This window comes from Miscanthus floridulus, chromosome 11, assembly GCF_019320115.1.
Source record: "Miscanthus floridulus cultivar M001 chromosome 11, ASM1932011v1, whole genome shotgun sequence".
NCBI classification, from domain to species: domain Eukaryota; kingdom Viridiplantae; phylum Streptophyta; class Magnoliopsida; order Poales; family Poaceae; genus Miscanthus; species Miscanthus floridulus.
This window is the reverse complement of record NC_089590.1, coordinates 87,928,967-88,000,818: the sequence shown is the minus strand read 5'-3', so window position 1 is coordinate 88,000,818 and position 71,852 is coordinate 87,928,967. Positions and strand designations below refer to the sequence as shown.

Below are 71,852 nucleotides of genomic sequence, written 5' to 3'. Positions count from 1 at the left end.
AGAAGAAGGCGTGCAAGAATCAAGCCCTCACGTCAATAAGATCATGGGATGATTCTTCAAGTGAAGAAGAACCCCATTACAAGAGGCGAGGCCGCAAGCACACATCATCAAGCTCTTCTCATGTGTGCCGTATGGCACGAGGTAATGAAAGATCTTCCTCTAGTGAGAGTGATAGTGATGATGATATGCCTTCTTATCATGAAATTGTGCAAGAAAATCTTAAATATGCTAAAGATATCACTAGTCAACAAAAAAAACTCAAAAGTTTAAAAGAAAAGCTAGATAGTTCACAAAAAGCATACAAAACCTTGCTTGAACAATATAAGAACTTTGCTAATCTCAATGTTGAACTATCTACTAAAATTGAGAAACTTGAGGCTAGTGAAACAACAAATGCATGCACAATAAATGATGAGCAACTTGTAAAAAATGAAAAATTAAAAGAAAAGTTAGCTAGCTCACAAGAAGCATACAATTGTTTGCTTGCTAAAATGGAAACCATGTGCAAACATTGTGATGAGCTAACTAATAAAGTTGCCAATCTTGAAGTCGTTAGCATAACCCCCACCAAGGCATCTAAAAAGAAAAGTTCTATCTTTAACATGTCTAAAAAGGATGCCTCTACTTCTTGTAATGATTTATGTTTAGACTCACCTTTGTGCAACCAAGTTTGTGTTGAGAAAGTTGTTGTAGATACATGCACACAAGAGGTTGCAAAGGAGAATGAGCAACTCAAGCAAGAAGTAGCTCGCCTCACCAAGGATTTGACTCAAGTCAAAGGCAAGGCGAGGCAAACCCAACTTCATCAAGATAACACCGTCAAGGGAGTGAAGAAGCTTGATGAAGGACAAACCATGGTTTGTTACGTGTGCCACAAGGAAGGTCACAAGTCCTATGAGTGCAAGATGAAGAATGGGGGAGGAGCAAAGAAGAAGGAGAAAAAGCAAACAAGCAAGCTCTCCAACACCTACACTAACAAGGTGGACAAGAAGGCCTCCACACCTTATCTCTTGAAGAAGAAGAAGAAAAATAACAAGGTGGTGGCCATCAAGGTGAACAAGCAAGCCAACAATGGGGCCAAACGCTTTTGGGTGCCAAAGGAAATCATTTCCAACATGAAGAGCACCAAGAAGGTTTGGATCCCGAAAGGGAAGTGAGAAGTCCGTCGGACTTCGGGGAATTTGGAGACTTGGCAAAGTATGGGTGCATTTCATGGGGTGCATCATGATGGACAAAATCATTGTTAAGTGGGTGAGTGAATACTATGGACCCAAATTCCCCTTCCCATGTTAGGTAACTAGATGTCATTACTTTCAATTTGTATTCATTTCAATTGGTATTGTTTTACAATTGATATTCTCTTAAAGCATCTAGTTATCTTTCATGCCTATGTGTTGCATTTACATGCTTAAATCTTTTGTCATGCATTCAATAGGCATATCATATGGTAGGTTTGCTTGGTTTCATTATCAACCTTTAGAGCAAACCTACATGGTTTAAAATTGTTTAGGAGCACGACACATAGCTTATTTTACAATTATTTATCTAATATGTGCCAAAGTCTAAATTATAGATAATCTCTCCCAAATATCATCTTTCAAGTGGTATTTTAATACTTAAATCAATATGCACAAATTTTACAAGTATTCAACACTTGTGTGCACAAATTTAGGGGGAGCTTAATCTAAAAGTCAGATGCTTTGAGACTAACACCTTTTCAAGCTTATCTTGTGTGTAGTAGTCTCATAGCAAGGAAAATGGAGTCCCCGGAGTTAAGCATCATTCTTCAATTGGTATCATCACGTTGATTTCATTTTGATATTTATTTGCTTTCTCCATGCATTATATAGATTAACCTCTCTTGTGCAATAAATTGCTAATTATGCATATGCTTTGCTTTTTATCATATGTATGCATAAATTTAGGGGGAGCTTAGTCCATATAATGTGATATTCAAGTTTTGTGACCTATTCCATGCTAATCAAATCTTTCTTTTGGTTCACAAAGTTTGACCCTCCCTTGTGTTACTTTATGTCCTCCTTTTCGGTGTTTGATTCCAAAGGGGAAGAGTTTAGAGAACCAAAAGCAAGCATTAATTTGTATACAAATAGTAATGGTCCGAGAAAAGGGAGGTTAGTGGATTATGGATTAGTCTAAGTAATGGGGAGATCTTATAGGAAACAAGACTTTAATCCATAATACCACATGGGGATATTTGCAAGGGCAAGATGGTCTTCATTTGGTATCTTAGTAGGATTCTCTAGCATCATATAACCTTGCCCTTTGCATTGCATCCTAGCAAGTAGGTAGTATTTAAATTTCAAAATTTCTATTATTTGCTTGCTTTGGTCGTGTTGTCATCAATCACCAAAAAGGGGGAGATTGTAAGGAAAATGGACCCTTGGCCCATTTACTTTGGATTTTGGTGTTTGATGACTAACACAACCAAATTGGACTAATAAATTTGCAAGTGTTTATTTTGTAGTTCAATAGGGTGCAAGACGTGACTTGGACGAATGCGACGTGGTGATCTGATGATCAACACCTTAAGAAAGACCTTAGAAGTACAAGAGAAGACCCAAGATATCAAGCAAAGTCCAAGCATGAAGATTGGAACCAAGCCGTACGCAAGATCACGAAGAAATGAGCTCGCAGAGGCGACCAGACGCTGGACCGGTGGCTCGGCAGACAACCGTCCGGACGCAGGAACGCAGCGTCCGATCGAGTACAGAAAGGTTCCAGAGCGGCATATCTACGACTGGACGCGTCCGGTGGCAGGCGACCGGACGCTGGCCAACGTCCGATCAGTGTTTTGCCGGCTTAACGGTCGGGATGACCGGACGCGTCCGGTCAGGACGATTCAGCGTCCGGTCAGTAGCAGAATTACGGGAGTTCGACCCCAACGGCTACTTTCTCAGTGGGGCTTATAAATACAACCCCCAACCGGCCTTTTGAGAGGTGTGGAGCTGAGGAAACATACCAAGGGTGTTGATACACCATTTTAGTGATCTCCACTTGCATAGTGCTTAGTGATTCATCAGGTGATTAGCGTAGGTGCTTTGCGAAGTGCTTAGGTTGATTAGACCACCGCTCATGCGCTTGCTCTAGGTTTAGGCCTAGTGTTTAGTGAGGTTTGCATACCTCTTACCACTCGGTGCTTGCGAGCACCATTGTTGTACATCGGAGGGGCTTGAAGTCTTGCGAGATCACACCAACCGCGTTTGTGGTGTGGCTGCCACCGTGTACCGGAGGGAACAAGGCCCGCGGCGTTTCGGCCGGAAGCTTGATAGTGAAGACGGCGGGGAGCATCCGGGAGAGGCTTGTCGGAAGGCACGTCGGAGACCCACTTGGGCGTGGGGAAGGCCCGAGGCTATCCACGGAGTTACCCGACCGGGAGCTTGGCCCTTGCGAGGGATTCCTTACGAGGGGCTCCAACGAGGACTAGGGGGAAGCTTGCGCGCTTCTCGATACCTCGGTAAAAATACCGGAGTCGTCGACGGGAGTTTGCATATCTGTACCTTGCTCTTTAGCTTCCGCATTTACATTGATTAGTTTACTACGTTTGCGGTAGAGATAGCAACACACTAGCAAAACCATAGTTGCACATCTAGATAGTTTATCTATTGCATAGGTTTTGCTAGGGTTAGAAAAAGAGGCCATAGTTTGGAAGTAGATTTTTTAAGTTGCCTGATTCACTCCCCCCCCCCCCCTCTTAGGCGTCACGGTCCCTTCAGAGGCAGCTGCGGCAGGTGGATGGAGGTGCCCCACCGTGATGGAGTCGGCCGCGGCAGGCGGACGAAAGAGCCACGGTGGGCAGAACGAGTCCACACGACGCGGTGGAGGCTGCAAATGCGACCGGGTGGGGGCAAGTGGTGTGGGCAGATGGAGACCTGTGGCGGTTAGGGCGCACGGTGTGGGCGGGACAGAGTGGTGCGGGCGGGAGTGAGCGGAGCATGTGGAGCGAGGCGTACGAACGGACGCCCGCTTCCCAGCGTTATCGAACCTAGAAACAGATGGGAATATTTTCACAGAAAACGGCCCCTTCCATTTGATGGGACTATACAAGAGAAAAATAGACACGGGAACTTCTCGAGCGGGTGGCCGAGGATGAGCCACTCGGTGATTAGGGTCACCAAAAAAATAAGTGGTAGGAATGTTGGCTTTTTAATATTGTTTTACATCAATCAAACTGTCTACAAGTTGGAGCAGAACTTACTACGTATTAGAATTGGACTTTGTATCATCACGTAAGTTGTTTTAACTGGTATGAACATGGATCAGGAGCTCCAATCACATACGAGATACGAAGGGTGTGACCCTATATATATTGGAATCAGACTCTATTCCATCGTCGAGACGTGATTTATTCCGACTCATATGAGTATACGCCTTAAGTCCAAGTCAAATAAATACAACGAACAAAAGAAATTATTTACTATCATGATAGTTATGGAGAGGTGGACGAAAAAAAGACTGAAATTTTGATTGTTTAATATTAAAAATATATAGATTATAATAGATATAGATGTATAGAGATGGGAATAGATTCTCCCTTTTCTTTCAGGTGTAGAGTCCGTACGTTTTTACAAGAACCTGGTGGGTTCTCTCTCTAAATTTTTTTGTGTAAATATTACGTAGTAGTAACACGTCCGGACTCTAACTCCTATTGCGGAACGACAGAGATAAATATGGACCAAGACTACATGCATACATGTACTAATAGATATATAGATAGATAGATATCACGCCACAACATTAGCGTTATTTTTTTAGTTTGATTTGATCGAGTGAGAAGCTCATCAGGCGCATAAATTGAGATTCAGATCCAATGAGCGGCGACGTGGTCTACCGCTACGACCTCGTGACGTTGAAGAGAGAAGGCGGCCGACACGAGCGTGACCATGACCAACGCGGCATCGTGGTGCGCATGCCAGGCAACAAGCGTGGCGTGCGCCGCGCCAACGGCACCGTGCTCTCTGCCGGCGGTGCCCTCCGCGTCGTCGATAGGAGCATCTTCCGCCCAGGCGACATCGTCGCGTGGGAGTCGGACGTCGGTGGTCAGATCGGGGTCATCACGGGAGTCTTCAGGGCGCTCGATCTGGTTCGCTTCGACGACGACGGACGACGGCAGCAGGGTGTTGTGTCGGGGTCGCGGCCAACTGAGGAGCTCCGCCGCGTCACGGGGCTCGTCTTGGGCGACTACGTTGTGTCTGGGCCATGGCTCGGCAGGGTCGCCGAGGTGTCCCTCCATGCGGACGTGGCGTTCGACGACGGTGCCCTTTGCACGCTCACCGGGGCAGAGAACAAACTGGTAGGAGCCCCAGCAAAGGAGGAGGACAATTACAAGTACGACCTGCGGAGCGGTCGGCAGTCGAACAGCGTCTTGTACCCTGGGCAGCGCGTCGTCGGCCAATCCCCATCAGTCTTCCGAGCGTCCCGATGGATTAAAGGCTACTGGAAGCCCAGTCACATCAGGGGCACTATCACCAGAGTAGGCGTCGCCGGCGTGCTCGTGCACTGGGTCGCCTCCATGCATCTGGGCACCAACAAGGCGCTTATCCAGGCGTCGGCACCGCCGGCATGGCAGCCGAACCCTGAGAAACTGGCACTCCTCCCTTATCCAGCGTCAGAAGCGGGTGTATGGTATGTAGGCGACCGCTGTTTCTTTCGCACCCCTCCTCCCGGCCATGGCCACCAGCATGCTGCTCATCCGACTGGCGGTGTCGTCGTTGATGACGAGTCGCCATCTGCTCGTCATGCCCTCCGTGGACGACTGACGAGAAACCAGCACGGGAATAAGCGACGACGACGACCGGACCTGCTGAGGAGAGAGTGGGAGCGGCCCATGTCTGTCGCCGGCACCCGCACGACGCTGGACGTGCTGTGGCAGGACGGCACGCGGCAGTGCGGCGTGCCATCGACTTCACTGGTCCTCTTCAATAAGGCGCGTAACGACTATGATTTCTTCCCTGGGCAGCACGTCATCCGCAAGCCCGCCGGTGAACAGACGCTGGCGGCGGCGGTGCACTCCGGTGTCGTCCGAAGCCTCAACTGCAGGGACAAGACTGTGTGTGTGTCATGGTTCCCGCCCGGTGGAGGGGCCGCCATCGTAGAGGAGGCTGGCGGCTGCGGCAAGACCGTCTTGAGCGCGTATGATGTGGCCCGTGACTCTGGTGCTAATTTCTTCTACGGAGATATTGTTGTTCGTCTGCGGCATCCAACAGAAATAACCGCCAGCGATGATCTTTCATGGGTTGGACATGTTGTTGATCTGTGTGATGATAGGCACATCCATGTCAAGTGGGGTGATGGCGATACGTCAAAGGTATTATTATTGCATCATATATATTATTGTTACTATAGCCAAAATACTAGTAATAATAAACATAAATATATAAGCATGCTTCATTTGCTGTCTATAAATCAATTGCTAGGGTTGACTTTCTCAAGTCAAGGTTTTCTATTTTTGACCCGATTTATAGAAAAGAACACAAATATTTATGAAACCAGATAAACATACTATGATAATATATTTTATAGTATATCTAACTAATTTAGTGTCACAAATCTTTGCACTCTTTTCTAAAAAAAATCAAGTTAAACTATAAATTGATTTATTCAGCTAAAGATATGAGAGATGTATACCTACCAATTAATTATATTTCAGGTTTTACCTCGCGAGATAGTTGTTGTCAAACCACAAAGGATCATTGAGATGCTACGGGAACTCGGCGATTGGTTGGATGACAGTGGAGACACGGACGGGCAGAAGGAACAAGAGGAGGGCACGTCAGCGGCGGCTCAAGAGCCCGCAACAGCAGCCATCACTAACAACAATGGTGCCGAAGGCGTCCAGGACTCCTCCGATGGCGAGAGTGACAATGAAGACAGCCCTTTAGTGACCACGAGGACGACAATGGACCGAGTTCACTCGGCCGCGCGGGCTCTGATCCGACTGGCTGGTGACGCCTTTGCCCTAGGAATGTGGAACCGCCGAAAGACTGTGGTGAAAGAGTCTGGAGGCCTAGAGCCGCCTGCTGCAGCCATGGAAGACGTTGTTGAAGCCGCCACGCTCATGTCAGGGGGCGATGCCTCTACCTCTACCTCTACCACCTGCGAAGTGAAAACAAGCCATGATTTTCTGCAGTTCAATGTCGTGCAGAGCCCACCGGATCACCATTTCATTGACAGCATGGAGCAGGTACTTGTTTTTTTTCTTTGTCTTTATTATATTTACATACTCAATTGACTTACAATGCATGTTTATATATGGAATTGCGTGCTTGAGGAAAATGCTTATCCATGTACGTTGGTTGATGGAACTAAAAAAAACTAGTAGATATGTAAAGGGATTAAAGTTTCTAAAGTAAACCTAACTTTGATTTGTCCACTACAAAAAAACAAGAGTATATTTTATTTGCTACAAATTAAATAAAACTCTTATGTATTATTGTTGTAAAAGTTTGCTTGGAGAGTTTAGCTATGGCCACGGCCAGGCAACCAACCATGCATTACATTCTCATGTCTGGTGTGCCAACTTATACTACTAGTAGTAACGAGTTGGTGCTTTAATAATTTGCAATTTGACTTGGATTGGCTACTGCAGGGCACTCCTGTCGGAAGGAAGTGGACAAAAAGAGTCCAAAAGGAATGGAAGATTTTGGACAATGACTTGCCTGGTAAGCGTACAATAGCATCTGCTATACCGGTCAGACCGGGATTAATGATCATGTCGATACGTATCAATCCAGCTCAACAAAGATTGAACTATGAATTAAAGTGCAGGCAAACAAACACTTATTATATATATAATAGTATATCGAAATGTATTTTAAATGCAACTAATTTGCACGTGCATGCAGACACCATCTACGTGCGTGCGTTCGAGGACCGGATGGACCTGCTCCGGGTGGTGATGGTGGGCGCCAACGGCACTCCGTACCATGACGGGCTATTCTTCTTCGACATACATCTACCACCATCTTACCCCACCCAGCCACCGCTGGTGAACTACCGCTCCTTCGGTCTCCGGGTGAACCCTAACCTCTACCCCTCCGGCACGGTGTGCCTGAGCCTGCTCAACACCTTTGGAGGCAAGGGAGTCGAGCTCTGGTCACCCGAGGCATCCAGCATCCTCCAGGTGGTCATCTCCATCCAGGGCCTTGTGCTCACTGCTCAGCCCTACTACAACGAGCCCGCATTTGGGGCTCATGCTGGCACAGCCAAGGGTCTACGCAACAATCTCCCGTATAGTGAGAACACCTACCTTCTAAACCTCCAGACGATGCTCCACCTCCTGCGCCGGCCGCCGGCGGGATTCGAGGAGTTTGTCAGAGATCACTTCCGCCGTCGTGGGCAACATGTGATCCGGACGTGCGAGGCATATCAGGATGGTTGCCTCGTCGGCACGCTCGATGAGGAGGGACATCCCACGAAGGACAGCAAGAGACGGCCATGCTCGGCCGGATTCAAGCTTGCACTACTCAATATCCTGCCAAGGCTAGTTGAGGCGTTGGCCAACATCGATGTCCATGGATGCAAGCCTTCCTGATATTATTGTATTATTTAAAACTATGGAACGTTGGCCAACATCGACGTCCAAGGCTGCAAGCCTTCCTAATATTGTATTAAAACTATGGAGAACTAGACGTAATCAGTGTAATAGCTAGTTCATATGGCCTATATATATGTCAATAAATAAAAGACATATATAGCCATTGTGCACAATTAAAGATGGCAACGGCAGTAAATACACGTGTACCCGTGGGCACCGAACCGTGGGCGTGGATACGAGCGCCAACTTATGCCCACGGGCACGGGCGCAGGTACAAATTGGTACCCATCGGGCAAATGAAGACGGATGAGAAAATAGCATATCCTCACCCACAAACTTGTAAAACCCGTACTAACATGTGGGACAATTGCAAAAAAAAAGGTATTCTAGAACCTAGGGTTTCATTCATCCCACACTCGGACGCCGCCATCCACACTACGCGCGGACGTGCCGCCCACTCGTGACTTCCCGATCCCGACTCGTGCAGCGCGCCTCCTCTCCGCTCCGGTCTCCGCTCACGCCGTCCTCCCCGCTCTAGTCGCCGTCCCCACCACCCAGGCCGTCATCTCCGCCGCGCAGGGCTGCCGCCGTCTTCACCGCGCAGGCCCCCCTTCAGCACAATCGAACAAGTTTTATAGTATAAGTAGTAACACTATCATAATTTTTTTCTTACGGTTTTTTTCTTCCAAAGATGTTTTGGATTTCTGTTATATAAATTAGTCCATCAATCTGTACTTTCGCATGAACTAGTAATTGTTTGATGCATGTGACTAATAGAATTCAATTGTTGCTACTAAAATATGGATCCCGATGTGGTCTACAACTTTGTAACTGATAATGTTTGAAATTGTTTGTATAGTCCAAAAAGTTTAAGTTGTAGAAGTTTAAAATTTTCAAACAGTAGTGCTCAATACAATATATAACTTTGTAGATAACAAGTTTTTACTTATAAGTTGTTTAGAGTCCCAAATATATGTTTTAACTAGCAAACGTGCTCGTGTGCGTTGCAACAGAATCCAATATATGCGATACATATAGGAATCGGACTCTGTATCATCATTAGATGTGAGTTGTCATAACTTATATAAGTGTGGATCATGAGTCCGGGTCGCATACGAGACACGGAGGACGTGACCTAATATGCATTGGAAATGGGCTCTATATCCGTCATCACTAGACGGAAGAAAAAACTGATGGGACAGAAGAAACACTTCACTATCCGGATAGCTAGGGGAATGTGGATAAAAAAAGAAGATAAAATTTTGGCTTTTTAAGGTTAGGTATATAGATACAGATTTCTTGGACTATAAAATTTAAATTTAGAATTTTTAAACGACCTTGAATATTCATATGGTTAGTACCAAAGTAATACCAGTCAACCTGATCTACAACTTTATATAGTTGATAAGTTTTTTATTTTATAAATTGTTTAGAGTCTTAATATTTTGATTTAAGTTCTCATACTTTGATATTTTGAAGTTTTCAAACAATCTTGAATGGAAACATATCCTATACCAAAACTATAGTGCTTGACGAGTTTTAAAATTTGTAGTTAATTTTTTTCGTTTGGGATCATTTAGTGGCGAAAATATTCATCAAGATTACAAAATGTTGATGAAAAAGAGTGTATGTATGAGCTAAAGTTAATGGGTTTGAATCCTAAAAGACAAATATAATTTACAGACGGGCCTTTGTAGATGGCCCGCCCAGTAACAACTAACAAAGATCATTTGACAAAGGCGGTTGGTCTGTCCACTTCTGTTAACAGAAAATAGTCGCCTTTGAAAATACTTCCTGCACTGGTGAAGACTGAAGCAAAGCGTTAGTTAAACCTCTATATTAGATGAAAATAGTTCATGTACTAGTGAAGACTGAAGCAAAATGTTGGTTAAACCTCCCGATATTAGAACAAATGAATCGGAGGACAAGACTGAATCAAAATGCAGGTATTTCCTTGCATCATCTATTTGGGCAAACGCACACGTATAAACCTATTAGAACCAAAACTTTTAAAGATATGAGAACACGAATGTTAGTTTATTTGTAGTAATACGAGATAGAGACTTAACCTTTATGAGGGGACTAACATTTTTTACTTTATATTCAGTACCACTTTCATATTTCTTTTTATATTGTCACTGTCGTAATCATTTTTCACGCAAGAAGCATTACATTTTTCTTGATTCAGTCCATTTTTGGCTCCTCAACTATTGTGTTGGTCTAATTTTAACCATCAACTACAAAACCGTCTAGTACTGGTACCCTAACTGTTAAAACCGTTCACTTTTAGCACCTGGCGCGGGGGCAAGTCTGTTTTGACCGACGTTGAGCGATTTTGACCACGCCACGTTGTTCGGCTTTTGATGGTGTATATGTGTGTGTGGGCCCAAAGAGATGGATGGATATGTGGCTGCCATGACATGCTGGTGGGAAACAAAATAAAATAACAGAGAGATGGGAGGCAGTGGCATGGTCGTCGTGCTCCCCAGGCTCGTCCGCCATGGACGACTACTGGAGCTTCGTCATCCGGCAATTCCGGCCACCATTCATGAATCCAAGAGCATGGGGAGGGAGAGGAGGATGAGGGGGTTCCTGTAGGCTAATCATCTCGGTTGCTGGCTGCTTGAGGGAGGAGATCGACGAGGGTAGTATGCCTGCTAAGCAGCAGAGAGAGCAAGCAGCATGGAGCTTGGGGTGGATGGGCGAGCTCTGGGTGATGGAGAGCACCACGGCGAGGCACCACAGCGGCTGGCGAGCTTGGCTGGGCCTCGGGCACTCAACGCCTCGACATGCATGGCTGCTGTAGAGCGCGTACATCGAAGGACGTCCGGCGAGCGTGGCACAGCTGACGCCGAAGTGGTGTGGCGTGCGATGGCAACGGTGGCTCCGAGCAGAGCAACGGTGGGGCTAGGCCGGCAGGCCCGCATGGCCATGGCTCGTCGGCAACCGGCCAGCTGTGCTGCTCGCGCCGCCGCCCTGCTCGTGCGTCACACGTGTCGTGCTGCTCGAGCGCCACCGCCCTGCTCGCGCACCGCTGCCGCAGCCTGCTCGTGCCGCCGCCCTGCTCGCGCACCGCCGTAGCCTGCTCGAGCATCGTCGCCCTGCTCGCGCGTCCCAATCGCGCACGCTCGCCGGCCATGGCGTGGCCGCCTGCTCGTCCAGTGGCCCCGCGCGTGAGCCCGACGGTGGCTTAGCTGGCCCGATGCGGCAGCCCCCGTGCAAGCTCACTCGGCGGCGGTGTGGCAGCCTGACGGTGGCGAACGAGTGCAAGGGGAGTAGCGGCCACAGTGGCGCAGCTGGTGGTGCTCGAGCTTGGCGGCGATGGCGCAGCCGCCTGCTCGTCCGGTGGCGGAGCAGCGCGCACGCGCGAGCCCGACCACGGCTCGACTAGAGCTGCGCCTCACTGTCTCGTCACCGTCAGAAGTTGTGCCTCACTGTCTCGAATGGAGCTGCGACTCACTACCTGTCCGAATGCTGCTCGAGCTGGAGTAAGGAGAGGGAGGGAATGAGTGGGTGACGCGCAGGCCCCACATGTCGTTGAGATGCAGGCCAGCATTCTACGTGACGGTCAACGCCAGCGTGGCATGATCAAAACCGCTCAACGTCGGTCAAAACAGCCTTGCCCCCGCCCAGGTGTTAAAAGTGAACGGTTTTGACAGTTGGGGTACCGGTAATAGACGGTTTTATAGTTGAGGGTTAAAATTAGACAACATAATAGTTGAGGAACCAAAAGTGGACTTAATCCCATTTTTCTTTTTCACGTTGTTGACAGCCAAAAGTTTTTGAAAGAGGTTGAATCCCGATTTTCCAGCAGAAACAAGCTTAGCTGCTTTCTCAAATCAGCTAAGGCGTTTTTGAAACTTTGTGAAAATGCATAATGAACTCTGTTATTGTGTTCCTCTCGTCGAGACCATCGAAAAGCATATATAGATCGGCTAATTTAGAGTTTCGGACCAAGAAATTATGGCCTCAGAAAGTTGTTTTTGCCCTAGACTGATAGAAACCGGTTAAGTCAGTTTTCCCAGTCCAAGCCTAATTTGAATCTAATTCGATGATAACTCACCCAATATTGTGGGAAAGATGTAGATTCCATTTGGTTATTACTAGGATAAAACCACATCACGGCTAATTGAGGGAACCCAACACACAAACGTAAAAAAAAAACGAACATATTACACCTTTTATGGCTGACGAGTTGCGCGCAGCCAAAGACGTTTTGAAAACCGCTTAGGAAGATAAATGGGACGATTTCAAGAGTTTTGAGAAATGCAAATATCAGATTTTCTATCTAGTAGGAGGAGGTACCGCGTGAGGTGTGAGGGAGGTCGTCAGGAGCACTTTTTCCTTTCCAACGCACGGTCCACGGTGCATGGGAGCTCTCTATTGGGCCGGGTAGAGGAAATCACGCTGGCTGCAATGGGCCAGATGGAGTTTGCCGGCAGATCGATAGGGAGTCGGTCGAATCGGATCGGCCATCGAGTCGGGACTCTCCTCAGGGCTCCCATCAAGTCGGGACTCCATGGTTTATTAGGTGCCGAGGTGCCCCTCTGTCCTCTGATAATTAATAAATAAACTCCCCTCAGGGCTCAGGCTCAGGCTCTGGACTACTCGGTTAATCTTGCCACCACCCTTTCCTCGGCATATATCGCAACCGCAGGCACGTCCTTCCTTCTGCACAGGTTCTAATTTCATGTTGTAGTACTATATTCAGTTTCAATTTCTGTAAAGAATATATTTAAAGAAGTTCCACATGATGACATGACCTAACTCCTGGGGTTTGACTATGTACGGAGTCCATGAATTTGCTTTGAGCTTATGAACTCTCTCGCCATATATATAGGATCAATTATATTACCAGATGGTTTGTGTGCTAACTTGTGACTGATGTGAACACCTTTGTAGATATATACATATATATAAAATCTTGCCTTGTTGTTCGTCTATGTGTAGGTACAGGTACGGTAACCGCTAGCATACCCGATAACACAAGTCGTCGATCCAGATCCACGATGGATGTACGCCAGCAGAACATTACACAAGCAGCAGCGGGCAAGAGATCCAGTACCATTACACCGGCTTACAAGGGTCCAAGACGACTGGCATTCAGGATCCGCCGGCGAGGGTTCACCTTCGAGGGAACGCCGAGCCTGCTGATCAGCGACCTCTACGGCGTCTGGTCCGTCACCCACCGGCGCTACATCCGCAAGACGAACCACCACCGCTTCCATGACCTGAAGAAGGATCTTGACCCCATCAGAAGAGAATACAGGGACCTGGTACACAAGGTCAAGATAAACCAGTGGCCAGAGTACACGCAAGACGAGGAGCTCAGGTCCTTGCGCCACAAGCTGGCCAACTTCTACTGGGCCGTCATGCCAAAGGAGGTGAAGGCGAGGATCGTGCTCTTCTACCATCACCGACGGCAGCGGCGCCTAAAGTGCTTCACTGCCGCAGTGGTGCTCGTGGCTCTGCAAGGTTTCGTGCTGCTCAGTCTGGTGCTCATGGGATGGTACAGCCTAAGGGTCAGCCTGTTCCTGGGCTTGGGTTACCTTGGTGTGGTGTTCCTGATAGATAAGGCCGGCGTGGAATATGGTCTCTGATGATCTGTTTCCCTATAGTCTGCAAAAATCACTTTGGGTGCCATGGATTGATATTGCACCCTTCTTGACAATATATGCTAGGTTAGCTGTTCTATGTACTGGCTTAATCTCTATGTCGACTTACACTAGCTCTCTGCTCTTATTGGCTGCCACTAATAGGGGTCTTTTTACGCCTAGACGTATATGAAATGAAGTTATGCAAAGAAAAACTCATATGAACTTAATACATGCGCGATGTTGTTTGAACAATTTTGAACAAAATCTTGTGAACAACATTAACTAATCCAACAGATAAGAAACTGATTCATTCAAGATAGGATATGGTAAATCAGCCTACCATTTGAAAACAGTTGTAAGACTGCTAATGTAAGTCAAATATTGCAATCTTTGTGACAACATCCCAGTTTAGGTTGGCTGTTTAGTGTGCTGGGTTGATATAATATATAGCATGACATCTATTGTTTCTAGTGCTCGACAGACAATAAAACCTTCCAGAAGTGCACCGTCAGGACTCAGGAGATGTTAGGTAAAGCCAGGACTGCAACTCTCATGGATAGATACCTGATGGCAATCCTTGATGTTGGCTGTCAAGGAAGATGTTTTGCATCCATGTCACAAACTAGTCAGAACCTACCGTCAATCTATTTTTGTCCGTGAATCAAACAAGAAAAACTACAACCTTGTCTCAAGAAAAATTACAACCTTGCCTTATGGTTTTATACTTGCCAAGTAATAATAAGATAGCTACAAATGGCATGGTCATAATAAAACACACGTCATGCTACCAACGTCACAAACACAGCTCGGCAGGATAAAAGAAGCAACAGAGTATTGAAACGCAACAATCATACATTAGCCATTTTATGAACAAATGGTTTGTGCTTCGATATAGAAAACCAGAGACATATAGGACTGACCTTGGTTCATTGTCGGTCACACAATACTTCATGCTTGTTGCACATATACAACTACTGCCATGGGATAATGTCTTTATCCTGCATAAGAGGGGAGGGGGAGGTTCACAATATACCATGATAGCTCATCAGTGGCGGATTCTTTATGTTCAAGGGCAATGTGTACATATGACCCTACACAGATAGAACTGATAAAGATTATTCTGTGTATACAAATGCAGAAAAATATAAAAATGTATAACATTAAAGTCACAATACATGATTAATGCAACACGTGGATTGACAATCTCAGCTAGCTCTGAAACTTTGTGTAATTGAGGCACTTTGTGACTACACTGGACTACACCATTCTGGCTGAGCCAGTTCTCCATCAAACCTATGTACACATTTAATGTATTTTGGAGGAAGACAGACCAATTAACATATAGCACAATAAACATTGCTCACTAATACCTATTCTGTGAAGCAGCAGACTGAGGGAAGACAGGATATGGATAAGATGAAAGTACCATTTTTAGAAAATATTATTGTACACTAATTATTAAAAAATTAAAATTGGTAGCACCGGCCCTGTAAATTGAAAATTGTAGTAAAACATAATTATTGCACAATATTGAAGAACAACTATTCTATTCTACTTCTAAGAACTAATTATAGCATCACATACTAACAAGGATGATCTTGACCACCAACCGTTTGGATGATGGATTCATCATAATTTGAGCCTTTCACAAATATTCAATTGAAAAAAGTGCTTTCTAGAATGGAGAAAAAACTAGAATGAGAATTAAGCAATGTAGCCATCAAAACGAAGCTAATTAAGCAACAAAATCAAAGGAGTGGATGCTTGTTACTAACCTTAAAGAAAAAGATCAAGTCATTCTTCAAAATCTAAGCGCTAGCTTCATGGTGAAGAGCAGCCTCAATAATAGATAGAAGGGCCCAAATGCACGTCTCTATTCTTGGGATGGAAGAGATGAGGAAGAAGAGGATTGCTACAGCCTTTTTGTGCTGTAGGCTTATCACCGTCGGTGCTTGGCTAGAACCGACAGTGATAGAGCCAAATCACTGCCGGTTTGTGGCTTGAGCCGGCAATGATAAGTGGCCGCCAAAACACTGTCGGTTCAAGCGACAAACCGACAGTGATGTGGTGCTTCACTGTCGATTTTAGACCATCCCTAATCATTTTCTCATTTTCAAGCTCATAACCGATAGTAAATGTACATCACTGCCGGTTCTTATAAATCCGGCAGTGATGAGGCTGGCAATAATGTACAAATCTGACGTAGTGCACCCGCGCGGCCTGCCCACGCGAAACTCAAACACCTGCCGCGGCTGCCTCGACGGCGACGCTAGGAGCGACGAGGGAGAAGAAGAAGACCCCAACGAGGGCCAGCGCGAGGGAGCTGCCGGCGGCCGCCGCCATGGATCTTGCTTGCAGTGCAGCTGTGATGCACTCTTTGGTGAGAGCAAGGATCAAGGAGAAGGACTGTTAAGCCTCTGCCCTCTAGTCAGGTTGGCGGGGAGCCAGGGAGTGTGCTTGTGCTCTACTGCTCTCTCGCCGTCGCGCGCGCGTTGCGTGGGGTGGAAGAAGTGAAGAACTGCAGGTGCGGCCGCGTTTTAGATGGGCTTGGCAGGCTCGGACAGTTCTACTTTGACTGCGTGCGCGCAAGCTATGGATTGGTGCCTTGGTGGGACATGGGAAACGTGCGTGCGGCGAGGACAGGGACGTGGGCAACAAGACAACGATGAACTGAGGGGGCTTACTTCGTATTCAGCTTATTTGACTTCTTTTTTTAGTCGGAACAGTATTTTTCTCTCACAACAATTCAGCCAGAACAGTATTTTTCAGTCAATTTCAGCCAAATTTCAGACTAGCGAACGGAGCCTGAGGCGGCGGCGGCAGTTAACGCTCATGCCATCGCCGGATTGCCAACTTCGATGATCCAAGCGCCGCGCACTGCACTGCAATCGTGCACTGCCAATGCGTGCTGGTGAGTCCTTGCAGCCGGTAGCCCGGAGCGTCCAAGGCGCGGACGGCGGGCAACCGCCGCACCCACGAAATTCGAGCGTCTGTGTCAACGGCCCTTCCCTCCTGAAATCCAAGTCTATAGCTATATCAATTCAGCCCACGAAACAGCCACAGCCAGCCCAGCCCACGGTATGACCTAGGCATTCGCCGTCCCGCATCCAACGCCTCCAGTCGGCCACGCCCACCCAGCCAGCCGCACGCAACGCAGCTACACCGCGCCGCCACCCCCCCCCCCCCCCCCCCCCCCCCCCCCACACACATCGGCAGTTCGGCACCTCGCACATCGACACCCTCGTCCGGTGACTGTCCTTCCCCCATTCCCGCTCCGGTCCTCCCAAGGTGAGCCCCAATCTCCACCCCTAATTCACAAGATTTGAACTCTGTAGCAGTGAGTCAGGAGATTGCGAGCTCTGTTTGGTGGGAAGGGCAGGGCCACATGTTCTAGATGCGAATTTGCTCCATGCGCATTTTCAGGACTGCCTAGATGCATACCTGTCACTGTACTGTCGTGTTCTTTTTAACTGATGGCAAGGTCAAGTTGAAATGATGCATATCTGGAAGACTGCTAGTCTGCAACTGTATATTCTAGTTCCTATCCTGTATCATCAATATTATACTCTGTGAGTACAGTCATCATGCATTCCATTCAGGTTGTAGAATCATACAACAGCAAACGAATGGAATGGAAGGATGGTGTCATCTTGTAGTGTTTTGCTTGTGTCAATGAGCTTTTAAGCGATTCTGTTAATGAGCCTACTTATCATGGTAAAAAAAAAGAGGGTACCAATTTGGGGATATTGGAGAAATTACTTTGTAGGTAGGATTAATAAGGAAACTCAAAGCCTTCATGCGATAGTGCTTATTCTGATCTTCTCAAATTCCTAGGGACTTGCTTGTTTATTCATCTTTGTTGAGGCTCTGTGTGAGAATTATAGTTTTATTGGTCTTTCTACAACCTTGCATTTTAGTAGTGCCATCACTAGACTCAATAAAGAAAACTTCGCTACCTGTCCCGAGTCTCTCCTGCTTTCGTTTGCTGTGAGTATTGTTCGTATAGTAAGTGATTCTTCTTTCTTCATGTTGGATTTATCAGGGCTCATCCCTGCACGTGGATTCAAGATGTATCTCCAGTACTACATCAACGAGAAGGGGGACAAGGTTTACACCACCAAGGTTGTATGAGCTTGTGCTTACTCTTCACTGAATAGCTGGTGATTTTGGGGTGTTAGCCCATGCTAATTTGTGTACCTTTGTTCTTGCTTTGCAGAAGGAGTCGCCTCTTGGGGTACCGACGCAGTCTGCTCACCCAGGTACGCTGTCTTTGTTCACTGGAGTTACTCCTTTGTTACTGTTGTTATATTACTTACCGGCCAACACGTAATAGTTGGGTAGCTTTCTTTTGTTGGATTGAAGGATCCAGTCATGGCTGTCTACTCAATAGCAGTAGACATGTTTGTAGAGTTGGTTGGAGCTCCACTTGATTTTATTCGATACTATGTTATCTTCAATTTCTTCTGAGTTTGGATTCTGAGTATTTTAAGCAGATAAATGAGGATTTGAATAAAGAGTAATGGTACCTATCAAAACTGCAGATCATTTTTTTTCTTTTCCAGTGACAGTTTCGTTTGCTTTTATATGATATATGATCAATGAATCACCTGACATTCGTTTATGATCTACTAGGATTCTGACCAGTCGTTAATGGACTAATAAATGTTTGCCAGATTAAAGCTTCATTCTGTTGTACTTGGACTAATAAATGTAAAAAGACTAAATGTGAACACTTGTATTGTCGATATATATGACCAAACAAAGATGTAGCCTGCAGAATTGAAACATGTGGAATTTGTTCTTTCATGGTTGCATTTTGTGGTTTTGATTGTTCATTCAATAATTCGAGTGCCCTCTCATGGTCCCATTCTCTCAACTTGATTTACTGAAACTTTTTCCTTGTGCTGCAGCTCGCTTCTCACCAGATGACAAGTACTCTCGCCAGCGGTACCTGTTGAAGAAGAGATTTGCACTGCTGCCAACCCAGAAGCCAGCACCGAAGTACTAAAGCCTGAACTGTCTAACAATGGATGTTCAGGAGAAGATCATCTGTTACTCTGCTTGTTTGGAATCTAGAGTAGCTATCTGAGAAGAAATCAAACACTGCTATGCACACTACTATGATATTTCAGCAGCACATTCAGACACAATATGTAATGCTATGTGATTGGCAGATGGTGCTTCCTAACATTGCATCGGTGTGTCCGTCTGATCGTGCAGCCATCCTCTTTTGGTCTGAACTGCTGTCATGCTTAACAACTACAGAGTATGGCGGAGTCTAGACTGTTGGTGAATTCTGTCTCGTTGGGCATCCAACTGTCGTTCAGCAAAACAGGGAGTGGAAACTGAGATGGGCGTGCTGATGATCAGCGAATGTTTGCTTGCTGGATAAGAAATATAAACCAGCGAACTTCGCTGGCTAAGAAATTAAACCAGCAAAAGATCTGACCATCCTTTGATGGCCATATATATTCTTATTTAACCATGTTTGTTATTATGATTTTGCAAACATATCGATTAGTGTGGAAAGCTTCTTCGTCCAGGTCGGCGCAAAGGACTTGCAAGGGGCTAAGCGCCTGCAAGTCCTTGAGGTGGGAGTTCTTCGCCATTGTTGTGAAACGGTGTCTCCGGGCGAGCAGGCACTTGCACACCAACAGACACCTCTCCACTGGTGATCTCATCTACGGACAGTTAGGATTAGTAGTAGATTAGCAGTTAATCCCGTCACTAAGGGGCCTGTCCTTTGGTGAACGGTTGTCTCTTGGAGACACCCCCTCAAATGTATATAATCCATTTTACAGATCAATGAAAAGCAGTTGTTCCCAAAAACTTGTTCATTACATTCAATGTTTAACACGTTATCAGCACTGCTCTACTGGACAAGCGAAAGAGAACGACGACGCAGAGGCAACGAAGGCCTCTGAACCATCACCGTTTCTACGGGGGTCAATCTGATGGAGGAGGAATTATACCTAGTGGATAGTGGTACCACTAATTCTATACTTAGAGAAACAAAGTATTTCCAAACTCTTACAAAAAGACAAGGAAATGTTTTGACAATCGCTGGGCGCGATGCTACGATAGTTGGCTCTGGTCGTGCCACTATTGTACTCCCCATGGGTACTCAAATTACAATTGAGGATGCATTATTGTATCCCGATTCAAAGTGTACCTTGTTAAGTTATAGAGATATCTGTCAAAATGGTTTCCATATAGAAACCCGTGATGACAATAATGAGGAAATTCTCCTTGTTACTTAAAAAATAGCGGATATGGCAAGCAATTTTTGAGAAAATTCCCTCTTTTTCGTCCGGATTGTACTACACATACATCAAACCCGTACCGCATGTTGCGTACAAGGTAATTTTTCAGAATGTTGGCGCATTCAAAATTTGGCATGAACATCGTGGCCATCCTAGTATAGGGATGATGCGAAAAATTATCAGCAATTCTAAAGGTCATGAGTTAATTACTGCTAAATTCCCAAAATCTTCAGATTTTATGTGCACTTCATGTGCTACAGGAAAATTGATCATACGGCCATCGTCCGTTAAGATCCAAAATGAGCCGCTAAAACTTCTTGAACGCATTCAAGGAGATATTTGTGGCCTCATACAACCAATATCTGGACCGTTCAAGTACTTCATGGTTCTAATAGATGCATCTACTCGATGGTCTCATGTGTCTTTTGTCCACACGTAATCATGCTTTTGCAAAAATTATTGCTCAAGTTATTAGACTTAGAGCACATCATCCTGAACATCAAATTCAATCAATTCGAATGGACAATGCTGCTGAATTTTTCTCAAAGGCTTTTAACGATTATTGTATGGCTTTGGAAATTCAAGTTCAGCACTCTGTCCCATATGTCCATACACAAAATGGTTTAGCAGAATCTCTTATTAAGATAATTAAACTCATTGCAAGACCGTTATTACAAAATTGCAATCTACCAACTTTATGTTGGGGTCATGCAGTCTTACACGCTGCTGACTTAATTCAATTGCAACCAACTGCATATCACGTAGTCTCCCTCATTGCAATTAGTATGTGGGAATATGCCAAATATTTCCCATCTGCGAAAATTGGGTTGCGCGATATATGTACCGATCTCACTGCCTAAGCGTACTTCTATGGACCCACATAAGAAACTTGGTATCTATGTGGGATATCAATCTCCATCAATTATCAAATACCTCGAGCCTCTTACAGGGGACTTATTCACGGGCCGATACGCTAACTGCATATTTAATGAGGACCATTTCCCGGCATTAGGGGGAGATTTCAAGTACCAAAACGAATGCCAGGAAATCATCTGGAATGCCCAAGGCATTCCCCTCTTAGATCCACGCACTCCAGAGACTGAACAACAAGTTCAGAAAATCATAAACTTACAACATATTGTAAATAACCTGCTAGAAACATTTACTGATAAGGGTGTCACTAAATCCTCTTATCCTGCTCGCAATGCGCCCGAAAGAGTGGGGGTACCAATAAAAACCATTCAACTCCTACTTCCAAAGAAGAGAGGAGAAGTACGGCCACTCCTAAGGATAATGCTACAAGTAAGCGTCCGAGGATATCGAGGGCTAGATCCTCCAAATCAGTAAATTCAAGCCAACCTCAAGTTGGTAGACACCCAATAGTGGATAAAAATCAAACATCAGGACCAAATCCACAACCTGGATCAACGGTGCATCCAAATTCTGATCCTGGGATATCGGAACACCCTGACTCCATAGTTTTAGGAAATGTTGAGTCAAATAATGGGGTGAAAGAAATTTCCATCAATTACAGATTCTGGAGAACCATACGATCATAAGACTACTGTTGTCGACATGTACTTCTCTGCAGCAATTGCATAAATCTTTCTCAATGATCCAGATCCCAAGACCATGGCAGAGTGCAAAAAGTGCTCGGACTGGGCTCAATGGAAAGAAGCAATTCAAGCTGAGATAGCTTCGCTCACAAGAAGAGGGGTATTCACATCTGTAATACCTACACCTTCCAAAGTCTTTCCTGTAGGCTTTAAATGGGTTTTTGTCCGAAAACGGAATGAGAACAATGAGGTGGTGAGATATAAAGCGAGGCTAGTAGCACAAGGGTTCACGCAGAGACCCGGCATTGATTACAATGAAACCTATTCTCCAGTAATGAGTGGAATTATTTTCCGATACTTAATATCATTGGCAGTTCAAAATCATCTATCTATGCAGTTGATGGATGTGGTGACAGCATATCTATATGGGTCACTTGATTTAGACATATACATGAAGGTTTCCGATGGAATCTAAATTCCGAATCCAAACGCAAATCGCAACATGTATTGTGTAAAACTACAAAAGTCATTATATGGCTTGAAGTAGTCGGGACGAATATGGTACAACCAACTGAGGAAATTCCTTCTAAAGAAAGGATACTCTAACAATGATGATTGCCCATGTATTTTCATTAAGAAATCTCGAATGGGATTTTGTATTATATCCGTGTATGTTGATGATTTAAATATCATTGGCAGCCCAAAGGATATAGATGAAGCACGCAAACATCTAAAGAGGGAATTCGAGATAGGATTTGGGTAAGACCAAGTATTGCCTAAGCTTACAACTTGAGCACCGTCTTTCAGGGATTTTAGTGCATCTATCAGCCTATATCCAAAAAATATTGGAGAAATTCAATATGGATAAATCATACCCTAATAAAATTTCGATGGTTGTTCGTTCCTTAGAAATAGAAAAAGATCCATTTAGACCACGGGATATTGGAGAAAAGATGTTAGGACCAGAGATCCCATATCTCAGTGTCATTGGCGCACTTATGTATCTTGCAAATTGCACCAGGCCTGATATCGTATTTGCAGTGAACTTACTAGCTAGGCATAGTGCGGACCCAACTCGCCGTCATTGGACAGGAGCAAAGTGTATCCTCAGATACCTTAATGGCACAAAGGATCTTGGTTTATTCTTCAAGAAAAATCATGATCCCAGTATGATTGGTTATACTGATACAGATTACTTATCTGATCCTCATAACAGAAAATCCCAAACATGATTTGTATTCCTACATGGAGGTACAACTATTTCATAAAAGTCTTCTAAGCAGACTCTGAGAGCGACATCTACTAATCATTCTGAAATTATTGCTCTATACGAGGCATCACGAGAATGTGTATGGCTTCGCAGAATGATTAACCACATACAACAGTCATGTGGTATTGGTTCAATTGAATCACCTACAATTATCTATGAAGATAATTCCGCTTGTGTTACACAGATGCAATCAGGTTACATAAAGAGCAATATCACTAAGCATATTGTTCCTAAATTGTTTTATCCCCATAAATTACAAGAAAACGGGGAAATAAACATCTTGCAAATCTAAGTCATGTGATAATCTCGCTGACCAATTTACTAAGACCATACCAACTTCTGTGTTTCAAAAATTGGTACATGGAATTGGTATGCGGCGACTTCAAGATTTGCCAGAATCAGGGGAAATATCTCCTAAATATTGACTTGTACCAGCATCATATTATACTCTTTTCTTTCACAAGTTTTACTTACAAGGTTTCTTGTTAAAGTTTTTAATGAGGTAACATTAACATAAGTATGTGCCATATTTCTATTTTTTTCACCGGGGTTTTTGTGGAAAATATTAAAGACACATATTGCCCTCACAACTCATACATGGTTTTTCCCTGAAAAGGTTTTTCATGTGAGTTATCCAAGAGGCAATACCAATAATATGTCGTCATATTTTCTCCTAATTTTCCCATTGGGTTTTTATAGGAGTTTTAGCGACATATCACTTTATATTGCTTCTCATATTTTTCCTGAAATGGTTTTTGGGGAGCAATCTATATGTCGTATCTCCAATATTTTTCCCCACTGGAGTTTTTAATGGGATACCAATGACATAGTGATTTATTTAAATCACACTCATATATACTATTTTCTCCTTATTTTTCTATAAGGTTTAAAGGAGTTTTTATAGCATATCTATACATACATATTCCTCAGATTTTTCCCACAGGTTTTTTCGAGGAATCAAGCTTACGGATGTATTGATCTCAAGAAAGATTCGATCAAGGGGAAGCGTTGTGAAACGGTGTCTCCAGGCGAGCAGGCACCTGCACACCAACAGACACCTCTCCACTGGTGATCTCATCTACGGACAATTAGGATTAGTAGTAGATTAGCAGTTAATCTCATCACCAAGGGACCTGTTCTTTGGTGAACGGTTGTCTCTTGAAGACACCCCCTCAAATGTATATAATGCATTTTACAGATAGATGAAAAGCTGTTGTTCCCAAAAACTTGTTCATTACATTCACTGTTTAACAGCCATGTCATCTACGTTACACAACGCATGCATGAACATTAAACAGTGAGATTGTCGAAGAAAGGGCGTGCAGATCAGACTTTGCAGTCTTGCTGAGACGATAGACGAGGGCTGCGGAAAGAATAACGAATCAGACCGGGGTTCCAGCAGCATCTTGATGAGGGCCAAGGCGACGTACCCACAGCCCCCTGTCACGCACGCCGTCGTCTTCTCCCCTTCGGACGACGACATCGCCGGCGTTGATGGTGCTAGCTGGTGACTTTGAGCAAGCTGATCTTTTTCGTCACAAGATAGGTAGGCGAGTAGACAGTGAAACTGAGCGCGCAATAACATGACTGTCCTGCTTGTAGGAGGTCAAGGAAAAAAATGGCACGTCCCGTCGGCGAAAATTGACTGAGCTTCTGGATGCGCTGCACGTCATCAACATGGTAAACATCTGCTTTCGGTTTCCTTTCCTTTTTCCGAACCCAAAAACATATGATTATGATGATTCCAGGGCAGTCGCCGTATGCTGCATACACCAGATAATCAATCACGGAAACTAACAAAGCAATATCCACGTATGTGTACCTAATCAATCCATGTAGATTGTCGTGGACTTAAACAAAGCAAGCTAGAAATACTAATCACGGAAGGAGAAATCCAACCCCTTGGGTAAGCTTTGTCTTGCCAAGTTGCCAGCCCGGGAGATCCATTTTAGCTTGCCTGCCTTAGCAAAGAAAAGCTCACAAGCACATGCCCTGAGACAACTACTGGCTGGACATCCAAAGAAAAGCTCAGCCCCACATGCCCTGAGATAACTGGCTGAAAAGATTATCTGAGTAGTTATTACAAGAGTCAAAATTTTGGCCATTTGGCTAGACGAATTGCAAAGCAGCAGCTCATGCTCATTTCCACGCCTTGCGTCCCCTGAACTGATTCCCGAAGCGCTTGCGCTGCTGCTGCTTCTCCTGTCGAGAACGTGCTGCCTTGGCTCTAGTAGCTGCCAGGGGCATCCTCTTCTTGTGCTGCTTCTGCTTATTGCTCAGGCCACCGGTCTGCAAGACATTATTTATGAATCATACAATCAGAAGAGGTTATACAAGAAACGATTAGGCGATGATCTTGAAGGCAAGGATGCACTCGCCAGAACAGTACGAATAAAAAAGCCATGTTGTCACCACAAAGCAAACATTAACAGCCTGCAAGTTTACCTTTTTCTGTTTCACAGCCGTCCTTGCCATGTATGGACCTCTATCCTCTCTCCCAGCTTTCACTAACGCTAACCTTTCTTCTTTCGACATCTTTCTCCTGACATGTGCCTGCATCACAAAATTTATGAGTGTCAAGCATATGCATGTGTGTCACTGTGTGAGTCAGTGCACAATAAAGGGAGAGGGAGAGCACCTCAAGCTCAAGTGGATCAACGCGCTTCCTACTGAGCTGATCAGAAGATGGCATCTTAAAGGTTACAGATCTCGTGTCACCACCCTTGATTAGTCCATGTTGAGCCAAAGCCAGCTTTGCCTCCTTCTTCGCCTAAAACACAAATATATTCGGTTAAGACATCCATGATCCATCTAAGAACAGAATGTGAGCAAATTTATTTTGCCACAAGTAGCTTTTTGAAATACTGTAGATATATAAGCCATAAAAAATTCACATACCTTGAGTTCTTTGATGCGTTTAAAATCTTCATCGGATAGAATTTTACCAGTTTCATCAGATGAAACTTCAGCCTTCTTGGCAGTTGCTAACCTCTTCAGAGCTTGAAGGCTTGCATCAGCAGCATTTAGCTCTCCAATATAATCACTTCCTCTTCTCCACTTTAGAGCCACTGCCTTTTGACTTGTTTTCCTCATCGCTGTCTTCATCCTGGTCTGAAGCTTCATCCTCTGAATCATTTATGCTTTCTTTCAGTTCATCATCATCTTCGTCTTCATCAGATATATCAGTATCAGCGTCCATGTCAGAGTCATCATCTAGTTCATCACTATCATTGTTGGAGTCATCTTGACCTGTACCATCTTCATCATCAGATGCTTCATCTTCCTCTTTAGTATCTCCGTCAGCATCATGTTTGTTTGCAACAGATAAACCCTCCATATTTTCTTCTGTTCCAGTAGGGGCAGATGCCAAGTCCATGTCATCATCGGAATCAAAAGCATCAGACTCATCGTCAGAGCTTTCCCCTTCTGAAGAAATATTTTCATCTAGCAACTCGGCACCAGGCACGTTGCTAGCAACAGTGACTTCTCCAAATGCTTTGGGCCGAGCCTTTGGATCCACAGGACGGCCACGATCTTTCTTGACTAACAACGAAGGGCAGATCTGAACTTCAATTAACAGAGGTTTAGCGACAGGGAATTCCAACATACAGAAAAAAAAACATTGGAAAATTTGCAAGAAAAGATCTGACCTCTCTGAACAATGTGATCAGCGAACGAGCAGCGATGGAAACAGCTTTCTCATGGGACTTTTTGTATAAAACGAGGTCTTGGAGCAGATCCTCATTCATCATCTGCAGATTTCCCGTATGAGTGGATGAAGTATAAAGATAAGTGCAACAAAGAAACTGTACATCTCCCCAGATATTCTAGAATGCACAGGAATCTCAGATTTACTTGTGTGTTTTACATCAGCACCAGTAAAAAAAAAATCCACCACAATAGCAATAATGGCAGCCAACCACAAACTAAAACCGTTCACAACTATATTCCTACAGCTATTTACATACTTAAAATATTTAGCATCACAATTGCAACCTTTTCAGTCTATCAGTAATTAATACAGAAAAGAAAAAATAGTGAAAATACGGTCATTATCCCCTCTTCTTACATCATATATGAAACACAACTAACAAAAGCACTAGCTTTCAGTTCCGGTGCCTAGGGGTATCTGTCTACTACCATTGCAGACAGAGTATTGTTTAAGGCAACCAAAAGATCAAGGTACCTACCAAAGGCATTCTCATGCAGATCTCTCTCACAACATTTAAGCCAACAGCAATTGCCTAAAAGAAGTGAAGTCAGATATATGCTCATGCAATCTTGTTAGATGGAAGAACACATAATCCGTATGCTGAAAAAGGGTCATGCAAACCTCTGGGCGAGAACGGTCATGCACAAACTGATTTACTATCTGCTTGAACAGTGGTTCAACAGCATCTGGAGGTACCTAACATTTACACATATTTTGCATTCAGAAAAAAAAAAGTAATGCAAGTGGAACCATTAGTTGCAAAGGAATGAACTTTTGAAGACGTGCAACCATATCATGGCAAGCCTGAACTGCTGCAGCGAGTAGAATTGTCACATCTCGTTGATGAGGCTGCACAGAGATGTATCAAAAATTATACCTGAGTTAGCATTACCAAACTAGTTGGTGTTTCAAAGGCTGACGCAAACAAAAATACCATTTTAAATAACATACTTGAACGTATCTTTGAAGATATGGGTAGAAGTTCAACAAAACCAAGTGATGTAGCCCAATAGTCCTCGCAATTACTTTTAGCATCATCATCCTTACCTGCAGTGCAAAAGATTTTCTTGAAGCTTAAATGGTTGATTCTTACTAAAGAGAAGGTCAAAGAAGGCATTAGCAACATTATGAATGTACAAAAAAAAGAGTATGACCTCAAATCGCTCATTGCACTTCTGCAGCCGAGAGAAAAGCTTCTCAGCAAAACCCTGCCATCCACAAAAATAGAAAACATTTCAGCATAATAGAGGAGTTTCATAGATAACAAGTGGATATGCCATTCCATAGATAGTAGAGGCACTATCTCACCTGGGCATCCTTTAAATATGTCAGGGGTGAATAGAAACTGGAACCAGTCTCCTCAACAGATTTCCGCTGTTGCCTTTTCATGCTACGAATGACACGCTGTAATTTAGCTTTCTTCTTTTTCTTACTAGCAGCTGTACCCTTGTGATTTGCCTGATAATTCATATACCAACAAAATACAAACGATGCATCAGAGGGAATAAAGCAAAGCAAATCAAGTATATCTAAAAAATGTCAGTTGAGGCACAATTAAAAAGTTAAAGCACCTTATAAACATCCTGTTTACTAAGAAGAATTTGTGGGTTTTGGTCTGCTTCATCTTCACTGCTTGATGCGTCGCTGTCATCCTCTTGTGGAGCATTTTCATATCCAAGAAGGAATGAAATAGCAGCTATCATAATCCTGCATTTAATGACAATCATTTTAGGTTGGGAGCAGCCAATAGAATTTCTAAAAAATATGTTCTAGCAGCGTGTACCTAGAGGAAGGGTGGAAACAAGCATCGCATATTGCATTTGTTGTGCGTTCATCAAACCAGACCCTCCGACGGTGAAGATCGCACAGGATAGTAAATGCTCTCTTTGCTCGTGACTCTTCTTCAGCCTGAGAAACAGGTGTATAAAATGAGCTAGAGGGAAAACAAATTTGTATATGTTTTTCAATATGCTAAAACCTGATACTACTGATTAATGCATTCACAAGATGTCGCAAACCTGTAAGAATTTAAAAAGGACGTTTTGCAATTTACGATTCGTCGATTCATTCTTGTGCTTCTGGTTCATCCTCCTGATACTGTGTACAATATGCGAAAATGCTAGCTTTTTTACAGCTCGGTCTCCAATAACTTGAAGCTCCATGAATAACTCCATTGTGTCCTCAAGATCAACAATCTGATTTTTTTCAAAACAAAAGAGGGGGATGGCAGAAGTGATCAGATTTCAATGGCACAAACGATGTGTCAAATAAATCAGTTACTGTGCAAAGCAAAAGTGAATTATTTACACCAAGCTAATAGCCCATACCCAAAAATCCTAGTTTGAGATATGTATATTCCCACTGCTTACTTGAAAGAGGGTACTCATTGTAATACAACTCTAGCAAAATGTAGTGAAGCTCACATCATTTGATCAAAATCAGTGATGTATTGATGTTGGACCTTACTGACGAGAGATCATAACAAATTATGACACTTGTGTTTAGACGAACATAAGAAAAACTATAAGAGAACGTGAGCATGTCGTTTTGTAACATCATCAGAAATTCATACTCATTGTAAAGCCGTTTTCCTTAGTCTGTTAGTATCCTTCCACTAAGCTAACCACAAGGATATCTATTCTAAACTCCACAAAAACTTAACCATTTTGCATTTGCAATACTAAACTGCGATTAAAAGACAGAAACAAACACAACAGTAACACCAAAACTATTTACCTTCCGATTCACCAGCAGTATAAGCGCCTGCACGAGGTGAGCCCGGAGCCCCGGCGGCAGCCCGCGCGCGTTGGTGTCGAGCAAACCCCCAATCTGGTCGGGCAAATCGGCGAGGCCATCCGGGTAGAAAGGCGCGACGTGGGCGAGGAACAGGGCGAGGTCCCCGAGCTCCTTGGCCACCTCCCCGCCACCTCCCGAGGACGAGGTCGTAGCCAGCGCCGCCTGCTGCTGGAAGAGAAACACCGAGGACTCGAAGTGGCGGTGGAGCTGGCGGAGCTCCTCCTCGTAGCCCTCCGGGTAGCGCTTAATCTTCGCCTGAAGCACGGGGAGGTTATGCGGCTGGCCAGCCCCGACTGACGCTGAGGCGGTGGCCGCCTCCGGCGTGAACGCCGGCGCCTGCTTGCGCGGCATCGGCGCGGGAAATAAAAAACGCCCTTGGTCTGCGCCGCCGCCGATGGGCTAAAACGCTAGGCGCGGCAGCAGAATCAGGGGCGGAGCGACGTTGGCAGTGCCATGCGGCCGCACCGCACCCAGAGAAAAAAAAAGAAAGAAAAAACAGAAATCATTGCTCCAACGTTTTTGCACCCCCTAGGCCCAAAGTCACGAACGCAGAGGCCCAGCTGAGCAGCCCAGAACCAGTAGTAGCATGCAGCCCACCAGGGAAGGGAAAATCGACTCTACCTTGCTGGCCAGCGCCACGGCAGACTGTAGGCGAAAGATTAGTAGAAAGATGGTTTTCGGGCATGAAGATTGCAGAAACAATTGTCTCTAAAATTGATGATTAGCATTTTGAGTAACGGACTTAGTTGCTATGTGGAGAAATAAAAGCCAAATAAAGTTAGGAATGATGCTGTGGTTTTTATTATTCTAGATCGGAACAAATTAGTTGATGGTTATCGTTTCACAGACATGGAAGGAAAATGACGCAAATATGAACTCTGAAAGGTAAAGCTTACGTTTGTAATGGACCATTTTATAGCTTAATTCCTTTGATTGAAACTGACTTGTCTATTCTCCTTTTTTTTAGGTTAGTGAAGATCTCGAGGTTGGATCATGTATTTTGTGATAATAATAATCAACCATCTTCTGTTCATGATTGCGGCATTCTCCTCTCGCGTCTCTCCGAAGCCTCGTGTGTTTATTCTGGTGGACCCATCGCACCATGCGCTGGACACTGGCAGCATTGTGCCATTTTGGTTGTGGATGAGAACATGTTTGGGAGCACGGGACAGCCGGACAGGGGGTGAGCGCAGCTAGCTAGGCGCAGTGCGCACGCGTTCCACGAATCCACTCCACGGCCGAGCGCGCTTCATCGGCATGACAGCCCGTCGCCCGCCGTAGCAGCTAGCGGTGACTACCACCGTCGCCGTCACCGGCGGCCGCTGATCGATATGCATCCATCCCCCACCGACCCGCGGGCTAGTCCGTCGCAGTCGCATCGCATCGCATGCACGCGCCCGTCCCTCCCTCTCCGACCGGACCGGTGCCGTGAGACGCACCCGACCGGGGGCCCGCCCCGCGCCGCGCGTGTCGGCAGGGTGACTGACTCCGCGCTGCACTGCACGTCTACACTTCTGCGGCTGTCTGTCGATCGGATCGGATGGATGGTTTCCACGCCGCTTTCCGCAACCAAACGCCGCAGCGGCTCGCGAGGTGGTGCGTGTTCGTCATCGTCACCCAGACTTGACTTTCGACCGCGCCCGCTCCCTTTCCTTTCCGCGGGAGCCCAAAGTCACGCTTGTGTGCCTTATAAGTCGTACTTTTTGATCAACGAAACCGTACTTTTTCGATCAATAAATAATATTTCTCTATCATATTAAATCAGTCAACAATACCTTCAATCGTGGCTTATCAGTAAAATCAGCCTAAACGAATAGCCCGGTCAGAAAGGGACCCTTTTTACTTTCTGGGATCCGGAAATGCACCACGGTACGGACGGCTAGCGATGCGACGATGATGAAGAGGAGCTCGTACTAGCTACTCGTAGGGCGGTAGCAGGGTGAAGCAGCAGCGCCTAGAGAAAAGGCTACGAGGCTGGCACGGCACCAAGCTGCTGCGTGCGAGGTGACGACGTGACGTGGCACGGGCCAATCCTGCTCCTGCGTGAAGTACACGACAGCACTAGCTTCGTCCACAGGCTACGGGGAATTCGATGACTGATGCATGGAGTGGGCTCGCTCGCATTCAGTTCAGCTACCCTGAATGGAATAATGGATCACAAGCCACATCACCATATCATAGTGCTCCATCTAATGATGACGACGACGCGTCCACCGGAATCCGATCGAGTCGCTCATCATCACGCTGTACTTAAAGCACGAGCGCACGACATTCTACGCCCCTGAAGCTTTTCAGATGGGCATGGCAGCGTACATGTTCAGTTCAGGCTCCACAGCTTCACTGATAAGGAGGAAAAGGTCCCTGCCCTGCCTGAAGATCGAATCCGATCGCTTTCGCGTGGCCCGTTTCTTTCCGCGTGGTGCTGTTGCTGTCGATGCAATGCGACACCAGAAACAACAGGCAAACAGCACACTCCCGGTGCCGTGACCAACCAGAGTCTGAACTCCAAAGTACGTACGCGAGAAATAAAATGGCGTGCCGATTGCATTGCAGCTGGGAGGTAGCATTCAGATTTCAGACAGGCCCCACAGCAGGTTCCCGGACCTAATCAGTCCCCCGCACCCGCAGCGATCGAGCGACTAAACCCATCTGAAAACACACAGGTCAGTTAAGCTAATCCCCCTGTTAGTGGTAGCACGACAAGACTAAACACCCGGCCAACGCCATTAGCCCATTACCAGACGCCGGATTACCACTAATGGCCATGGCGCTGAATCGACTGAAGCCTGCAGTTCCAGAGCGTGGACTTGCCTCGTCCCGCTCGCGGCGCCCAACACGAAAGGACAAAAGAAAGGGGCCGGACGGAGAGCAACGTCGCAACACGCCCGGCCTGGCCCGGCCCATCCCCGAGGCCCGCGCCGCGACACGGTGGTCGAGAGCAAGAGGAAGAAGTTGACCGTTCGTGGTTCGTCGGGTGTGCCGTGCGTGCCGGGACTGCCCCTGCCGCCCCCGCCCGTGCCGTGTGGACGAGAGCCGCGAGATCGCCACGCGGGGGCCTCCTAGGCCGGCCCGCCACTGTCACAGACTCACGAGCGCCCGGCCTGCCGGCGTGTGGTGGTCGTCACCACCTGCCGCGCCGGCTCCGCACCATTCCCACACAGTGGCAGTGGCAGTGGCAGGGGAGTAATATACCCCGCCCTGACACATCGGGCCGGGACGCCGGGTACCCCTCGTCGCTTCGGTTCAAAATATTTCGAAAAGGCTCCGCCGCCTCCACCCCTCGGCTTCTCGCTCGGATCCGAGCGAACGGAACAATTCCTGCGAATTCGAGGCTGCAAGTCCATGCGAGCTCCGCGATTTCGCTGAGGTTCTCGTTTCCGGGGCGGGCCTCACCGATCCAACAAAGCGCGAGCTCGTCGGCGCTTCAAAGCCACGAGATTCTTTGCCGTCGAGTTCACTCCACCCCGCACCAAGAAAGCTCCACCTCCCCCACCGCGCACAAGAAAAAACCCACTAGCTATTAACCCCTAATCCCACCAGTAATCCCACCATGGCCTCGTCTCTGCCGCCGCGCAGCTCCTACCAGGTGACCCCCCCTCTCTGCTTCTCTTCCCTCCTCCCGCAGCGCAGCCCTGCTCTTGTTATTGGGCAAGTACTGATCCGCATTCCGAGCTGCCTGGGATTTGACGAAATGTGTCTGCCGTGGTGACGGCGTTGTGAACTGCAGAAGAAGGAGAACGCGGGGCTGGGGCGCCGGGAGATGGGGTACAAGGCGCCGCCGCGCCGGAACGTGCTCTCGGCTCTCAACAACGGCGAGGCCAACGGTGGGACGCCGTCCATGCCGGCGGATAGCGGCGGCGGTGGCGCCGCAGAGGCGGCACCCGTGATCGAGTTCAGTGGGAGAGAGGACGTGGAGCGCTTGCTCGCCGAGAAAATGAAGGGCAAAAGCAAGAACGATTTCAAGGTGGGTTTGGGAGTTTTGTTTACTGATGATGATGTGTTATTGTTGTGGATTTGTGGGGCGGTAATTTTTTTTTTGTAATCTGGCGGTACCTTGAATTGGTCGTGTTTATGCAGGGGAGAGTCGATCAGATGAGTGACTACATCAAGAAGGTCAGGGCGTGCATCCGGTGGTACATGGAGCTGGAGGATGGCTATTTGGCTGAGCAGGAGAAGCTACGAGGTGCTATGGACTCTGAGAACACCCGTCATACCGAATTGGGTAATGAATCCTCTCTCTCTATTCGTTCCTGTCTGCCTGATCTGTTGGGTTGGAAAAATTGAGCCCTTCTCAGCAGACAGTACTATTTAGGCCCTGTTTAGTTCCTTCCTCTAAAGTTTACTTCCTATCACATCGGATATTTGGACACATGCATTTTGAGTATTAAATATAGACTAAAAAAATAACTAATTGCACAGATTGCGACTAATTTGCGAGACGAATTTTTTAAGCCTAATTAGTCCATGGTTTGACAATGTAGTACTACAGTAAACATATGCTAATGACGGATGAATTAGGCTTAATAAATTCATCTCACGGATTACTGACGGATTCTGTAATTTGGTTTTTTATTAGTATACGAACACCCCATGCGACACCCTCATGTAACACTCGATGTGACATCCCTAAACTTTACTTCCTGGATTTAAACACCACCTTAGGTCTGAAGATTCTGAATTATTGTTCATCATCAATTGAATTGAGGTGAGTGTCCCTCAGAGCCACAGTATTTATTGATAGGATTCTCCTTGCAGAGACACAACTTAGCAATGCTATTGAAGAGTTGAAAGCTGCAAACTTGGACTTGACAAGGTGTTGTGAGTCTCTAGAGGAGAGCTTCAACAAAGAGAAGTCCGAAAAACAGGTGAGGATGTGATCTTGTTTCACTGTTGTGATAACTTTATATTTCCGACTGAAGTTTTATATGCTCAATTGTACATATTGGCATATTGCAGATCGTTGTGGAGTCTTACGAAAAAGAAAAGCAGAAAAGGGAATCAGCTGAGAGTTCACGAGATGTACTGACTGTGGACCTAGAAAGGGTCACTCATGATGCTAAGCGGTTTAGCGAGCAGGTAATGGTTGAAAGAGTCATTTTTTTTTGGAGAAATTATGAACATAGTCTCATTGAATATTTTCACATGGTTTTGTATCTTGAAACCTGTTTGTTAACATAATATGTGCTGTGAATTGTCAAACCAGCTAAAAATGGTGCAAGACACGAATAAAAGGCTTCAAGAGTACAACACCAGCCTACAACAATACAATAGTAACCTTCAGGCTGATGCCTCAAAGAGTGGTGAGACTATCTCAAAACTTCAGAAAGAAAAGAGTGCCATGATGGAAACTATGGCTATTCTGAGAGAAAATAACAGCTCAATGGGCAATCAACTTGAATCTTCTAGAGTGAGTATTTTCATAAAGTATATTTGGTTGACTATTTATTTAATTTTACATGCTGTCATAAGAGAAACCATGGACTATTCAGTGAATTTGGATAGTGATTTGTGCCGTAGCCTCTTTGCATATGTATACTACACAATGTGTGACATATGTGTGTATTGTTCTTAAATTTGTGATATTTTTTAATACTCTTTTAGGTTTCTCAACAAGAAGCTATTAGAGTGAAGGAAGAGCTCAGGAAAGAAGTAGAGCGCCTTAAAGTTGAGTTGAAGCAAGTTAGAGATGATCGTGATCATTCAGTTATTCAACTGAATAGTTTGAATATTGAACTTCGTAATTACAAGGAACAGATCGGTAAAACTTCAAAAGAATGTGAAAGTTTTCGCACAAAAGTATCCGAACTTGAGGTTTGTAGCTTCAAGTTTATATTGTCTCTGTTATGCATAACTATTGGGCTTAAATTGCTCTCTATTCTTAGGAAACGTGCAACACACAACAAGAACAGATTCAGACATTTCAGAAGCACCTTGCAGTTGCGACTGAGAAGTTGAAGGTTAGAAGTTGTGAACATAGTCTCATTGAATATTTTCACATGGTTGAAAGAGTCATATATATGCTACTAGTGTTCTTTATGCCTTCACAAAACATATGCACTATTTCATTATTTGTCATCTGTAAATTAATACAATTATTAAATTATGCAGCTTGCTGATGTAACTGCGATAGAGGCGATGACAGGATATGAAGAACAAAAGGAGAAAATAAAATACCTCGAGGAGCGTTTAGCACAGGCAGAGTCTCAAATTGTTGAAGGTGATGAGTTACGAAAAAAACTGCACAACACTATATTGGTAATATATCTGAAAATATGATTTCTCGCTCTCTCTCCCTATATATGTTAATAATTAATTTGGTATTTATTTGTATGATTTTCTTTTCTGACATACTATTGTGTATGATGACTTACTCTCTAGGTAATAATCGACCTCATATTTGCAGGAACTTAAAGGAAACATTAGGGTTTTTTGTAGAGTTCGACCACTTCTTCGATTTGATGGCAATGGTCTAGAAGGTGCTTCTATCTCTTTTCCAACATCTGTAGAGTCTACTGGACGTGGTATTGATTTGATAAACCAAGGTGAATGATACGTTCAACTTGTTATTTCTTGGGTTGCCCAGTAAATTTTGGATAATGTCACTAGTAAGGTGTTGTCTTTTTTCTTCCTTGTGTAGGTCAAAAGCTCTCCTTCTCATATGACAAGGTTTTTGACCCTGATGCTTCACAGGAAGATGTGTTTGTGGAAATATCGCAACTTGTCCAAAGTGCCCTTGATGGGTACAAGGTACTAACTTTGCATGACAATATTTGGTAATGGATAGTATAATAAGTATGAATTGTCATCTTACCTTTTAATTATTGTCCTTTATTCCTAGCATGATGAGTAAGGTACTGGCAACTATATGTGTAAATTATTAGCCAGTTGAGTTTCAAGCAACAAGGATACCTTAGTTTTGTTTTTCTGCCCTCCAAGACATTCCACATGCTATTTTAGTTGATCACTGTTGTGTTATGATTATTTTTCCATTGATCTTGACATATGGTAAAAAAAACCATGGTAAGATTATTTTGAACATCTTTACAAGTGATGTGCGTATAAAAACTGATTACATAATTCACACACAATCATGTTTCTGTCAGCCTCGTATGTAATGTCAATCTTCATTTTTCCCCAAACAACTTGTAATGGTAATATCATGTTTATGTGTCTCTGTGATACAGGTATGCATATTTGCATATGGTCAAACTGGATCTGGTAAAACTTATACAATGATGGGTAAACCAGAAATTGATCAAAAAGGGATAATACCTCGTTCTTTGGAGCAAATTTTTAAGACCAGTCGGTTTCTAGAATCTCAAGGATGGAATTATTCCATGCAAGTTAGTATTGCAAAGCTATTTAGCTTCCGAAGTATTATTTTATTTTTTGTTGTTACTAATTCAGTCAATGCATATTTGATTCATTGTGCAGGCATCAATGTTGGAAATATACAATGAGACCATTCGTGATTTGTTAGCGCCTGGTCGTTCTAATGGTTTTGAGATGACGTCCAGTAAACAATACACTATAAAGCATGACCCTCATGGGAACACGACCGTGTCTGAGCTTACAATTATTGACGTCTTTGGTATTGCTGATGTGACTAATCTACTAGAGAAAGCATCCCAGAGTAGGTGAGTCACTCTGATTTCAGTATATGGCTTCTATTAGTAGTACTTGTTTGCTTAAATAGGATATATTCTCACTGGTTCATTATTTTCTGTGTAAGGGGTAGTATCTTATTATAAAATTGATAAAACCATATGTGTTGCTTATTGTTTTCATGGAAAATGAATTTGTTGAGGGTTCACATTGTATCTAAAATGGCTCTTTCTAATTCAACATTCTTCCTCCATTCTAAATTATAAGTCGCTTTGACATTTTTGGTACATCCATCTTGATATGCACCTAGATATAACGTCTGTTAGTACATACCGAAAAAGTCAAAGCGACTTATAATTTGGAAATGAGGGAGTATATCTCTGCATGACTACATATCTCGATTGGATCTAATATTGTTTTCTGCATTTAAATAGGTCCGTGGGTAAGACTCAGATGAATGAACAGTCTTCCAGAAGTCATTTTGTGTTCACATTGAAGATATCCGGATCTAATGCGGTAGATTGGAACATTTTCATAATTATCACACCAAGATCTACAAAAATATATAGTGTTCCTTATGCTTCTCTATCAGACTGATGCCAATCCGTTTAGACAAATATTTTGTATGCTAAATAGCAAATCCTGAGAGGATAGCTTTCTTTTTTTGTTGTTGCAGAACACAGGCCAACATGTCCAAGGAGTCCTTAACTTGATTGATTTAGCTGGGAGTGAGCGTCTTGCTAAAAGTGGCTCCACAGGTGATCGCTTGAAGGAAACTCAGGTGAGTGTTTGATTACCATAGATTTTTCCAATATTCGAAGTATTTGATAATGCCATATATTCACATTACTTTTATGTTCCAGTCAATCAATAAAAGCTTGTCGGCTTTGAGTGATGTAATCTTTGCGATTGCAAAAGGAGATGACCACGTTCCCTTCAGAAATTCAAAACTTACATACCTATTGCAGGTCAGTGATCCCTGGATGTCTATCTAGAGTTGTATGTTGAGTAGTCCATTTGAAATAATCTCTTAGCTGTAATTTTACTCTGCAGCCTTGCCTTGGAGGTGACTCGAAAGCTCTCATGTTTGTCAACATTTCACCTGAGGCATCCTCTGTTGGTGAGACGATATGCTCATTGAGGTTTGCTTCAAGGGTGAATGCTTGTGAGATTGGAATACCAAGACGTCAGACACAAGCCCGCCCCTTCGATTCTAGGCTGAGTTATGGGTGAAGTATCTGTAGGCATCGTTGTAATGTGACATATAATAAGTGTTTGTGCCACATTTGGCCACAAAAGTGATGCCCAACAGAATTCTTGTAACTTGTACAGTTTAGGCGATGGTGGTTTGCTGAGAGCAGCATATGTACGAGTGCTTACATCTTGTCATGTTTTCCCTTTTAGTGTAGCAGACTTGAATAATATTAGTTATGACAGCGGGTTAAAATGTGGAACTACGATTTTTTCTTCTTCTGCCAAGCAGAACTCATCTGCTGGTTTATGACAACAATGCAGCAATGATTCTGCAATATGCTAAAATGCTACAAAGAAGTTAGTTTGATACCTTGTAAGTTATGACTTACAATAATATGTGTAGCCATGGAAGCTTAAGTTGAGCTGTGCAACCTTTGAAATGTCAGTATTCTTCATTTCTACTCCTTCACACTTATTTGGCCATGAGTGGTTGTTTTGGCGATTATGATTTCTTGACATCTATTATCATGGATGAAAATTCCCCACTTATCTAAGTTTCGAGTGCTCTTCCGAATTGACTCTGTTCTGGATCGACGCTAGCAGGCGGCAGCGATGAGCAATTCCTCTTCCTCACGTGGTTTAGCAATCGCCAATCGGTAAATGTACCATGTTTGTACTCCTACGCACATACTATGGTTTGGGAATAGGTTGTGATTATATGTTTCCAATTTTCCCCCCTACTAAATCGCTGTCTAGAATCAAGACAGATGAATTAGTGGCATGGATCTCTGGTAGAATTTATGCTGCACTGCACATTTGCATTTCATTGAAGGCAACAAGAAATACTTCATTTCTGAGTTTCATTAGGCTGTTTAGAAAACATTGATGGTATTTCTTACAGTGTACGCCGCCATGTAGAGGGGCTGTTTCATCTTCAATGGATGTCCTTATATACAATTGGTTTCGACATCCCTTGTCCTGCTGTCCATGCGCATACTCATAGACTGCGCGTGGACGCGTGGTCCTCTACTAGATGGAATTATGCGCTTAGTGATTGTGTTAAGCCAGTTTTGTCAAACTCAATTATTGCTTAAATCATATGGAATCATTGCATCAAGTGTAGGCGGGGGTTGTCTCCCCATCTGTTTTGGATCTTAACTCGGTCTGTATTAAGGACGCAACATTCAACACATCATGCTTATCTTGGCATGAAACAACTAGAAGTAAAATAAATATACGGAAGATTCTGGATGTGTTTCTGCAATAAGTTAGTAGAAGATAGCCTCTAAGGTGCCTTATCTTGATAATTCTTTGTTCCAATTCCGTGAATAACCAAAAGCACCCAAGTCATAGTGTCATACTAATATGATATGATAGATGGAATTGACACCCTATAAGCGAGCGATATTTTTTACTTGGTAACTTGAGTTCTATTCAACACCAAGAATACAATCTTGCTATTACTAATTAGAGGCCCCAACGAAAACACCATGTTAATTCTCATAATAATCAGAAACATTTGGCCTTTGATTCTGGATGTGTTTCTGCAATAAGTTCGTAGAAGACAACTTCTAGGTGCCTTATCTTGATAATTCTTTGTTCCAATTCTGTGAATGACATGTCTTATAACCAAAAACACCCAAGTCATAGTGTCATACTACTATGATAGGATGGAATTTAGTGACACCCAGAAGCCAACGATATTTTTTACTTGATAACTCAAGTTCTATTCAACATAAAGAATGCAATCTTACTATTACTAATTAGAGGCCCCAACAAAAACACCACGTTAATTCAAATCAGACGCGCTAGGAAAAAATAAATCATATAAATTTTCACAATAATTAGAAATATCTAGTGTTTAATTTGGTAGACTCTAATCATCATCACCGATAGTAGCCATTGGATCTATTATAGTTCCAAGAACATAAAGAATACAATCTTACTATTAGCAATCATACTATTAGCAAATACTATGATCAAAAGAACAAATTAAATAACTATGAGACCTTACCGGACCCAATTTAGCGAAACAAGACAATTTTTTTATTCTTTTTTAACAAACATGTCTTAGCGCAGAGACCTTATCGGACCCAAATTAGCAGCTTAGAATGCTCTGTTTTCATGCATTGCTAATCTCCATTTGTCCCAAGAACTGGATGTGTTTCATTGTAATTTACATCCAAATGGTCAATTCTCGGTGAAATCTCATTATTTGGCTCTAACAAATACTGATATCCCTAAGTGCTTATGGAAACTAAAGGCCCCTTCAAAATAAAGATATTTCTTTGTATCTTCGAAAACCGGTTATTTTGACAAAGGATAATCTAGCAAAACGTGATTGGAACAACAGTAAAAAAATGTTGTTTTTGTCATAAAGACGAAACAATTATGCACTTATTCTTTGACTGCCGGTTCGCACATTCAATTTGGACAATAATCCAAGTGGCTATAGGATTAGTTAAACCTCGTAGCGTGCCACATATGTTCGGCAACTAGCTTGGAGGATTTAGTTTCAATCTGAAGCCATTGGTTCTACTTGGGGCGGCTGCTGCTTGTTGGCCCTTGTGGCTAAGCAGAAATGACATTGTTTTTAAAAGAAAAGTTCACTTTTTCATGTGCAGGTTATTTACTCAATTATACATTGGCTTCATACTTGGTCCATACTATAGAAACTGGAATTGCAGGATATGGTTGTGGCAGCTTCGCAACAATTGGGACAGGTGCTCAAGACCTTTTTTGTAAGACATTTTATGCGTTACTGCCATGCAATTGACACCGCGATGACTTCCGAACATTGACTTTTTACATCAAAGAACCTCTTTACCCACCCGCTCTACTCACCCATGATTCCTGCGTGCGCATCCGGCCTCTTTGCTCGGTTCTTTCTGATTCCTTCCCATAATCCGCCGCCTATCAATCACGCCTGTCCACCTCTCCTCCCTAGGCCTAGATGCGGAGGGGGAAGGGGACGCACAGGTGTGGCAGAACCGCCTAATCTAATGCCTCATAGGAGTGCTTGTCTTCCCTTAGACACTAAGCACTCGAGGGAGAACACTAAATTACTCGGTTTCGTCAGGCACACCCCAGGGGAGAACCCGAAAATCCATATTTTTACCATCAGGATCACAAATGAGAGAATAAAGCTTACATCATTCTGAACCATTTCTCACATCACTTTTAATATACCATCATAGTATAATATTTATTAATATAACAGCGGAATAAAATCATATTATCAAAGTTATAAACAATTTAATTGAACAGCAAATATAAACATGTGATCAGAATTACAGCGGAAATGAATTTCTAATCATGACATGATGAAGTATTGATAAATAAACTATGACAACAGATTATAAAACTTTCATTTATAAAAGCATTTGTGAGAGTTATAAATAACAACTACTATCGCAGTGTAAAGGAATCCTCGCTGAACCCACCAGGAGGTATCCACACACCAGGGTCAGCTCTAACATCTACCTGTCACCTGCAACAGGGGGAATAAAACCCTGAGTACTCAATTGTACTCCGCAAGACTTATCCGATAGGAGAAAAGAAAAGACTCTAAGGATATGCAAGGCTATCTGGCTTGTGGGTTTATTGCATTTGCAGGAAGTATTACTAAGCGTGCGTCCTTCTATTTAATTTTTATTAATAGCCGCATTGGTTCATTAACTAACCATTCCATGTGAGCACCTGTGCTACTTTCAAGCAGGTGGTAAGTAATCAGATTTCCTTCTTTTCATCTTCCATCTTTCATCTTTCAGTTCTTACTACGATGCTAGAGTTAAGACAAGTCGTACCGACTCGGCGGCGATTCGCGAACCAATGTCCCCAGCTGGGTACCCCGAAAACACACGCCCCGCTTGTACCCCAGGCACAAGCAGGACCAACCCATCACCCTCCTATCCTGGGTATCCAGGTCCCCGTCCAAACTAGGACTCCAAGCCCCCGCCCCCTGAGTCCCGGACTTAGTGCGGTGCAAGGACCTCCTAACCCAAAAACCACCAAGACAGTCAGTCCAGAAAGAGCCAGATCCACGACAAGAGAGCAACAAGTCTTCCCAGCGCCCATACACAAGTATGTGTTCGGGATAATAAGATCTGTGACTTGCCTAGCGTCCAATGCAACGATCGGTCCTTAACCGACCAGACAGGGAAAGCAGTGTAACCAAGTCATGCTCCGCGTCCACGGCGACACAACCTCTTACACCCACCAATACCCAAACCGTATCCCTACTCGATCACCATTTTTCCTTTCCACCATTTATATTTTTCAAGTGATAATAGTACATTAATATATTTCCTGTATCTCGTGAGTGACAGGCAATCACTCGACTTCTACCGGAGTCCTGTAGCATAGCATTCTACACGACCCTGTCATACTAGTAAGACTCATAGGATAAAGATATATATGCAAGTGGGTTTCATTCAACTCCTTAAAACTTAATGCACAAATATAATTTAAACTGCAGAAAGGTAGGGTTATGCACCGGGGCTTGCCTGGGTAAAATATAACCAAAAGTTAGTATTTGCATCTTCCGATCATCCACCATCAACTGGATAGCAAGCCCATTGCATCATCTTCTGGAGAGAATACTATTACACCATCTTTGGATTCCCAATCATCCTTCAATTGATCCGTTGATCCATCATCGTACCTATATGGTATGTATTGATGCAAATGCATAAATGTAAATAATCAACGATAGCCAAAATGCTTAGAAACCCGATCACGCCTTACAAGCTAATGAGATAGCTCTAACGCTGGTCTACATATCCCTGTTGTTGAATAAGACGCTACTTCCCAACAATTAGTTTAGTTATATAAACCAAGGTTGTATCTTTCTTCGATTCAATCAATTTAATCTTTATTCGCAACAGAACATCATTATCTATTTAGCAACTAATTATTTCGGAGCTACAAAACTTATAGCGAATACCTAATATTGCTAGGAGCCTGCTGTGCAAATTTCAGATTCAACACTATTACAAATTTATCATAAAAATTCATACAAGTTTATATTTTACAATATTAAGTACCTTAAAATAATTATCTAGCTTCTAAGAATATTAGCAAACTATGTGAACAAACTATGCTAACAGGTAGATCATGATTTTAGGAGACTAACAAAATTGGTTTTACAATTTTTGGACTCCTATAACATTTTATATTGATTTTATAATTTAAACTAGAAATCGATTTTAGAAAAGCATTTCACAAAAAGAAGGGCTGGCGTACATTATTATAGCAACCACAGGTATTCTTACTCCTAATGCTGACTTACGCTATATATGATAAAGCAAGGATAATAGCTACTCTATTTAACAACACCCTCTAATGCTACAAAATTTACAGCAAGCACATAATATCCTCAGGAACGTACTGCAAAATTTTTAAAGCTAAAACTATTACCGATTTGCCACAAGAATTTCTACAAATATTAATCTACATAATACTAAGCTTGTCTAATTAGAATTTATGAGCCTATCATCATAATAGCTAACTGTGAACTAACTACACTAACATATAGATGGTATTTTTGTGAACCTAACAAACTTGGTTTCACTATTTTTGGACATCTACAAGATTTACTACAATTTATCAAAGTTCAGCTTGAAAAACAAATTGAATAAATATTTACAATTTACTGGAATTATTTTTCTACACGAAAACGGCCACAAAACATGTGTGACATATGGATGACGTCAGGATGATGTCAACAAGCTAACAGCAATAGTACGCACCTCCGGCTGCTCTGCTTTCTTGCTCGGACGCGGTGCGGTGGAGTTCGTCGGCGCTGCTACTAGCTCAACGTAGAATAGCGTGATAGTGCGGATGAGTATGGCTAACTGGAAAATATGGTGGGGTGCTGCGAGGCTACTTTGCAGAGGCGACCGCGTTCGGAACTTAAAGCGACCGGTGATGACGAAACTTGCATGGACACCCGACATCGTACTACTACATAGTGGTGGGTTAGGCACCGATCTGTACTTCCAGTCGTCCTTCACACGTGCATGAAAATAAGGATGGGCCAACACAAAGGTTTGGCCGGCCACCGTCCAAGACAATGTGACCACAACTTTGCGTGGCTTTGCGTGCAAACATGGACATTTCAGCAAAGCTCGAATTTAAATTTGATTCAAAAGCTATATATATGTGTGTATATCGTTCTATTTATTAATGGATTCTATTTTTATTTATAAAAGTTGCTTTTCATGCTTAATCTAATAGAACAAGCCGTTCGCTATTGATTGGTCAGAATTATCGTTCGACATTCCTGAATATTTTTACGCACTAGATTTTAACCTGAACGTTTATTTGAGTCCGCGAAACTACGTCACACAGGATTCGCTTATCGCCTCAAGTACGTTCTAAATTAAAAACCCAAGAAACTTGTTACGAAAATTTTACTTAGGCCTAATTCATGGTGCTAAACAAACTCGTAACACCAGGAGTGTTACAACAGGGGAGGAGGAAGAGAAGGCCAGGACCGAGCCGTTGAGGCTGAGAAGGAGCCGCATGGATATGGGGAGGACAAGACATTTGGAAATGTTGTGTTATGTGTCCGACAGATCGCACAAACGTCGGACGGCTTTTCACCCCCGCCGCACGGCTGCATATATATTAAAAAAATTTATCCTTTGCTTCCTCCTTCCTATCATTACCCCTTCTATGCTCCTCATCCCCTGTCGCATCCCACCAACGCCCGATGTTCACCCCACCCCAGCCTCCTCCACCGGGAGCCCCCAACGCCTGCAGATCTGGCAGCCCTCTCCCCCACCCTGAAAGGTCCTAATGGCTAGAGGGGCTGAATAGCTTATTAAAAATTCTACAACAACACTAAGGCAAGTGATTAGTAAATAAGATGGCGAAGCGAATTTTACGCTAGCACTACACTTGTGTTACGAGCCACCTACCCAATTCTAAAATCTATGATCTCTAGTATATCACAGCAAGGCTTAGTCACTAATTTACACCTAGGTGAGCAAGCTAGCAAGAGAACTACAACTAAGAGCTACACTAACTAGTTTTAATTACCACAAGCTCTACACAAGTAAAGGCACAATATAATACAAGGAGTGGTAGAGAGGTATACCGCCGAGGCAAGTGATCAATCAATAATACCAAGAAGACAATCAAGACACAATGATTTTTCCTCCGAGGTTCACTTGCTTGTCGGCAAGCTAGTCCCCATTGTGGCGATTCACTCACTTGAAGGTTCACTCGCTAATTAGCATCACACGCCAAACCCGCAACCGGGTGCCACACAACCAACACAAGATGAGGATCCCACAAGCCACGTGCAATCCACTAGAGTACCTTTTGTCTCTCCGTTGGGGAAAGGTCAAGAACCCCTCACAATCACCATGATCGGAGCCGAAGACAAGCACCTTCCTTCGCTTGATGATCCTTGCTGCTCCATGCTGTCTAGGTGGCGGCAACCACTAAGAGTAACAAGCGAATCTCATAGCGAAACACAAACACTAAGTGGCTCTAGATGCAATCACTCAAGCAATGCATTTGGATTCACTTCTAATCTCACAAAGATGATGAATCAATGATGGAGATAAGTGAGAGGGCTTTGGCTAAGCTCACAAGGTTGCTATGTCAATGCAAATGGCCAAGAGGGTGTAACACCCTCAGTGTTACATTGTACAACCTTTTGCTAAAACGCTACATGAGCATCATATTTGTGTGTAAATGTGTGTAATATAGGTTGTAAAGCAATGTATGTAACTTGAAACGTTCATTGAAAATGCAAAACGAATGTTATATTTCATGTCGTGTTATATCACTTAGGGTTCTAGATGAATTTTTATTGAACAAAAATGTTATTGAACGCATATACAAAACTTTAATAAAGTTTGTAGTATAAACTTCGTAGGTGGCAGTAAAATACTTGCGGTCGAGAACAGAATTCCTTAGCTAGCATGGTTGGTAGCTTGGAAATCAAATTCGACGCGAATCCAATCGAGACTTGGTCGAATTTCCTAAGTTGGAAAATGCTTTGATGAAGCTACATTCGATAATTTTTGTAGGAGATTTGGGTTAAGTAATGGTGTGGTATTAGGGCTTGTTTCAGTAGTTTAACATACCCTCTTGAGTATAGAAAAATTGGTCTGGCATTTGAATCATCGAGTTTGATTTTTGGAACGCTTTAAAAGTCGTGTGCATGACGTTTCCAGCCAGCTTCATCGTGTGGACGTGGTCACCACTGCCCTGTGCCATTGTTGGCACGCCGGCCATGCACATGCGTGCCTTTCTATGCCTGGTTGGCCACGGTGGCCGACTACCTAGGGCGTGCGGCTGCTCCTCCCACTACCACAGTGTGTGCTCCTATCAACGTCGCTACTGGTGCCCTTGGGCCACCCGCGTTGTGGCGTTGTTGGTCCTGCTTCGCCGGTCGCCGTCACCATCCGCTCGGGTGTAGTGGCATCCTAGGGCCATGTCCATCATCGCCAGCATGCGCACATGCCTATACATCGTGTTGTCACCTCACGTGCGCTCGCATCACTTGTGTCGCGTCGTCGCTGCTGCTGCTGTGCGCGTGCCCGCTGCACCATCACATGGCCTGGCCATCATCATCTTGTGAGTCAAGGTGTTATGATCGCACGTCATCATGCCAGACTCATATGTGCACATGGAGCCGTCTTCCATCGTACCATGTCCTCTCCCATTTAGTGGCTGCGCCACGCCATGCTTCCCGTCATGTTGCCTTGAATGGCGTCACACCGACCGACCAAGCCGCGCCAAGGCAACCCACAGAGCCTAGCCCCATCCTTGTAATTGCGCATGCCTAGAGCTTGAATTAGGGTCTAGCTTCGCGCCAAGCCTGCCACCGCTATAGTTGTACGATGTTGGGGCGTCAATTTGAGGTCCCCCCCCCGGCAATGCCCCCTTAAGACCGAACAACGTCGTTCCCCTAAATTGGCCTTGCACTGTCCACCTCTGCCCAATTAACCATGCTCACAACTAGCTCTGGTAGTTAGCTCACGATTGGAGTCGACCTGACGAGCTTGCATCCTCCAGTAAGGTATTGTGGAGCATTTTCCTCACGACGGTCCGCCATGGCCATCGAGGCGGGTGCTCGGCTTGGGCATCACTCCATGCTCCATTGTTTCAATTGAGTGATGCTTTTGCGTCATGTTGACTTGGTTGTCTCACCCATGTAGCAGTTTCGCTGATGGAGCAGCAGGTCATTGGGGATGTCGTCGCTGTGCTTGCCGTGAACTAGAGCAACCCCACACATGTGGCCAACCACCTTGCCATGCCTCACGACTTTGTCCAGGCCGTTCTACATGTCTCTAGTGAGGCCCTCCTACTCCTAGGGTAGATGGTTGAGTCGGTTAGGCCCGAGGCTCACTGGAGCGCGTGGCCACCACCGGCGGACGCAGTGTAGCTACTGTGTCCATGGCCGGCTTGTTTGGAAGTAGAATGGGTATGTCTAGGACCTCTAGAATTTTATTAGTACTCTAGGCATGGAGTCTAGGTAGTGATGGTAGCACTGGGCTAGATGTTTTCGCTGGCATCAGTGTCACCGCGGCCAAACCCCACCGTGGTGCATGGCCATGCCTCTGTATGGCACTAATTGTGGTGTTTTGTACCTCTATTGACTATGCTTGCAATGAAGAGTGTCACGGTGGTGAGGTTTGCTGCCGAGGAGGTCCGTGCTCGTCGACGTTTGGTCGAAGAGGCCGCGGCCTCTGTTAAGTTCTGGCCAGGGACCTTGAAAAATAGGAATTCGAGTAAGAGTAGGGTGCTAGATGCAAAGGCCGTGAGTCAGTTAAATAGTGTTGCATTAGCTTTGCTAATAGGATAGAGAACGGGGGCTCTTTAGCAAAAGAGCCAGCTCGCGCGCCGGCTCCACCGTGGGCCGTGTCCGCGCGCGTGGCTCGCGTTTGCGCACTGCGTGAGCGTGGGCCGAGCCACGTGGGCCGCGCCGGCGTGCTACGCGTGCGTGGGAGTGGGCCATGCCACTCGCTCCTAGGCCACACGGTGGAATTCAGTTTTTCAATTTCCAGTGAATTAGTAAAGGTTTATTCAATTTAATTTTGGGCTAAACTTTGAAAAATAATAGTAAATGTTGTAGGTATCCAAAAATAGTGAAACTAAATTTGTTAGGTTCATAAAAATACTATCTATTTGTTGGTATACTTAGTTTACAGTTAGCTATGATAATGATAGATTCATAAATTCAGTTTAGAAAGCTTAGTATTAGTTAGCTTAATATTTGTCGGAATTTTTACGGTAAATAGGTGATAGCTTTAGCCTTGAAATTTTTATAGTAGGCTCATTAAATTATTATATGCTCACTATTATTTTTATAACCATAGAGTAGATTGATAAATAGAATAGCTAGTACTCCCAATTTTATCATATATAGAGTAAATCGATATTAAGAATAGAGATTCCTTGAGTTGCTAAGTTAATACAGGAAATGTTGCATACCTGTTTAGTGGGAATGATAGGTAACGTAGTGTCTTAGTCGGTAGAGCTTGTTTAGTAGCTTGACAAATGTATTTTTATTTTAAGAGTTGCTATTGCCATATTACTAAGTGTTGCATCATCATTTCATGCATGTAGATCATGAGTTGGTAGAGTTCGTGCCTACGGATGAACAAGACTATGAGGAGGTTATTGAGGAGTATGAGGAGGAGGTTCTCATACAGGAGGGAGCCCTAGAGCCATTCGCTGCTGACTTTGTTGACACACCGCCTGCTCAAGGCAAGCCCTGGTGCATAACCCCTATTTTTGAATGATTAGTGAATATATATATATATGATGTGCATTTACGTTATAGATATTTTATGGAAACTACATGCATAGATATACTTATCTATGAGTTCTACTAGTATAGGTCGAGTAGCTGTTATGCTCAGGATTTTGGTAGCATGAGTAATCTGTCGTTACTCACAATAGGTGATAATTATGATCACTCATGATAAAATGGTGGAAAGAAAAAATGATGACCGGGCAGGGATATGGTTTGGGTATTGGTGGGTGTAAGAGGTTATGTCCTACGGCCAATAGGGCATAGCTTGGTTACACTTTTTCCTTATCTGTGTCGCTTAAGGACCGACCGTTGCATTGGACGCTAGGCAAGCCACAGACTTATTATCCCGAGCGCATACTTGGATATGGGCGTAGGGAAGACTTGCTGCTCTCTTGTCGTGGGTTCTGGATCTTTCCAAACCGACTGATTGGAGGTGGGGATGGTGGAGGTCCTTGCACCGCACTGAGTCCGGGACTCAGGAGCGGAGGCTTGGAGTCCAAGTTTAGATAGGGACCTGGACCCCATGATAGGAGAGTGATAGGTTGGTCCTGCTTGTGCCTGGGGTACAAGCGGGGCATGTGTTTTTGGGGTACCCAGCTAGGCACATTGGTTCATGAATCACTAGGCAATACAATATGACTTGTCTAAACTATAGCACCGTAGTAAGAACTGAAAGATGAAAGGTGAAGAAATAGAACTGTTGCTCAACTCATGCTTGAAAGTAGAATAGGTGCTTACTTAGAATGGCTAGATAATGAATTAATCATGATGGCTAATAAATAAGGACTCACTATTAGTATCGCTTTCTGCAAAAAGAAAACCAGCAAACCATAAAGCTTATCATATTCGTTGGAGTCAGGAAATTATTCCCACTAGTCGGATAAGTCTTGCGAGTACATTGTGTACTTAGGGTTTATTAAACCCTGTTGCTGGTACTGCTTGAGATGTAGCCGTTGTGTGAAGGATTCTTCTGGTGGACACAGACGGATCCTTGCTTATTATCGATAGATGTTTATTTTTATTTCGCTGTTTAATATTCCACACTCTAACTTTGGTAATGTAATAATACATTTTTTAAGCACTCTGGATGAATGAAATTGTCGGTGTTTCGAATAAACACTAACTAGTAAATTTATATTTGTTGCGTGTTAGGCCCAGATGGTATACTAAAGGACACAAGGTTTATACTGGTTTAGGTAGAATATCCCTATATCCAGTTTGCTGTTGCTCATGTTATTAGCACTGAAAAAGGTTCGTAGTAGGGGGTACAAATGGTTGAGAGAGGGACAAGTCCCAAGTCTCTGATGGAAAGATCAAAAGGATGCCAAGAGCTCGGTGGCTGCTTGACTATGTGTTGTGTGATGCATTGTGTGTGGAATTGATCCATCCTCTTAGGGGGTGCCCTACCCTCCCTTTTATAGACCAAGGGGGAGCAGGGATTACATATGGGGGAAAGTGGAAAAAAATAGAGGTAGAGAGGGTCCTTCGAAGGTGCCGGGTCTTCCTTTTCCCTTGAGCCTACCTTGCTGACATTGTAGACAGTGCCAGGGATAGCATGTTTGTTGATCCTGATAGGGCCATGCCCTGGCTTTAGTTAGCAAGTGGTCACGTCCCATCCTACTCCGGCGGACAATGCGGCGTCCTAGGGTATCGAGCCGTGACTCCACGGGGAGTAGACAGGGAAGTGACCATATGTCCATACTATAGATGATGTGAGTTCCCTCCTAGATTGTAGTGGTTGTCGTATGCTTATGTTAGGATCCACGCCCAAGGGGTGATGGCGACGCCCACAACACTGTAAGACAAAAGTCGGTGTCTACAACACTGTTCGGGCTCTGTCATGTCTAGAAGGGCTTAAATCGCCCATCCCGTCATATCCTGATAGTACTTTTTTTGCAGGCATGTAGGGCATGGTCCTCGGTACTATGGTTGATCCGAGTGTCCTGTCTTACCCTATGCTCATCATTATGAACGAGCAAGGCATAGCCGTTGGGTGAGGCGGATCCAGCCTTGGTACATCGGGCGTGGCGGAGCCTGTCCTAGGACGTCGAGCAAGGTGGAGCTGGTCCTCGGTCATTGGGCGAGGTAGAGTCCAACCCTCAGGGGTTGAGCCTAGTCATCGGGCGAGGTGGAGCTGGTTCCCGATCGTCGGGCGAGGTAGAGTCCAACCCTTAGGGGTCAGGCGAGGCGGAGCCAGCCCTAGATGTCAGGAGAGGTGGAGCCAGCCTAGAACATCGAGCGAGGCGAAGCCCTACCCTTGAACGTTGGGCAAGGTGAAGCCTACCCTTGGACGTCAAGCGAGGTGGAACCAGCCTAGAACATCGGGCGAGGTGGAGTCCTACCCTCAGACATCGGGTGAGACAAAGCCTTCCCTCAAACGTCGGGCATGGTAGAGCCAGCCTGAAACATTAGGCGAGATAGAGCCAATCTTCAGTCCTTCGGGCAAGAAGTGTAGCTACGTTCTTGACTATTTGGAGGCATCAAAGTTTGATGGTTATTAGCTCCACCTCATTGGATACCCTAGTATTAGGTCTCCGACAGTAGCCCCTGAGCCCCCAAGTGATTTGAATAGAATCACCCAAGGGGTGATTTGACTTGCCAGAGGGTGCGCGTGAGCGCACCCGATTGGTGTAGCCCTCAAGCCCCTAGGTGATTTGGATAGAATCGCCCAAGGGGTATTTCAATTCGCTAGAGGGTGCACGTGAGCACACCCGTCGGGGTGATTTGACTTGCCACAGGGTGCGCGTGAGCACACCCGACGGGTATAGCCCCCAAGCCCTCGGGTGATTCGGATAAAATCATCCGGAGGGTATTTTGATTTGCTAGAGGGTGCACGCGAGTGCACCCGTCGGGTGTAGCCCCTGAGCCCCCGGGTGATTTAGATAGAATCGCCCCAGGGGTATTTCGGACCCTTCGTGGGTATGGCTATGAGATTTGGTGTTTTTGACTACTGATAGTTTAAAAGGAACCTTGATATCCTGTTTGCGGGGATTCATCTAGGGTCAGCCCGGTTGTGACTCGATTGTGGATTGAGTCTCCTTTGAGGCTCGTGCGCTTGAGTTTTGGCTGCTCGTGGGCCCATCCCTCATTGGGACGACCATCAAAACTATTGGTCTAGCCCTCAAACTCTTGGGCCCTGGTGGGCTGGAGAAATGCTTTTTGACCCATATCCCCTCTATGGGAAAAGAGTCCTGGTCTGCCCGGTGAAGGCAAAATATTCGGCGTGAGTTTGGTGGGAAAGGATAGGGATTGCGGACACGTATCCTGTGACGTGATGTGGTGATGTATCATGGTAGGCATGGAGATCTAGGCAAATAGTTGCCCTTCTCGCATCCGTCGCCCCTATAAAACCAAGGGGTTCACCCCTAGGGTTTCATACTTTGCCTCCTTGTCGTTACATCTACAACCTCCACCACCAATCGCCTAAGCCTCCCGCACCCACATCACAGCCACCATCAAGCTCGCATCCAACCACCGCTCCCAATCATTCAATGGAGCCATGGTGTAGATCTAATATCACCCTTCAGCCGTGGCCTGCTTTGCCCGTGGACCACCTCTGATGAGTGGCGGTTGCCCAACAATGAAGACATGCTATCGCCGCCTGAAGGCTATGTCGTGTCCTTCGCTTACTTTCACGAGTAGGGATTCGCCACCCCCACCCACAAGTTCCTTCGAGGGCTACTGCATTACTATAAGGTGGAGCTGTAGCACCTTACTCCCAATGGGGTCTAGCACATTGCGACGTTCGTCGCCCTATGCGAGGGGTTCTTGAGGATTAGTCCCCACTTCGATCTGTGGTGGTATCTCTTTGCCATCAACCACTTGAAGAAGCGAGAGAAGAAGCGAGAGCTGAGCATGCCAATGGGATACATTGGCTTCTCGCTCCACAACAATCGGGTCAATGAGTACCCATCAATGCGTCTGTTGACTTCCAACAAGGGGTGGCATTCGCATTGGTTCTACGTCAAGAACAATGTAGCCACCCCCTTGTCGGCATTCACTGGGTGCCTCATCGAAGAAAATCTAGGACCATCTCATCGCCCTCCAAATTTTGAAGGAGAGAGGCATGAAGGGATCAGGGATCATCGGTGCCTACCACATGTGGAGGGTGGCGTCGTTGATGAGTCACGTGCTTCCCCTATACCTGATGGTGCCTGGAGCATCACTTGAGGGGACAGTGCTTGTTGATGAAGCGCTCCCCCCTCCAAAGTGGCATATCACATCAAGGAGGTGATGGAGCCTTCGAAGGACGACGCCAGTGTCGTTCTTGATTTCATGTATCCGATGTCGGGGCACCCCACAATGCGGCTAGAACCAGGGTACATCGACTTCATAAGTTCTCTTTCCCCGTGCCTCCTTTTTAATTGATCTTCTAACTCCTTGATGCTGACATTGAGATAGTGGGACTAGCCAAAGAGGCTAGTCCTTATAGATAGTGCGGCTCCACTGCCGAAGGACCTGCTTGTGGCAACGGCAAATCGCACTATGACCGATTAGCAGAAGAAGATGAAGGAGGTTGAGAGGAGGAAGAAGCAGCATAAATAGTAGGCATAGGAGTGAGGAGAGGAGATAGACAGTGACAACGATGACGATGACGACGACGATGAGGAATATGACGAGGTAGTCACCGACATTGAGTGGGACATCCTAGGAAGTGAGGACACACTGATAGGCACCCTCTCATCAATGTAGGGACCCTTCCTATTCCATGCAAGGGAAGATGAGGCCATGAGGCCAGAGGAGGCGGGCCAGCTTGTTGGCCCACCCTTAGCACCATCAGGGGCGAGCAGTTCTACCGCCGTGCCCGAGGTGCCAGCAGGAGCGGGTGGACCCATCGCCGCGCCTCAAGAGCTTGTGGGAGCGGGTGAATCCACCACCATGCCTGTGGCACCGAGAGAGGGGAGTGGCTCCACCACCATGCCCCTAGATATGAGGGAGGCAAGCCCCTCAGCCCAAGAGCAAGGGATGGGCTCAAAACAGTCTCGCCCCGATGAGAGGGAGCAGGGAACTGGGGGTTCGTCCCCCAAACATCTCCATCGCCCAACAACGCCGATGTAAGTTGCTGATTCCTCTATTTTTCTCTATTTTTCATAGTGACTGATGCCTTTTGTTTCTTCTGCTGCATTGGGAGATGGGTCAGACAGGGCACTTCTATAGTGCTAGTGCCCAAGAATACCTTCGCCCTTCAGGCAAGGTAGGGGCCGCCGCCTGATGTCGCTCCCATTTTGGGCAAGAGCGGAGCCGGCGTCATAGCCTCATTGGCCGGCCTGGTGCCACCCATGGTGGTGCCCATGCCCTTCGTGGGTCAAGCTATCGGTGAGCCTGAGGAGACATCCATGGAGGTTGCCGCTCAACCGACGATGGAAGTGATTCCACCACCGATGTTGGGCTAGGCGGAGCTGTCGACCACACCCGTTGCGTCAACCACGGTAGGCATGGCATAGCCAAACATGGTCCTGTCGATGGAGGTGGAGGTGATAGTGGCTATGATGGATGGGTTGCAGCCAGGAGCAGTGGTGGAGGCGTCAGAGGCAGTGGCACATCCTGTGTTACTGGTGGTCCCAGAGACGACGCCCGCCGTGGGTAGGACCGAGGGGGTCATGGCCTAGGGACCCTCAGGCACTACAATAGTTACTAAGGAGACTGGTAGGGAGTTGTCCCTGGTCCCACCATCAGAGGGCCACCACCCGCCCAGGTGGGATGAGCCCCTGTTCCGGTGGGTGAGTCCGTGGGACCCGTCGTCGGAACTCTTCACCCTCGACGATGCCACCGAGGGCATGGAGCGAGAGAAGCTCAGCGAGGGGTTCATGGCCACACTGGAAGCTTTGAACTAGGCTAGTGGCATCCTTTGAGACATAATCATTCCCACCGGCTGGGTATTCACTTGGTCCTGCCTCTCGATCTCTTTTTTCTTCATCTATTTTTGTTTTCGGACCACCATCTTTTTTCAGTCTCTTATAACTTGCAGCTAGGAGAAATCCTGTTTTCTTCATGAACACAAGGAGGCTACACAGGGACATGACCACCTAGCTTCAACAGAGGGTGGCTGAGTTAACTCCCCTTAGCACGGAGGCGAACGATCTTCGATGGTGGGAGGCTGAGGCCCGCAGGGATGCAGAGCTCGCCGAGAAGTGTTTTGATGATCTATCGGAGAGGGCACAATGGGATCAGGAGGAGGCCACCAGCATGCTAAAGGAGTGGGATGAGCTACTCTAGTAGGACACTAAGGCCCGCCAGCGGATCATCGTCCTCCTAGACAAGGCCGAGAAGGAGCGGGATCTCAAGCTAGGAGCTAAGGAGAGGTCCGCGGCCCTAGAGCAGAGGGCAAAACTAGACACCAAGATGGTCACTTGGCTATGCGCTGAGCGAGACTAGCTATGCCATACTGTGGAGAGGCTCCGCTCGGAGCATGGTGTGGCCTACGTGGAGTGCGACCAGGCCATCCGAGAGCGCGACAAGGCGCTATAGAGGATCAGCTCCCTCCAGGCCGAGCTAGAGATCGTGAAAGCCTAGAAGCTAGAGGCCGAGGGTGCCACTGCTGGACTAGCCATGGATCTTGCCGAGGCAAGGAGTCTCCTTTGGGCGGAGAGCGACGAGCTTGACATCCTAAAGGTTGCCCTCAGCATGGTCTACGATGACCTATAGGTGGTGCAGGCGGAGGGGACCAGCTCGCTCGTGGCCCATGTCGTAGATATCATGGTGTGGGTGCACCAGCTGGAGAAGGAAGCTCTTCACATAGGGATCACCCAAACCTTTGCTGTCACCTGCTCGCATTATGATGACAACATCGATTTCGATGTGATGTGCCTTGGCTTTGCGCCTGGTTTTGAAAACTCCAAGCTGGATGCCATAGAAGCGACGGTGACTCCCTTTGTAGAAACCCTAGCGAGTAGAATCAAAGATAAGGTTCTCCCCAAGAGGGGGTAGTTAGTGTAATGAGTCTTATGGATATTTATCTGTAATCTGTGGACAAGTGTCAGCACTTTTGTGTTCAAAAATAGATTCATAATTTTGTTTAAACTAATTCATAATTTCATTTTGTTTGTTTGAACTTGTTTTCTTCCCTTTTGCATTCGAGAAAAAAGGTTTATGCGATCCGACCCTTCCGTTTGTTAAGATTGTAGGGCCCGAGGTGTATAAGAGGGAAATTTTGATTATGCTAGTGAGCAAAGTTACCATAGCCATCGAGGCATGGGTTTTCTGTAGTCTTACCAGGCATGCTTGGTTATTTGTTCCCATAAACTTTGCCGCTAACCTTAATGTGAGGAATAGGTCTGATGCAGTGACTGTTTTGAAAAAAGGAGGTCTGACCCCTTGCGGTCCCTAGGGCTGGATGTTACTATAGACTAAAGTGAGGGTAGCGAACTTACTCTTGTTCTCACACATACCCCTTACTTAGATTTTTAGCTATCGTTCTATAACCATGCATTCGGACTCATTGCAAGTCCGGCCTTCCCCAAGCCCCCTCGCATGGTGGGGGTTCGGTCAAGGGTCATCTTGTTTTGTGACTGTCGCCTTGTCTGTAGTTTTCGCAACTAGAGGGGTTGAGGTGACATCACTTGCCTCAATGGCTCAAGTGACGTGCTTGATGAGCTCACTAATGGGGATGTTCGAATGGAATCTGGTCCCGTCACTTGTGATAGGATCGGCAAAGCCCTCGGGTGGCATTTCGTTGCTCCTTAACCCACCTTCCAACAGATTCCCCCTCAATAGGGATTCTATGGGCTCAGCTAGAGGCTTAGATTGAACTAGAAGGTTGAGATGACCCTAACTGCCTCTATGTGGGTTGGGTGAAGGCTACTAAGGCTCATCTACGTTTTCTCCCCTAGCTCTTGTTCAACATGAGGTGGCCTCGGGCCCTTCATGGGCCAGCCTACGAACCTCAGTCTTTTGATCTAGGATCGGGCGGCTTGAGCCCCAGGCCCCTTGGGGTCCAATAGGAGTCAGGTGTGTTTCACACATCATCCTATCCTCAATTTCCACAACCGAAGGGGCTAAGCTAATGACACTTGCCTCGATGTCTTGAGCATCATGCTCAATGAGCTCGCTAACGGGCATGTTCATATGGAATCTGGGTCCATCATTCGCTGACAGGGTCGGTATAGGCCTCATGTGGTATCCCACTACTTCTTAACCTGCCTCCCGACAGAAGCCCGAGCCATTCGATCGGCTCAGGTGGCCCGTTGGCCTCTCCTCGATGGAGATTCTATGGGTTTGGCTTGAGGTTAGAATCGAATGAGAAAGGTCAAGATGTCCCTGTCCGCTTCCAAGCGAGGTCAGGCAAGGCCGCTGGGGCTCATCTCAGTTTTTCTCCCCTAGCTCTGTTTGACATGAGGTAGCCTCGAGCCCTTCATGGGCTAGCCTTCGAACCTCAGTCAGTTGCTGCTCATATCGAATGAGGCGACTACCGCTTCGTGACGCGACGTGAAGTGTTGAGATGCAGCAATTGCACATGCAATGCTTGAATATATGGAATGAATGTACGATGTGATGGGAACAAAAGCGAGGGTTGGTGATGTTTACCTCGATGGCATGAGCGATGAGAAGCTCTTACCGAACATGTCCATGCAGGGTTTGGGTCTGACATTTGCGATGGGGCCATCGTAACCTGCACGAGCATCACAATTTTTTGTTTGTCTCTGGGTGGCGATCCGAGCCGATTGATTAACTTTGGGAGCCTAACAACTTCTTGTTTGAAGGAGATTTCATAGACAGACCCCTCCAAACCCTTCTTGAGAAGGTAGATGCTAAAGCTCAGGGTGCGGAGAACTATGAATTTGATTATGCTGGTGAACAAAAATGTTGTAGCCACTGGGGCGTAGGGTCTAGCGGTTCATCTAGTTTTACTCAAAGTTTTACACCCGCACACCGTGCCTCTGGTTTTTAAACATAAGGAAGGGTCAGGCGAAGAGAATGTCTAAATAAGTAGACACTCTCGGCAGCCCCCGAGCGATGTCCGCGCCCCTGTCGTTGCAGGGATCGAATGCTTGGTTGTAAAATTAACACGCAAAGTAAGTAAACAAGGGTGCTTATCTTTTGGCGGCCGTTCGTTCAACGTTCACCTAGGCCATCCGATCAACCCTAGAGGCCTGTTGGGCTCCCCTTGTTAGAGGTTCTGTTGTTGGGTTGTTCCATCCTACCTGGGGAAGCAGAGAGTCGCCTGCATGTGGGTGCGCCTTGTTTCTCGCGTCTGGCGTGCGGTAGTGGTGGGCCACATCCTGTTTGACCTAGGGACGTCTCGTCGAGCAAGGCGCATCCCGTCAGTCTAGACATGTCCCCTCAAATTCCCGTCAGCATCAAATTTCCATCTGCATTGAATAGGGGAAGGGAGAGGGTTTTTTGTCCCAACCTTTCGCCTTTCTTCAACTACCTTGTCTCCTCCTTAAATAGGGGGGAGAGAGGGGGTTCTCGTCCCATTCCTCCACCTGTTCTTGAGCAGCTACCTCTCCTTCTTTATCCTTCTCACCTAGCACGTTCATATGTCGCGGCGGTTCCTAAGTGAGAGAGGGTAATGCGAGGGAGGGGAGAACTCATAGATCTGTTCATGAATCTAGAGCGTGATGTTGAGCTAGAGGTCATCTAACATAGATGAGATGGTGCTAGCTGCCTTTGTAGAGAAGGGGTCGCTTCCACCAAAGGAGAAGGCGCACTGGAGGGTGCTGAGCATCTTCGGCTTTGCCGTCGTCTGTGAAGCCTTCGTCGGGATGGAGTCGTACGGGAACCTCTTCTGACAAAGCTTCTCTAGTCGAGCCCTATCGGTGGGGAAGCTGCCCAGGACCATGTTGGGGGGTTTCATCTTTGCAGCCGCTCAGATCGGCCAATTCATGAAGCTTGATGAGATGTCAGAGACATCCATCAGCCATGGCGACCATTCTTCGGCGGGGAGCGCCCCCCGTCTAGGTGCCGTTGTCTAGGTTGCGGCTAATCATGATGGTGTAGTCCCTGGATGCCCCAGCAAAGGTGCCACGATCACCGATGTGGTGCTTGACATTGCAGACAATGGCACGCTCAGGGATCCTACGGAGCGGTAGGACATTGCCGATGGAGAGCATGGTGCGGCGACCATAGTAGTATTTAGAGTAGAACTGGCCAAAAAGTGTAATCATTTAAGTTGTGGCATGAGCCCTCATGGGAACAGTCTTCTATATTTCATGAATACATCAGTCCTTTTGTCATGATGAAATTACTTTGTAAGCGATGAATTTGTGCAAAAATGAACATGTTCTCAAATTTCATTATGACAAATAGCTTTTCAGCTCTTCTCCCCCTTTTTGGCAAAGGAGGTTCAATGCCTTCCGACCCTTCCCATAGTTACGGTCACAAAAGGCTCAGAGTGCAGGTGAGCCAATTCTGATCACGCTAGTGAGCAAGGAGACCATAGCTGCTGGGGCATGGGTTTCCCATAGTCCTACCAGTTATACTCAGATTTTGTTCCTAAAATCCTAGCCCTTAGGACTTACCATGAGAAAAGAGGGAAAATATAGAGAATGTTTGCAAGATAACACAGAGAATGTTTGCAAGATAAATGTTCTCATACTAGCCCCTGAGTGAGGTTTGACCCTTCACACTTGCAGGGGTCGGATATCACGAAAGATCAAGGATTTTGATGACAAAACTGATAAGAGAAAGTATGCGTTTATTTAAGGGTAAAAATGACGTAGCTGCTCAATGTTCCATGCGTTGGTGAAGACCTCGCCATCAATGGTTTTTAGCTTGTAGGCGCCTAGCCAGAGTACTTCCACACTGACATATGACCCCTCCCAAGGTGGAAAGAGCTTGTGGTGGTCCTTGTTGCTCTGCACGAGGTGGAGAACCAGGTCCTCGATGTTGAAGGCTCGGTCCCACACCCATCGGCTGTCGTACCATCACAGCGCCTGCTGGTACTTGGATGAACGGAGGAGGGTGACATCACGGGCTTCATCTAACTGGTCCATGGCATCTTCATGGGATGCCTCGGCTCCATGTTCATCGCATGCTCTAATCCTTGGTGCTCCATAGTCGAGGTTGGTTAGGTGGATGGCCTCGAAACCGTAGACCATGAAGAAAGGCGTGTAGCCGATGGCTTAGCTGGGAGTTGTCCTTAGGCTCCAGAGCACCGCAGGGAGTTCGGTGACCCAGCGTACGCCAAATTTGTTCAACCAGTTGAAGATCCTAGGCTTAAGGCCCTATAGGAGTATGTTGTTTGCGCACTCAACCTGCCTGTTCATTTAGGGGTGCACGACGGTGACCCAGTTGACCCGGATGTGGTGTTCATCGTAGAATTGAATAAATTTCTTGCTGGTGAACTATGTGCCATTATCTATAATGATGGAGTTCAGTACTCCAAAGCGATGGATGATGTTGAGGAAGAAAAACATGGCTTGCTCAGATTTGATCACGGAGATCAGCCAAGCTTCGATCCATTTCATGAACTTGTCTATGGTGACAAGCAAGTGGGTGTATCCTCTAGGCACCTTTTTGAGAGGCCCAACTAGATCGAGCCCCCAGACCATGAAGGGAAACATGATGGGGATCATTTGGAGTACCTAGGCCGGGAGGTGAGTTTGCCGAGTGTAGTACTGACACCCTTTGTAGGTGCGCACGATCTGCTCGGCGTCGGCTACTACAGTGGGCCAGTAGAAGCCCTATCGGAATGCGTTCCCAACCAAGGTTCTAGGCATGGCATGGTGACCACAGAGCCTACCGTGGATATCGCTCAATAGAAGCTTCCCCTATTCAATGGGGATACAGAGCTATAGGATCCTAGTGTGGCTTCATTTATAGAGTTTGCCTTATACAAGAAAAAAGGACTTGGCATGACATGCAAGCCATCGAGCTTCCATCTTGTCTGTCAGCAGCATGTCATAGAGGAGGTAGTTGAGGTAGAGTGTTCTCCAATCGACTAGAGGGTCGGGCTCTGTCGCTGGAACCTCTTCAAGCTCCATGACCTTAGGGTCGGATGGAGCCATCGGTTCGTTAGCCCCCGAGGCTGGATTAGACAGACCATCGTTAGCTCATTCTGACCCTTCATAGCTCACCATGGGCTTGTGTTGGTCGCTGGTGAAGACACCGACTGGCACTGGCTCCTAGCCGGATGCCGCCTTCACAAGTGGGTCAGCCGCCTCGTTGAGGCGTCTTGGGATGTGATTGAGTTCGAGGCCATCAAATTTGTCCTCTAGCCATCGGACTTCTTGGCAGTGCACAGCCATCTTGGTGTCATGACAGGTTGACTCCTTCATGACTTGGTTGACAACTAGTTGGGAGTCTCCTCAGATGTCGAGGCATCAAATGCCCAACTTGATGGTAATGTGTAGGCCGTTGATGAGCACTTTATACTTAGCCACATTATTGGATGAGGGGAAATGGAGACGGACCATATACCTCATGCATACCCCAAAGGGTGATATGAAGACCAGTCCTACATTGGCACCCTTCTTCATCAGCGATCCATCAAAGTACATTGTCTAGTACTCTTGATCGATGACCGTCGGTGGTGTTTGGACCTTGGTCCATTCCACGATGAAGTTAGCCAACACCTAGGATTTGATCATAGTTCAGGAGGCATACGTAATGCCCTGATCCATCAACTCGAGCGCCCATTTTGTAGTTCTTCCCATGGCATCCTAGCTTTGGATGACCTCACCGAGGGCGAACGATGTCACGACCATCACCGGGTGTGACTTGATGTAGTGGCATAGCTTCCTCTTGGTGATGAGGATGGCATACAGGAGCTTTTAGATTTGAGAGTAGCGGGTTTTAGAGTCAGATAGTACCACATAGATGAAGTACATAGGGCACTACACCTTGAGGGTGTGCCCCTCTTCCTCCCGCTATACTACCAGGGCAACGCTGACCACTTTGTGTGGTGGCCGTGTATAGCAGGAGGGATTCTCTGTTGCTTGGAGGAACCAAGATCGGGGCCCTTGTCAAAAGTAGTTCGACCATGTCAAGTGCCTCCTGGGCCTCAGATGTCCACTCGAAGTGGTCGGCTTTCTTCAGGAGGTAATAACAGGGGAGACCTCGTTCACCGAGGTGTGAGATGAATCGGCTAAGTGCGGTGAGGCACCTTGTGACTCGCTGAACCTCCTTTATGTTCTGAATTGGACCCATCCTTGTGATGGCTAATTTTCTCTAGGTTGGCTTCAATGCCACACTCAAAGACGATGAAGCCAAGCAGCATTCCCCTCAGGACCCCAAAAACACACTTCTCAGGATTGAGTTTGATGCCATTCGCTCAAAGTTTTGCAAAGGTCTGCTCAAGATCGATAATGAGGTGGTTAGCCCATTTAGATTTAACTACGATGTCGTCAACATAGGCCTCAACAGTCCATCCGGTGAGGTCACCGAAGCATTTGAGCATGTAGTGCTAGTACGTGTCCCTAATGTTCTTTAGACCAAACGACATTGAGATGTAGCAGAACGATCCAAAGGGGTGATGAAAGATGTTGCAAGCTGGTTAGACTCTTTCATCGCGATTTGATGGTAGCCAGAGTACGCGTCAAGGAAGTAGAGGGTTTCGCACCCTAGGTAGAGTCGACTATTTGGTCTATGCACGGCAAAGGAAATGGATCCTTTGGGCACGCCTTGTTGAGACCCATATAGTCAACACACATCCTCCATTTCCCACTTTTCTTTCGTATAAGAACAGGATTAGCTAGCCACTATGGGCGGTATACTTCCTTGATGAACCCAGCTACCGAGAGTTTCGCTATCTCTTCACCGATAGCCCTACATTTCTCCTCATTGAAGCGACGCAGGCATTGCTTCACTGGCTTGGAGCCTAGGTGGATCTTCAAGGTATGCTTGGCGACCCCCCTTGGAATGCCTAGCATATTCGAGGGTTTCCACACAAAGATGTCTTTGTTGTTGCGGAGGAAGTCGACGAGCGCACTTTCCTATATAGAGGAAAGCATGGTACCAATGCGCACCGTTTTACCCTCGGTGCTCCTAGGGTCTACGAAGACTGCTTTAGAGCCCTCGGTGGACTCAAACGACCTGATCGACTTCTAGGTGTCAGGCGCCTCTTCGGCGACCTCCTCCCTGAGGGCGGTGAGGTCTCCAGAGGCGATGATTATTGCAGTGTGACCGCAGCACTCGACCTCGCACTCATAGGTGCACTGGAAGGAGGTGCCAATGGTGATGACCCCATGGGGGCCCGACATCTTCAACTTGAGATATGTATAGTTGGTGATGGCCAAGAACTTTGCGTAGCATGGACATCCTAGGATGGCGTGGAAGGTTTTGGGGAACCCAACCACCTCGAAGGTGAGGGTTTCAATCATGTAGTTGAACTGATCCCCGAAGGTGACAGGCAGATCGATCTGCCCGAGTGGTATGACCTGCTTCCTAGGCATGATGCCGTGGAAAGGTGCTTGGGTTGGGTAGAGGCATGTTCGGTCGACGCCCATCTCATCGAGCATCTTGGCGTACATGATGTTGAGGCCGCTGCTCCATCCATTAGTACTTTGGTGAGTCACTTTGGGCCGATGATCGAGTCAACCACAAGTGGATATCTCCCTAGGTGTGGGATGCTATCCAGATGGTCGGTCTAGTCGAAGGTAATGGCGGACTCTGACCATTAGAGGAAGGGAGGCATCATCGGTTTGGCCGTGTAGACTTCGTGGCGCACGACCTTCTGATGACATTTGGAGTCATAGGCCACTGATCCTTCAAAGATCATAAGGTAGCCATCTAGTGTCGGAAACCCATTGTCCTTCTCCTCAATGTCATCCGTAGTTGGGGTAGGGTCCTTTCCCTGCTCCCCTTTGTTGGAGCCTTCGGACAAGAACCACTGCATGAGGCTTTAGTCCTTGAGCAGATGCTTAACCAGGAAGGCGTGGTTCAGGCATGGCCCCTCGAGTAATTTTTTGAAGTGGTTTGGAGTGTCCTCCGTGGGATTTCGATCACCCTCATGGTTAGCAGTGGGCATGAGTGAGTCCTTGCACCGTTGTTTCTTATTCTTCCTTTTTGTGGAACAATTGGATGTGCCTTTGCCGGCACCCTCATCCCGCCTTGCCTTGCCCTTGAGATGGTCGAAAATTGCTCCGACCGCCTCTTCTCCTGAGGCATGGCTGGTGGCAATGTCCAGGAGTTCCTTGGTAGTTCATGGGCCCTTACATCCCATCTTATGAACCAAAGACTCGCAGGTAGTCCTGGATAGGAAGGCTCCTATGATGTTGGCGTTGGCGATGTTAGGGAGCTCATTGCACTACCGGGAGAAGCACCGGATGTACCCATGGAGGGTCTTGCTAGCATTCTGACAGTAGTTCTTGAGGTCCCATGGGTTCATAGGGTGCTTGTATGTGCCCTAGAAATTCTCCACAAAGATCTCCTTCAGATCTGCCCAACTCTAGATCGCGTTGGACGGCAGATGTTCCAACCACGCTCATGCCGAATTGGCTAAGAACAGTGGAAGGTTGCGGATAATGAAGTCATCATTATCCACACCATAGGCTTGGTAGACAAGTTGATAGTCTTCAAGCCAAAGTTTGGGGTATGTCTCCCTAGATTACTTAGGGATATTGGTAGGGGGTTAGTACCTTAGCGGGAAAGCAACGTTAAGGGTGTGCCGACCAAAGGCCTGAGGGCCTGGTAGGCCGAGGCTCGGGCTCTAGTCCTCACCACTGTCGTAGCGTCCGCCATGACAAGGATGATAGCCGTAGCAGGCTCCTTGTCTTGGGTCATTGTAGGTGCGTCTACGAGCATCAAGGGTGCTGCATGCGTCGCTCTTGTGGTCGAGACGCTGATGCACTAGGACCACGGTGCACTACCTACCGCCCGGTGGTGTCTGGTGGACTGACGTGTCCCTGGCGGGGCATGCTGAGGTTGTGCACTGATGGGTGTTGAGCTCGCGTTGTCGAGATAGCGAGCTCTCAACCTGCTATGTCATTGCATGCTCGAGTAGCATGCAAATCTTGAGGTGGGCCTAATGATCCTCGGGCGTCGTGGCTGCTGGGAGGCCATGGAGCAAGGCCATCATGGTGGCGATGTTCTAGCTCACCCAAGCGAAGCGAGGAAGGGCCTCTTCATTGGCGATGATTCTCCAGTTTACATCGTGACCCATGGCACATGCACGCCCATCGTCTCCGTGGCGTTCGATCTCTCGATCGAGGTCCGTGCACTCCTACACAAGCTGGATTCCGACTTCCTTGATCTCTCGCTTTTGTCCTTTCAGCTGCTCCACCCCATGAAAGGTGGAGCTGCTGTCTCTCCTTTGGTTTCATCACTGAGGTTGCCCGCTAGGGTAGCCTCCTCCATGAAGATACTTTTGACGTGTCCCTCGAGGGTACCCATCATGAAGCATTCCTAGGAGGGAAGATGGCTCCCCTTGCTAGAGTCAGAGCTAGAGGATGACCCCGTCTCCTCTGTGAGGAGGTTGTGGAGAGATTCCATGACATGTTCGATTACCCCCATGAACTCATTGTTCATGGGCAGCAAAACCATGCGTCGTGCCACAAGGTGGCTAATGATCACCATAGCGTTGCGAAGACCAAACAGAAGCGCTGTCGGGGTGCTCTGTATGTGGTGTTCCGAAGAGAGAGGCCCTCCTTCAGAAAACCATGCCGTGTTGTTGGCATCAGAAAGGGTGAGGCGGCGCTGGACCTCCCTAGACCACTGGGGTCCAAGGGAGACACCGAGCTAGCGCTTAAGCCTCTCGTGGTTGAGGCCGATGGAGGGGAGAGATTGGATGGCGGCGTGAGCCAATGCCAACTCTCCTTCCACTGTGATGATGAAGCCTAGGCTCCCAAAATGCACGCGTGCACCTAGAACCCAGCTGTTGCCATGGCTAGCCATCCGAGGCCTGATGTTTATCGTAGGAACACGCAAAGGTCCCCCACCTAGCGTGCCAACTATTGGTGTTTCGAATAAACACCTAGCGTGCCAACTGTTGGTGTTTCGAATAAACACCAACTAGTAAATTTATATTTGTTGCGTGTTAGGCCTAGATGGTATACCAAAGGACACAAGGTTTACACTAGTTCAGACAGAATGTCCCTACATCTAGTTTGCTACTGCTCATGTTATTAGCAATGAAAAAGGTTTGTAATAGGGGGTACAAATGGTCAAGAGAGGGACAAATCCCAAGTCTCTGATGGAAAGGTCGAAAGGATGCCAAGAGCTCGGTGGCTGCTTGGCTATGTGTTGTGTGATGCGTTGCATGTGGAATTGATCCGTCCACTTAGTGGGGTGTCCTACCCTCCCTTTTATAGACCAAGGGGGAGCAGGGATTATAGATGGAGGAAAGAGAAAAAACCAAAGGTAGAGTGGGTCCTTCAAAGGTGCTGGGTCTTTCTTTTCCCTTGAGCCTAACCTGCTGACATGGTAGATGGTGCTAGGGATAGCATGTTTGTTGATCCTGATAGGGCCATGCCCTAGCTTCAGTTAGCTAGTGGTCACGTCCCATCCTACTTCGGCGAACGATGCAACGTCCCAGGGTACCGAACTATGACTCTATGGGGAGCAGACGGGGAAGTGACCATATGTCCGTACTGTAGATTATGTGAGTTCCCTCCTAGATTGTAGTGGTTGTCGTATGCTTATGTTATGATCCATGCCTGAGGGCTGATGGCAGCGCCCACAATACTATAAGACAAAAGTCGATGCCTACAACACTGTTCGGGCTCTGTCATGCCTAGAAGGGCTTAAATCGCCCATCCCATCGTATCCTAATGGTACTTTTTCTGCAGGCATGTAGGGCATGGTCCTTGGTACTTCGGTTGACATGAGTGTCTTATCTTACCCTACGCTCATCATTATGAAGGAGCAGGGCATAGCCATCGGGTGAGACAGAGCCAGCCCTAGGACGTTGTGCAAGGCAGAGCCTGTCTAGGGATGTCATGCGAGGCAGAGCCAGTCCTCAGGTGTTGGGCGAGGCAGAGCTGGTCCCCGATCATTGAGTGAGGCAGAGTCCAACCCTCAGGGGTTGAGCAAGGTGGAGCCAGCCCTGGACATCAGGCGAGGCGGAGCCTTCCCTTAGACATCATGATAGGCGGAGCCAGCCTAGAACATCGGGCGAGGCGAAGCCCTACCCTCGGACATTGGGTGAGGCAAAACCAGCCTAGACATTGGGTGAGGCAGAGCCTACCCTCGGACATTGGGCAAGGCGGAGCCTATCCTCAGTCATCAGGTGAGGTGGAGCCAGCCCATAACATTAGGTGAGGCGAAGTCCTGCCCTCGAACGTCGAGCGAGGCGGAGCCTGCCCTCGTACGTTGGGCGAGGCGGAGCTAGCTCGGAAAGTCGAGCGAGATAGAGCCAATCTTCAGTCCTTTGGGCAAGAAGTGTAGCTACGTTCTTGATTGTTTGGAGGCATCAGCTTTTGATGGTTATTAGCTCCACCTCATTGGGTACTCTAGTAATAGGTCTTTGACAGAAATGGACTAAGTATTGTAACTCATTCTCATTATTGGATCCTTGGGAAAAATATGGACTCTTTGGGCTCTCCCTTGGGGTGTGCCCGATAGAACCCGCCCACTATAGCCTGCTTTTGGGGTTTTTAGTGTCTGGTGGAAGATGAGCACCTACGTAAGTGCGTTATTTCGGGTGGTTCTACCACAGTTGGTATCAGAGCCAATAATGAGTCTACGAGTTTCATCACTCTTCTCCAAAACTTAAAATTTGATCAACAAAAGTTTTGCGAAAAGTAGGATACAATAAAATTATGTAAATAAGTACAAGCCCTAGCAATATGGTCTATCTAGGATAGCAGCACTGGTTTTACCTAATCAATTTTCTACAGGTACACTGACTTACGTTGCATAAAAAATCACTTAGCATACAGAAAGTGAGTGTGCGATGTGCCAAAATTTTGCGAATGCCGCTATATTCTGGCTTGAGTGAGCATACAGGTCGATGCATACATCATGATAAGAGAATCTTGCTTAACTAAAATCTCCCCTACACGTATAATTGGATTAGTAAATTGGTAGGATAAATTAAAAGAATGCTTTAATAAACATCTTAACATTTCTCTAATCCCTTGTTTCTGATCTGGAGGGTTGTTCTAAATGGATGGTTCCTATCTGTTACAGATGAACCTGAGGTCCGGTCGTGGGAGCACCGATGCCAAAGCGGGCCACAGTCTTGGCGAAGACCAAGGTGAAAGTGGCCGAGGCGATGAGCACGGCAATGGGGAGAGCCATGAGGCTCCACTTTTGGCTCCTCCTCCACCACCGCTGCCTCTGATGACTCATGTAGAGATGATGGTGGAAATATTGGTTGCTCGCCATGAGTCAGCCTGTACCATGGAACTACTGGCATAGGCTATCGGTGGCTTCGCCCGTGGTGGCCACGGGTCAAGATGGCAACGGGTACCCAAAACTCGAGTACCCGATGGGTTTTACCCGATAAGGAGGCGGGTATGGAAGACATTTTGCACCCGCGGGTACGTTATTGGACGAATTCTTGTACCCATCGGGTATGCGGGTACGGGTGTGGGTGTATACTACCCATACCCGCATACCCGTGGGTAAAAAAACCCGCATAAATAATATCCAACCTCTGCAATTTTAGCCCATATAAGCATATAGCCCATATTTGGCCCATATAAGCATATGAGTATATATATTCCAGAACTCCCTCAAACCCTAATCCTCACCTCACTCCACTACACCAGCCCATATTTCTGTTTTGCTGCTCTATTGTTGATTTGTTTTGCTGGAAGCTATTATATTTTGGTGTGTGAACTCGGGTATATTGTCGGGTAAGAATTATCCGTTGGGTAAGAATTACCCGTCGGGTGCGGGTGTGGAATGAATTTTCTACCTGCCTACGGGTACGGGTAACCCGACGGGTAAGATTTTGATCTAGCGAGTGCAGGTATGGGTGGCCAGTACCCATCGGGTATGTACCTGTTGCCATCTTGAGCCACGGGGGTAATGGTGGGAACGGGGGTGGTGCCCGAGGTCCTGAGGGACCCTGCTCTTATTAGGATTTCTTAAAGATGCACCCACCCATGTTCACACCAATGGTTGAGCCCCTGGATGCAGAGCATTGGCTTCGCATTCTGGAGCAAAAGTTTCTGTTGCTCACCGTGACTGATGAGCAGAAGGTGCACTTTGTAGCGTAATAGTTGTTGGGGTTCATGAGTGTATGGTGGGATACATTCAATGCCATGCAGCAGGTGGATCATTGGGTGACCTGGTAGGAGTTCACGATAGCCTTCAGAGAATATTATATTCCTACTAGTGTTCTCAACCGAAAGTTGATAGAGTTTCTAGACCTTTGGTAAGGGAGTTTGTCTGTGATGGACTACATCAACAAATTCAATCACTTGTCATAGTATGCTAGGACTCATGTTGACATAGATGAGAAGAAGAGGGGCCACTTCTATCATGGCCCCTCCTGCAGCTTATAGAAGGAGTTATATACTGGGAACTATCAGACCTTTGGGGCGATGATGAATGCTGCTATTGCCATGGAGGGCTTGCAGCGTGACTCACAGGCAGAATGAAAGCACAAGCGGGTGGCTACTGGGTCTTCCAGTCACCCCTATGCCTAGAAAGTATAGGTTGTCAGGCAGGTGCCCTATCAGTCCTCGGGTGAGCAATCGTTTTGACAGCCTCAATAGACTTTTTAGGCTCCTTCCACTCAGTATCGTGCACCCGCTCAGTAGGTGCAACATCAGTAGCCTCAGGGACAGCAGGTCCCACCTTGTCTGGGACAGGGGAACAAGCCTGGTGCTTGTTTCAAATGTGGCAAGGAAGGCCACTATGCTAGGGAGTGCCAGCAAAACTAGCTAGCCTAGTCTGCTCAGCCATCATCTAACTCTAGGCTAATCAAGCGGACAGTGATCAAGAAGAAAGTGCCGGTCAGCCAATCTAGATAGGTTAATTTCACGAAGCCTGAGAAAATATTGCAAAATGAACCGATGATGGCTGGTATGTTCACCATTGATTCCCATCTAGCTTATGTGTTATTTGATTATGGTGCATCACATTCATTCATGAGCATGGGATTTGCACACCGGCACAATATACCTCTTATGGCTATACCGTTTACCTATAGAATCAGTACTCCGAGTGCACAGATGTGCGTTAACACTCGGACGGACATAGTGAGCTTAGTATTAGCCACTCACACTTACCATCTCCAATTCATGATACTGCCTGGGTAGGGCATTGATGCCATTCTAGGAATGAACTGGTTGCGTGTATATGGGGTAGTCTTGGATCTGAAGCAGAGAGTTATCAAGTTACGACTTCCTTCTTCTAAGGATAGGATGTCTCTTCTTGTACCCTCAGATCCAGTCTTACTTGTTGTTGCTCATGCTGAAGTTTCTCCTGATCTTGCCTCTATTCTAGTAGTATGTGAGTTCCTGAATGTTTTTCCTGAAGATCTACCTAGGTTGCCACTGAATAGAGAGGTGGAGTTCTCCATTGAGCTAGAGCCTGGTACTACTCCTATCTCCCGATGTCCATACCGCATGGCCCCAAAGGAATTGGCTAAAATGAAAAAGCAATTGGAAGAGTTGTTGGAAAAGGGCTTCATCCATCCTAACTCTTCACCATGGGGTTGTCCAACCATTTTTGTGAAGAAGAAGGATGACACTCTTCGGATGTGTAAGGATTACCGCCCTCTTAATGCGGTAACCATTAAGAACAAGTATCCTTTACCTTGTATTGATACTTTGTTCGATCAACTAGCTGATGCTAAGGTATTCTCCAAGATTGATCTCTATTTAGGCTATCATCAGATCAAGATTAGACCACAAGATATACCAAAGACAACTTTTTCTATAAGGTATGGGTTGTATGAATACCTAGTCATGTCTTTTGGTCTCACCAAGGCTCCTGCATTCTTCATGTACCTAATGAATTCAGTTTTTATGCCAGAGCTGGACAAGTTTATAGTGGTATTCATTGATGATATCCTGATATATTCCAAGAACAAGGAAGAGCATGCCCAACACCTTCGTCAGTTTGCTCGATTGAGGGAACACAAGCTGTATGCTAAATTCAGTAAGTGTGAATTCTGGTTAGATTGAGTGTAGTTTTTGGGGCATGTTTTGACACCTGACGGTATTTCTGTAGACCCTAGCAAGGTGCAAGATTTGCTAAATTGGAAGTCTCCCAAGTTAGTGCATCATATTCGTCAGTTCCTTGGTCTTGCTGGATATTATCGGTGTTTCATTCTAGATTTCTCCAACATAGCTCAGCCTATGACCAAGCTACTCTAAAAAGAAGCCAAGTTTGATTGGAGCCTAGCTTGTGAAGAAGCCTTCCAAGCTTTGAAGACATTTCTTACCACTGCTCCTGTCTTGGCCCAACCTGATATTGACAGACCCTTTGATGTATATTGTGATGCCTCAAAGACGGGGTTGGGATGTGTGCTTAGGCAGGAAGGGCGGGTGATAGCTTATGCTTCACGCCAACTGAAAAAGCATGAAGTGAATTATCCCACCCATGATTTAGAGCTGGCTGCTATGGTCCACGCTCTAAAAATTTGGAGGCATTATTTGTTGGGCAACAAAGTACACATCTTTATAGATCATAAGAGCCTCAAGTATATTTTTACTCAGACTGAGTTAAATATGAGGCAAAGGAGATG

At 46.0% G+C, this 71,852-nt stretch overlaps 4 protein-coding genes across 4 annotated transcripts; 2 read left to right on the top strand and 2 right to left on the bottom strand.

Moving 5' to 3' along the window:
* Window positions 1-4,828: 4,828 nt before the first annotated feature.
* LOC136492386 (probable ubiquitin-conjugating enzyme E2 23) lies at window positions 4,829-8,551 on the top strand. Its single transcript, XM_066488423.1, has 4 exons — window positions 4,829-6,325; window positions 6,668-7,201; window positions 7,607-7,679; window positions 7,863-8,551. Exons 1-4 carry the CDS (start codon window positions 4,829-4,831, stop codon window positions 8,549-8,551), a joined length of 2,793 nt encoding a protein of 930 aa, XP_066344520.1.
* Window positions 8,552-24,958: 16,407 nt separating this feature from the next.
* Window positions 24,959-30,203, bottom strand: LOC136493773 (uncharacterized). Its single transcript, XM_066489923.1, is given in 16 exon segments — window positions 24,959-25,529; window positions 25,686-25,793; window positions 25,879-26,010; window positions 26,139-26,283; window positions 26,285-26,802; window positions 26,891-26,992; window positions 27,431-27,484; window positions 27,574-27,648; window positions 27,742-27,801; window positions 27,904-27,999; window positions 28,107-28,160; window positions 28,261-28,410; window positions 28,524-28,659; window positions 28,736-28,860; window positions 28,971-29,147; window positions 29,689-30,203. Coding segments are annotated over 16 exon segments (2,493 nt in total). The 5' UTR covers window positions 30,100-30,203; the 3' UTR covers window positions 24,959-25,379.
* A 2,757-nt stretch (window positions 30,204-32,960) lies between these two features.
* On the top strand, window positions 32,961-38,823 carry LOC136493772 (kinesin-like protein KIN-14H). The gene is made up of 17 exons (XM_066489922.1): window positions 32,961-33,334; window positions 33,476-33,712; window positions 33,826-33,970; window positions 34,504-34,613; window positions 34,705-34,824; window positions 34,952-35,155; window positions 35,350-35,559; window positions 35,631-35,705; window positions 35,857-36,003; window positions 36,152-36,290; window positions 36,386-36,495; window positions 36,933-37,091; window positions 37,183-37,385; window positions 37,788-37,869; window positions 38,030-38,134; window positions 38,217-38,321; window positions 38,407-38,823. Exons 1-17 carry the CDS (start codon window positions 33,299-33,301, stop codon window positions 38,584-38,586), a joined length of 2,367 nt encoding a protein of 788 aa, XP_066346019.1. The 5' UTR covers window positions 32,961-33,298; the 3' UTR covers window positions 38,587-38,823.
* A 24,489-nt stretch (window positions 38,824-63,312) lies between these two features.
* Window positions 63,313-63,738, bottom strand: LOC136492385 (uncharacterized). The gene has a single exon (XM_066488422.1). The coding sequence runs from the start codon at window positions 63,736-63,738 to the stop codon at window positions 63,313-63,315; it is 426 nt and encodes a 141-aa protein (XP_066344519.1).
* Between the last annotated feature and the right edge of the window lie 8,114 nt (window positions 63,739-71,852).

Coding starts and splice junctions, on each gene's coding strand:
- LOC136493772 (XM_066489922.1), top strand. CDS start 33,299: ATGGCCTCGTCTCTGCCGCCGCGCAGCTCCTACCAG. Junction 36,496..36,932: donor GTGCCCTTGATGGGTACAAG/GTACTAACTTTG, acceptor TCTGTGATACAG/GTATGCATATTTGCATATGG. Junction 38,135..38,216: donor ATCGCTTGAAGGAAACTCAG/GTGAGTGTTTGA, acceptor TTTATGTTCCAG/TCAATCAATAAAAGCTTGTC.
- LOC136492385 (XM_066488422.1), bottom strand. CDS start 63,738: ATGTACGCCAAGATGCTCGATGAGATGGGCGTCGACCGAACATGCCTC.
- LOC136492386 (XM_066488423.1), top strand. CDS start 4,829: ATGAGCGGCGACGTGGTCTACCGCTACGACCTCGTGACGTTGAAGAGA. Junction 6,326..6,667: donor GTGATGGCGATACGTCAAAG/GTATTATTATTG, acceptor ATTATATTTCAG/GTTTTACCTCGCGAGATAGT. Junction 7,202..7,606: donor TCATTGACAGCATGGAGCAG/GTACTTGTTTTT, acceptor TGGCTACTGCAG/GGCACTCCTGTCGGAAGGAA.